Below are 72,089 nucleotides of genomic sequence, written 5' to 3'. Positions count from 1 at the left end.
GCAATTCCTGTTATTTGAGTTCAATTTTGAGCTATATCAATATTTTTTTCAAAACTTAGGAGATGTATTTGCATATCTTTAAAACCTTATAAAATGGGATTGAGCAAAGTTATGAAGCTGAAAACAATTTTGTTGTACTTCAATTAAGCAGAAGATCTATTTTGCAAGGTCTCACTTTTATAACACACATATTTTTAAAGGTCAGAGCCCTCTAGAGGGAGAAGGAGTAGAGGTGGGTACTTCAAAATACCTTCCTTGGACATACTTTAGCCTGTAGACTGAACACTGAAAGTTTCATTTTCCTAACCTAAACCCTTTCCAAGATAGCAAGAAGTCAATTAACTAGAATTTTACTGAAATTTTGACAAAACTACATTTTACCTTAATTTTCAGTTACTAGTTGCTTTTTCTCTGCCTTTAGTTCTGAAAATGCAATTCCTGTTATTTGAGTAGAATTTTGGGTAAAATTCTTGTTGATTGACCTCTTGCTATCTCAGAAAGCATTTAGGTTAGGAAAATGAAACTTTCAAGGATGGGTCTACAGGCTAGAGTATGTCCCGGGAAGGTATTTTAAAGTACCCACCTCCACTCCTTCTCCCTCTAGAGGGCCCTCAAATTTGCCTTCATGACAGGTCCTATACCTGTTGAAATTTTGACAAAAAACAATTTACCTTAATTTTCAGTTACAGTTACTTCAGTTACTAGTTGCTTTTTCTCTACCTTTAGTTCTGAAAATGCAATTCCAGTTATTTGAGTAGAATTTTGAGGCATATCTATGTTTTTTTTTCAAAATTTAGGAAATGTGTTTGCATATCTTTAAAACCTTATAAAATGGAATTGAGCAAAGTTATGAAGCTGAAAACAATTTTGTTGTACTTCAATTAAGCAGAATATCTATTTTGCAAGGTTTTACTTTTATAACACACATATTTTTAAAGGTCAGGGCCCTCTAGAGGGAGAAGGAGTAGAGGTAGTTGCTTCAAAATACCTTCCTGGGACATACTTTAGTCTGTAGATTCATCCCTGAAAGTTTTATTTTCCTAACCTAAACCCTTTCTGAGATAGCCTAGCAAGAAATCAATTAACTAGAATTTTACTGGGAACACATCACTTGATGCTTTTTAATGCTTGAATTATTCAATAATTGCTTCTAGGGGGGGTACATTTTAAGCTCTTGAAAAGGCCCTTAAAGGTAAAACATTCCATTGTTGCCAAATGTTCAAAAATATATTTCTAAAAAAACTGTCTAGCAAGAAAAAATTCAAATTTCTGCCTGATTCAGGAATAGGCCTAATAATTATTATGGTAAAATTTTAGTTTAGTGACTTCTTGCTATCTTGGAAAGGGGTTAGGTTAGGAAAACAAAACTTTCAGGGATGGGTCTACAGGCTGAAGTATGTCCCAGGAAGGTATTTTGAAGTACCTACCTCTACTTCCTCTCCCTCTAGAGAGTCCTGACCTTTGATGACCTTTAAAAATATGTGCATTTTAAAGGTGAAACCTTGCAAAATAGATCTTCTGCTTGAATGAAGTACAACAAAATTGTTTTCAGCTTCACAACTTTGCTCAACCTGAATGTATAAGGTTTTAAAGATATGCAAATATATTTCCTAAATTTTGAAAAAAAAAAACATTGATATGGCTCAGAATTCTATTGAAATAACAGAATTGCATTTTCAGAACTAAAGGCAGTGAAAAATCAAATGGTAACTGAAAATTAAGGTAAAATGTTGTTTTGGTCAAAATTTCAATAGGTATAGACCTGTCATGTAGAAATTTCAGGACCCTCTAGAGGGAGAAGGAGTAGAGGTGAGTACTTTAAAATACCTTCCTAGGATATACTTTAGCCTTTAGACCTGTCCCTGAAAGTTTCATTTTCCTAACCTAACCCCTTTCCAAGATAGCAAGAAGTCACTAAACTAGAATCTTAACATTATTATTATCCTTAGTCTCAATAATAAAATGTAAGTTTCAAAACAAATTTCCTGGAATTTTTAAGAGCTTGAAACTCTTCTAAAATGGCATCATTTGTTTTCTTTTGGGGGGGGGGGCAATTATAGTAATTTACTTTTTAGAATAATGTAAATAGCCTTGAGTAGCAAACTGGCAGCCACTACCAAAGATTAGGATATACTGTCTAATTGACCCCTAAGAACTACAGCAACCCACTGAGAGAAAACCATATCAGGATACCTGGATATTGCCTTTTCTCAAATCTGTCTATTAACCCCAGGAGAGGCACCACCATCTACATAAAAGAGAGAATACAGGTTAGAGATTTATCTTTCAATCATGATTATTCCCTATGGATTGAGAGTGTTTTTTCAGTATTAATAGTGAGGGAAAACTATTACTGATAGGTTGCATATATAGAAGCCCCAGATGCCCTTGCATCTTACCAGGCTCTAATTCAGTTGGCTGAAAAAGCATTCAGTCATGATAATCAGGATTTAATTCTGCTTGGAGATCTGAATCTACTTGATGTCAAATGGGTTGAGGTATTGGGTTATCAACAAAGCTCTATTGTCAGTAACCCGTTTGTTGAATATTTGGGTAGCAATCCTATATCAGGTAATAGACCAACCAATCCAGTGTAAGAATAACCAGATGCCACCCTTACAAGATTTGACAATCACTAACAACCCAGGGTTGTTAGTGAACACTGAGTACCTCCTTCCTATTGGTGCCAGCAATCATGTCTGCATCTGCCATGAATTGCTGCTTAGTCAACAAACAATTGTACTAAATGAACTTACACCTACAACAGCAAAATCAGTGAGATAATACAGGCAGTAGAATAGGACCATGTGATTGTCAAGGGAGACATTGAGCTAGCCTGGCAAAATTTTAAAAATACAGCTCCAAGCTGAGAGGACATGCACTTCAAGTTTATTTGTGAAGGCACCAGAAACACTGTCACATCTGAACTCGCCTATTAAAAGGGCTATGAACCATAAGAAGATGACTTTTTCAAATTATAAGAAATACAAATGTACAAACCACTGGGATCTTTTGCAAAAGCAAGGAATAAACTGAGGCAACTGACACTGATTAGGCACTTCATAGCTGACTATAAAGATGACTTTGCATTGAACATCAAACACAACCCAAAGAGGTTCTGGAGATACATATCTGCTAAAGATAACTATAGATAAACAATATATTCCTGCTCAACCCTGAAGGAAAAAATCTAGAAGATTCAAAGGACATTACAAATGGGCTGAACAACACAGTTGCATCCAACTTCTCAGTGGACCCCCCTGATGAGCTGCTTTGCCCTAGGGTGTTAGAGCACCCAATGCTGAAAATTTACCTCACAATGGACAAGATTAAGAAAAGGCTGAGTAAACTAGACCCCAACAAAGCTAAAGACCCAGACAGTATACGTCCCAGGCTCCTTAAAAAACTTGCAGGTATAGTAGCCAAGCTGCTCTGTTTGCTATTCAAGCTATCTTAGACTAGTAGCCTACCTGCAGATTATATGGCAGAGAGCCATAATTATTCAATATTCAATAAAGGATCTAGAACCCAGTCTAAGAACTATTGACCCACTAGGCTAACCTTGGTTGTGGCCAAACGTATCAAAGGGATAGTCAATGGTGCAATCATAGTGCATATGACCAAGAATAGCCTACTTTTTGGTGGTCAACATGGCTTCAGGAAAGGCATGTCTATTGCAACAAATCTAATACTAGCTTATGAATCGATAACTGATCTGTTGGAGCAGAATTTTCTAGCTGACGTGTTCCTGCTGGATCAAGCTAAGGCTTGTAATAAAATATCACTACTTTTTTGTGGCACTTGGTATTAACCAAGTGACATATAGCAACTGGAAATTCTGTTGGTCTGTCTGTCCTGGTTTTGCTACTTTAGGCACTTCTAGGTAAGCTATGACGATGAAATTTGGCAGGCATATCTGGGACCGGACGAGGTTAAATTAGAAATAGTCATTTTCGCGATTTGACCGTCTGGGGGGAGTGGGGGGTCAGTTAATTTGGAAAAAATAGAGAAAATGAAGTATTTTTAACTTACAAACGGGTGATGGGATCTTAATGAAATTTGTTGTTTGGAAGGATATCGTGTCTCAGAGCTCTTATTTTAAATCCTGACCAGATCCGCTGAAATTGGGGGGGGGGGATCGAAAATCTTGGAAAACACCTAGAATGGAGGGATCAGGATGAAATTTGAAGGGAAAAATAAGCAGAAGTATTAGATACGTGATTGACATAACCGGAACGTGTCTGCTATGTTTGGGGGAGTTTGGGGGGGGGGGGTTAGTTCTGGAAAATTTGAAAAAATGAGGTATTTGTAACTTACTAAGGAGTTATTGGATCTTAATGAAATTTGATTTTTGGAAGGATATTGTGTCTCAGAGCTCTTCTTTTAAATCCCGACCGGATACGGTGACAATCTTGGAAAACGCTTAGAGTGGAGGGATTGGGATGAAACTTGGTGGTGAAAATAATCGTAAGTCTCGGATACGTGATTGAAATAACTGGAACGGATTCGCTCTATTTGGGAGAGTTGGGGGAGGAGGGTTAATTCTGAAAACTTAAAAATTAAGGTATTTTTAACTTACAAAGGAGTGATCGGATTTTAATAAAATTTGATGTTTAGCAGGATATCGTGTCTCAAAGCTCTTATTTTAAATCCCAACTGGATCCATTGAAGGGGAAGTTTTTTTTTTTTGGGGGGGGGGGGCAGAACCTAAAATCTTGGAAAACGCTTAGAATGGAGGGATTGGGATGAAACTTGGTGGGAAAAATAAGCACAAGTCCTAGATAGGGGATTAAAATAACCGGAACGGATCTGCTCTCTTTGGGGGTGTGGGGGGAGGGTTAATTCTACAAAATTACAAAAAAATGAGGTATTTTTGACTTAAGAAAGAGGGATCGTATCTTAATGAAATTTCATATTTAGAAGGGCATTGAAAGTCAGATCTCTTATTTTAAATCCCGACCGGATCCAGTGTCATTAGGGGGGGGGGATCTTGGAAAACGCTTAAAGCAGAGAGATCAGGATGAAACTTGGTGAAAAAATAACCACAAGTCCAAGATAGGTGACTGACATAACCGGACTAGATCCGCTCTCTTTGGTGGAGTTTGGGGGGGGGAGTAATTCGGAAAAATTAGAAAAAAATGAGGTACTTGTAACTTACGAATGGGTGATCAGATCTTAATGAACTTTGATATCTAGAAGGATCATGTGCTTTAGAACTCTCATTTTAAATCTCGACCGGATCTCTTGGAAAACGGAAGGGAAACCGGAATTCTTGGAAAACGTGAAAATCGAGGTATCTTACGAATGAGCGATCGGATCTTAATGAAACTTAATATATAGTGGAATCTTGTGTAAATATAAACCGGAAATCTTGGAAAACCCTTAGTGCGGAGAGATCGGGATGAAATTTGATAGGAAGAATAAACACAAGTTATAGATACGAGATTGACATAATTGGTACGGATTCATTCTCTTTGAGGGAGCTGGGGGTTGTTAATCTGGAAAAATCAGAAAAATTGAGGTATTTTTAACTTATGAACGGATGACCAGATCTAAATGAAATTTGATATTTAGAAGGAACTCATGTTTCAGAGCTCTTATTTCAAATTGGGGGGAGTTGGAGGGGGAAACCGGAAATCTTGGAAAACGCTTATAAATGTCGTACATACGTGATTGACGTGACCGGACTGGATCCGCTCTCTTTGGGGGGTTTAGGTGGTGGGGTTCAGTGCTTTGGCGAGTTTGGTGCTTCTGGACGTGCTAGGACGATGCAAATTGGTAGGTGTGTCAGGGAGCTGCACAAATTGACTTGATAAAGTCGTTTTCTCCGATTCGACCATCTGGGGGACTGAAGAGAGAGGAAAAATTAGAAAAAATGAGGTATTTTTAACTTACGAGTGGGTGATCGGATCTTAATGAATTTTGATATTTAGAAGGACTTCGTGACTAAGAGCCCTTATTTCAAATCCCAACCGGTATTAATCCTCTGATTTTCCTTTAAAGCAATCTTTTGATTCTTAGAATTTTGCTAGAGCTCATACCATATGAGCTCTTTGCTCTTTCGACCTCGTCACAAGTGCCATATGAGCTTTTAGCTCTTGTTTTTATTTAGTTCAATATCTGCCTAATTTTTCCTTAAAAGTTTCACCTTAATACACTTAGCTTGCATAGTAGCAATAGTTGTAGTAGCATTAGTAGCAGCATGTGTATAACAGCTTTGGTTTCTTCAACATCCCCTTCCAAACGCAGTGAAAGTTTCAAATTAATACCATAAACCATTCCTGAATCCTTGTTGATGTGTCCTTGACAACCTGTGTGGGTGTAGTGTTTGTCAATTTAGTTCTAAATAGTTTCAATATATCCCAGATTTTGTACCTTAATGCCCTTAGTTTAAATAGCAGTAGTATTAGTAGTAGCAGTAGAATCAATAGTAGTAGCCTTAGCTTTAGTGGCAGTAGTAATAGCAGAAATAGTAATAATAGTAGCAGGAGTAGTAATATCAGTAGAAGCATTAGCACTAGGATGCAAATATTTTCTTTTGGTTAGTTCAGCATCCCCCAAAACAAGCCCTGTTAGTTTCAACTTAGCACACCAAACTGTGCCTAAGATACTGCTGTTATGCACTTTTGACAGCCTGCACGCAAACAGCGTGTTGCAATTCAGTTCATCTTCCCTCCTCAATTTTCCTTGAAAGTTTTACCTTCACGCCCTTAGGTATTCTTGGAAAGTTCCAACTTAATACCCAAATCAGCTCTTAAGATATTCTCTTTTGACAATGTGCATGCACATAGCTTCTTTTCATTTAGTTCGTCTTTTAGTTATCCCCTCAATATTGTCAATTGAGTAGTTTGGTTCTGTGGTAGTAGTAGTGGTGATAGTTGTAGTAGTATTGATAGCGTGCAAATATTGCCTTTTTGATCATCTCGCATATCATTTGCTGAAAGTTTTAAATTAATATACTCAGTCATTCCTGAGTTACACCCTTTATACAATCCGTATTCACATAATGATTTTTGATTTAGTTCAACACTCGTTTGAGATTTCTTAAACGGATCCCCTGAATGTCTTTCGTCTTCTTGGAAAGTAAAGTTTAAACATGCATACCTTTCTCAGTAACATATACTACAGGGAAACAATGAACAAATTGCATAGCTTACAGCCTTTGCCCTGAGGACTCTGGGAAGACTGGCATCCCCAAAGACATGATTACTGGATCTTTCAACTATTTTGAACAAAATAGATCTCTTAAAATTTTCATTGGATGTGTTTTGGGGAATGATAAGCTTGGGGGAGGGCTGATTGCCCTTCATTCACTTTTGGCTCTTTAAAAAGGTACTGAAACTTCCAACTTCCAATCCCATCTAATGCAAAGTTTATGCAACCAATTGTTCCAAAAAATCTCATATACCCTGGGACATAACTTACAATCCTTGCCCCTGCGCTCTGGGGGTTGTGTCCACCCTGAATATATTATTATATATTCTTTGGACTATTGCTAACCGAATGACTACCTCACAATTTTGACCTACCTCACGAATACGTTCGGAGAGAAGAGGGTGTCAGGGGATGGGGGGGGGGCTTTATTCCATCCATCACGTTTAACTCTTAAAACGGAACTAGATCTATACATTTTCTATCAAATAAACCTCCTTTGAAGTTCACACAACCACCCCTTCCATGAAAACTTTATATAACCCTTGAGCATAACTTACAACCCTTAACCCTATACTCTGGGGGGGGGATGAGTCCCAAAGGCCTTGTTTTGTGATCTTTGGACTATTTTTGAACAAATGGTTATCTCAAAACTTCTATCGGACGTATTTGGGCAAAATACGACGTGGGGGGGGGTAGCTGCCCTGTGATGACTTTAACTCTTAAAAGGGGTATTAAAAACTTTTGATTTCCAATCCAATGAACCACATAAGAAGTTTATACGACCAATCTTTCCATAAAAACCTTATATGCCCTCAGGGCATTACTTACAACTCTTGCTCTGAAGGGTGTGGGGGTTCTCATCCATAATTTAACTGTAAATAACTTAATAAATAAATAACTTTAATAAATAACTGCGCCAAACAAAATTCCTATTTAAAAATTTTAATTGGAAGTTCTTGGGGAAACGATAGGCGTGGGGGGGTGGTAGCCCTCCAATTACATTCTACTATTAAAGAGGATACTAGCCCTTTCAATGTCCAATCGAATGAGGCCTTTTCGAAGTTCTTATAATAATAAATGACCATCTTAAAAATTCTATCAGATACATTCTGGGAAAATGTGTTTGTAAAGGGGGGGGGGTATTCTGCCTTCTGATCAATTTGACTCTTAAGAAAAGCACTAGAACTTCTGATTATCAATCCAACGAGCCCTCTCTGAAGTTTATACGACCACCCTTTCTACAAAACCGTATATGCCCCCAGAGCATAACTTACAACCCTTGTCCTGGGTGCTCAGGGCGAGAGGTTGTCATCCTCAAAGTCACAATTTCTGGACCTTTCAACTATGCTGAACAAGACGGTTATCTCAAAATTTTTATTGGATGTGTTTGGGTAAATGATTGGTGTGTAGCGGGGCTGGTTGCCCTCCAATCACTTTTGACTGTTAAGAAGGGCACTAGCCCTCTGAATTTCCATTTGAGTGAGCTCTTTTCGAAGTTTCTACACCAACTCCTTCTATACGAAGTGCCCTGTTCTAAAAAAAAAAAAATATATTGTGTCCACATTGGTCTTTACCTAGGCAGCGCTATTGCGCTGCCTATGGCCTGTGATGTATTAAATTAAGTTGTTCAGTCATTAGTTTTGTCTTCTGTTTTCTTTTCATTGTTACTACTGTCTTTGTCAAATAGTTCGTGGTAACAAACTAGTAAGGAGCGACCTGGCTCAATAGTCACCGAAACTCTAAAAAATGGAATTTTGATACCAATAGTTATATCAAAAGCATTGCATTTTAATGCTGATTTTAGTTTTACCCAGTTCAAGATTAGTCTCGCCCATCAAAAGTTACGAGCCTGTGAAAATTTGCCTCATTTTAGAAAATATTGGGAAACACCCCCTAAAAGTCATACAACTTAACGAATATCTCACCTCAGATTCAATGTATCAGAGAACCTTATTGTAGAGGTTTCAAGCTCCTATATACAAAAATGAGGAATTTCGCATTTTTTTTCCAGAAGACAGATCACGGATGTGTGTCTATTTGTTTTTTTGTTTTGACCGTATCGACTCACTGGTCCTAGAATGTCGCGAGAGGGCTCATTCTAACGGAAATTAAAAGTTCTAGTGCTCTTTTTAAGTGACCAAAAAATTGTAGGGCACCTAGGCCCTCTCCCACGCTCATTTCCCCCCCCCCCAAAGTCACCAGATCAAAATTATGAAATAGCCATTTTATTCACCATAGTCAAAAAATCTAATAACTATGTCTTTGGGGACGACTTACTCCCCCACAGTCCCCGTGGGAGGGGCTGCAAGTTACAAACTTTGACCTGTGTTTACGTATAGTAAGTGTTACTGGGAAATGTACAGACGTTTTCAGTGGAAGTTTTTTGGTTTCGGGGGGGGGGGAAGTTGAAATGGGGGGTTACGTGGGAGGATTTTTCCAAGGAGAAATTTGTCATGGGGGAAGATAATTTCAATGATGGGGGTGCAGGATTTTCTAGCATTATTTAAAAAAACAATCAAAAAATAAATATGAAAAGTTTTCAACTGAAAGTAAGGAGCAGCATTAAAACTTAAAACGAACATAAATCATTACGCATATGAGGTTTTTACCTCCTCGTAATACCTCGCTCTTTACGCTAAAGTATTTTTAGTAATTTCAACTATTTATTCTACTGCGTTTGTGATTCAGGGGTTATTCTTAAGAAATTGGGACAAAATTTAAGCTCTATTGTAAAGAGTGAGGTATTGAAGAGGGGGTGAACCCCCTCATATACGCAATAAAAACATTCGAATATAGAAGTTCGTTACGCAAGTTAATTCGTAAGTTACTTATATTTTTTACTAATGAAAGCGTTCGTAAAAAATTAAAAGTTCTAGTTGCCTTTTTAAGTAATAAAAAAATAGGAGGGCAACTAGGCCTCCTCTCTCGCTCCTTTTATTTCTCAAAATCTTCCGATTAAAACTATGAGAAAGCCAATTAGCCAAAAATACCAATTAATATGCAAATTTCATTTTAATTATTTATGTGCGGAGAGCCAAAATCAAAACATGCATTAATTCAAAAATGTTCTGAAATTAAATAAAAAAAACAAGTTTTTTTTTAACTGAAAGTAAGGAGTGACATTTAAACTTAAAACGAACAGAAATTACTCCGTATATGAAAGGGGCTTTTCCTCCTCAACGCCCCGCTCTTTACGATAAAGTTTTTACTGTTTTAAAAATTAGAGTTAAGAGAAAGAGTCAAACTTTTGCGTAAAGAGTGGGGCGTTGAGGAGGAAAAGCCCCTTTCATATACAGTAATGTATATGAACCTGTATATGAACCCTTTCATATACAGTAATTTCTGATCGTTTTAAGTTTTAACGTCGCTCCCTACTTTCAGTTAAAAAACTTGTTTATTTATTTATTTAATACTGTTAAAGGTGGGCAGGAAAATCCATTCATTAAATAAAATATTTGGTCACAAAGTGACCAATAAGTTAAAATGGTACTCACTTGATAGTTAGACGACCAACCTAATTTATGATGTTATTAACAGTTCGTGGTAACGAACTGTAAGTAAGGAGCAACTCGGCTCAATAGTTACCAAAACTGTAAAAAAGGGAATTTTGACATCAATAGATGGATCAAAAGAATCAGCCTACTATGCTGATTCCAAACAAAATAAGATTTATCAAGTTTAGCGTTTCCCATCAAAAGTAACAAGCCTGAGAGAATTTGCCCGAATTTTGAAACAGGGGGAAAACAGCTTAACAGACAACCCTACAGTAGAAGTTTCTAGCTGTTCTGCAAAAATGTGGAATTTTGCTGTTTTTGCCAGAAGACGGATCACAGATGCGTGTTTAATTATTTGTTTATTTTTTTCCCCAGGGGTGATTGTATCGAAATAAAGGTCATAGAAGATCGAGAGAGAGTACATTCGAAAGGAAATTTAAAGTTCTAGTACCCTTTTAAAGTGACTAAAAAGATTGGAGGTAACTGAGCCCCCTCCCACGCCCAATTTTTCTCCAAAATTTTCTGATCAAAATTTTGAGATAGCTTTTTTGTTCAGCATAGTTGAAAGATCAAATAATTATGTCTTTAGGTGTATAATGACCCCCCACAGTCCGTTGAGAGAGGCCTGTAAGTTGTAAAATTTGCCCATTATTTACGTATAGTATTTTTTATTGGGAAGTATATGTACATTTTATTTGGAGGGGGGTTGTGCTTAGGGTGGATTTCTAAAAGAAGGATCTTAATATTTCCCTACAAGGAGGGAAATTTTTGGTGGGTGAATATTCCAGTGGAAATGTTACACTGGGGGGGGGGTTGACAGAACTACTATACGACATTCTTTTTAATTGTCTTACATTCTCTTCGCCAAATTTTCATGTGGAGACGTTCCGGGGTTATTATCCAGGGGCTTTTTCCCACGTGTATTGATTCCTTGGAAATCATTTCAACGTAAGGGGGCATTTCTGGAATGATTGAGAAACCGATTAGAAATTAAAGTCTTATTCAAATGAATATATGCTAAGGAAAATTTTTCAGGGTGAAATTGTTTTAATTTTTCATGTTCGGTTTATTGCCGGGAAATAATTTCCGTGGAAGGGCGCATTTCTGGAGTTATCGAGAAACCGATTAGAGATTAAATAATAATAATAATAATAATTTATTTATCACCCACTTCACAAAATAGAGGTTAAGTGGAGTAAAATACAAAACAAAAACAGCAAAAGTAATACAAAAGAAACAAATTTAATCACATACAGAAAAAAGAAGGATAAGGCGATGAAAACATCCTAGCCTATAAAGCGCTTCAATAGCTAGCTTCGCAGATAATTTTTCGAAAGCACCAGTAATATCTGTCGCACAATACTTTTTAACCAGTTTTGTATTCCAGTAAGAACGAGGTAGATATAAAAGAAATTTGCAGTACCGGTAATAATTTATGCGAATACGTTTTAGATCACCAGTCAACAGAAGTGGCCTAATACCAGAACAGAAGAGCACAGAATTATCACAAAAATTTGAGTAAAGCCGAGTTAGCGCTCTTCTCCTATAGCGTCCACGATTTGCTACAATCTTAGAGTAACCGAGCCTCAGCTTATCACTAATATCTTTGACAGCACGAAACTGGAGAGCATTCATAGAATCGCAAACTGTTATACCAAGCCAACGAAACGATCTAACACGAGGAATACTAAAACCACCGCAGTATAGTGATTCTGAACAATTATTACCGTTGAAAACAAGAAACTCGCACTTGTTAATATTTAGGTACAGGCCGATATCGCGGGAAACAGAAGTAACTGACTTCACTGAACGGGCAAGACCAGACTCAGTTTGACTAATCAGAAGAAGGTCATCCGCATAAGCCAGATATGAGATATTAGATGGTCCTAGTAGGCACGTAGTCGATATTTTTGACAATACATTTTCAATACAAGCATTAAAAATATACGGCGAAAGAACTCCCCCTTGTCTTACACCACAACGAACAAGGATATGACCAAAATAAGAATTATCTAATGACTTAAGGCGAAGGTAAGAATGGGAGTACCAAAAACGAAGCACGTGAATTACCGACGGATTTACTCCTCTCTGGCATAATGCTGTCCGTGCTTGAGTATGACAAACACTGTCAAATGCTTTAGACATGTCTAGGGTTGCGAAATGAAGTACGCGACGAGTGCGATGGGCATCTTTTAATAAAGAAGTCAAAGCACGATGAGCATGCTGACAGCCTAGCCCAGATCTAAAACCAAATTGATTATCATCATTTAGAGAAAGCTTAGTTATTTGAATTATTATTATTATAATTACTATTATTAGTTATTTGAAGTGTTATTCAAATGAAAGAATGCGAAGGAAAATTTCGGCGACAAACCGAGGATTGGGGGATAAACGTGGGTTTGGAGGGGGCAGTTACCCCCCTTCCCCCGCCTGTTGCATAGAAAATTAAGCCCCTGCTGTCCAATAATATTCGTTAAATGCTTTAAGTTTAGTAGAGAAGAAAAGGGGCTTGAACAAGAAGTAATTGAGTGATAGATCATGCAAAAATTAGAAGGAATATCAGGAAAGGAGAGAAAGTATTAAAATATGAATTAACAAGGTTAGAAGTGGAGACCATGAATAAAATTGCTGAAGATTCAGAATATGCAGCCAGACAGCATTATAGTAAAACGTTGTATTGGTATGTTGGAAAATTGAGTGAGAATAGTCAATATAAACTTTTCCCATTTAAAAATAAGAATAGGCCACAACTGCTGGTAAGGAAAGATTTGACGAGAGATGGGCAAAACATTTTGAGAACATGCTAAATTGTGATAAAAGTACGGGAAATGATATTAAAAAGAGTGAAAAAGTTTATGACAATTTGGAAGTGAAGAAAGATAGATTTTGCAGAGTAGAATATGAGACAGTATTATAGGGAATACAGCATGATAATCCCCTTGGTGCTGATAGTATCGTAAATGAGTTCTTTAAACAATGTGGTTATGAAGCAAGAGATAAATTACTGAAAATTATGAATGTATGAATGAATAAATTTCTGAAAATTTTGAGACAGTATTATAGGGACTACAGCATGATAATCCCCTTGGTGCTGATAGTATCGTAAATGAGTTCTTTAAACAATGTGGTTATGAAACAAGAGATAAATTACTGAAAATTATGTTTGTGAAAAAGTAGAAGTAGCCTACCTAGTCATTTTAGGAAAACTTTAATTAAAGCCCTTCAAAAGAAAAGTAATAAAAGGCATTAGCTTGGTTTTTGTAGGAAGCAAATTACTTAGTATGATGATACTTCTTCGACTGAGATGCTGTACAGAAAATTTTAGGAGAAGAACAGTTTGGTTTTAGGAAGGTGAGAGGATGAGTCGACCAAATTTTTACTGTTAGATTAATAATTGAGAAGTGCCTGAGTCATCACTCCTCTTTAGTCTTCTGTTTCATGGATCACTAGCAACCGCTTGACTCAGCTGATAGAACATCTTTAGTGAAGGTCCTATCCTTGTATTATGTACCAGATAAATACACTAAAGTGATTAGTGATATGGAAACAACGGTGCTGCAGCTAAGGCTGCAAATGATTTCAGTAGCTGGTTTTGTATTAAATCAGGAGTTAAGCAGAGTTACGTTCTATTAACATTTATACGGATTATTGTGAAGGACGTTTTTGCAAAGAGCACGGCAAAGGCTATGGGAGAGCATGGAATCAAATGGGAAAGTAAAACTCTAAGACTTCAATTATGCTGATGATTTGAGCATCTTAGATCAAAATGTTAGCAAAATGAGTGAATTTTGGTGGCTCTAAGAGTTTAGGGCATAAGAATAGGTTAGGGAATTGATGTTTAGAAGGCTAAGTCACTTATACTGGGAGTAAGTGAAGGTGAAGAGGTGATGTTGGGTAATAGGAATATTGATCAAGTGGACAACTTCACTTACCTAGGTAGTAGTTTCAGTAGATGTTAAAAGTAGATAGTAAAGGCCCAAAATGTTCTTTCACAGTTGAAAATAAAAACTTGGAAGAATAGGTAGATAATTTTGCAAACCAAGATTACAACATCTGAAGCTACAATGATGACAAGTAAGAGTCTGAAACCTGGGTACTCCAAAAGATGATGCAGGATTTGTTAGATTTTTTTCAGAGGAACTGTATATTTATTCTTTTGGGTACTCGTAAGACTGACTGCATTTCAAACAGAAATCTGTTCGAAAAATGTGGTTTTATACCGTTTTCAAGGCCTATAATAAGAGAAGCGTTGAAGTGGCTAGGGTATGTTCTGCTGGTGTAAGATTCCAAAGATCATATTTTTGTCGAACCATTTAGGGCCTAGGGAAAGTGGATTTTCTCTGAATGGGGTCGAAAATTGTAATGTTGTAAGGAAGGATTTAGAGGAAATTGTAACTTCTTTGGAGGTTGTAAAGAGGTAGACTTTGAATAGATTTCGATGGAGGAGGAGCCGTATATCTCTGCTGGCCTCAGGCGTTTCAATACTACAATGATTTGTTGTTAGTAGTACTACTCGTAGTTGTTTTAGTTTCTCCCAAGTCTAACAATTAAGGGAACTTGTTTTAAACTACTTATTTCTGGTCCAAATTGGAGAACCCCACCTGGCTCTACTTGTTGGGTATTTATTATGCTTTATTGTTGTCTTTATAGTAATTATATGCATTTTAGGTCTATCAACAATGTTCACCAGAACGCTTCAGCTAATGCAAAGGCCAACCAAAACACTTTTCCCTATCAAAGTCGCGAAAATGTCTACGTCAGAAGATGAAGTAATGTTCCAAGAATTTTCAAATAAATGTACTATACTGTTAAATAGACCTAAAGCTTTAAATGCTTTAAATTTAACCATGATAAGGAAAATATATCCTGTAATGAAGCAATGGAATTTTGATGGGAAGGATTTTATTTTAATTGAAGGTGCTGGGGATAAAGCATTTTGTGCAGGTGGTGATGTAAGAGCCGTTGCTGAAAGCTCCAAGAATCGTGAAGCTAATCCACTATCAAAAGAATTCTTTTATGAAGAGTATCAGCTTAACCATTTAATCGCCACTTTAAAGGTACCCTACATTGCTCTGATTCATGGTATTACTATGGGAGGGGGAGTTGGGCTCTCTATACATGGACATTTCCGAGTGGCAAGTGATAAAACCCTTTTTGCAATGCCTGAAACAGCGATTGGCTTATTTCCGGATGTGGGTGGGACTTATGTTTTGTCAAGAATGAAAGATGGACTTGGGATGTATCTTGCATTGACTGGCTATCGACTTAAGGGATTTGATACAATTCATGCTGGTATTGCTACTCATTTTGTCTTTAGTGATCAACTACCTAAACTGCATGCTTCATTGTTGAATCTTCCTGACAATCCCGGTGTGTCGAAAATCGAAGAAGTGTTGCATGGATATTCTCCAAAAACTGTGCCCGATTTTTCCCTTAAAAGATATCAATCCCAGATAAAAGAACATTTTTGTTTGAGTTCTGTCGAAGAGATTATCCAGAGTTTAGAAGGAGATAGTAGCGAATGGGCACAGCATACCAAGGGAACTATGCTAAAGATGTCACCAACTTCCTTGAAGATTACATTTGAGGCTTTGAAAAGGGGGAAAACTCTTAGCCTTGAAGATTGCTTCAGTATGGAGTATAGATTGTCGCAACATTGTATGCTGGCTCCTGATTTCTATGAAGGTACTGATTTTTCTTATCCTCATACTATTGAACACATTTTAAAAGAATTGGAGTAAGGAGGGAGAGCTAGATCCAAGTTAAAGGACCTAATTCTTATCGGATTTTACCTAAAAATTTAACAGGTTTCACGAAAAACTTCCTGAGTTGTGAAAACAAACCGATTCTCACGGCGTTATACTCAGGTTTCTTCAGGTTTCTTCGTTTTCACTTTTTTTACCTTCCCATTAAGAAGTACAATCTGTGATCCCCCCCTCTAAATAAGTGTCAGACCAAATTTTATGTATGTATATAGAGAAACTATATATTAGCTAATAGCTAAACGTCTAAGATAAAAATAAGTTATTACAGACAAAATTCCTCGTTTTGTCTAAATATTGGCATTTTCACTACTTTAAACTGCGTTTTTTAACCTAGTCAGGTAGCTTTAAAATTAGTTTCCAAGTGCATTTTGTCATGCTTGAGTAAATAATGCTCTTCTCTGAAAAGAACCCCTCTAAGTTTACTAGAACATATTTGAGCTAGCTGAGGGAGATATGAAAGGTGGTTTTGAAAACAGAAAACTCATGATCTCTCTGGTTACTTGCCATCATGAAGCTTAACCAATCAAGACAAACAATTACATAACCCTGAAAATGTTTTTTTTTTTTTTTTTATAGCAAATGAATGCATAGGAAAACACAATTGAAACCCAGCACCGCATTTTTGGCAAGCATAATTTATCCCTTTGCTAACAAAAAAAGAGCTACTGCAATAACAGCACAATTTTAGACACAGACTCAGTCTAAGAGGCTCCCAGTCTCAATTACAGGGGGTTTAGCTATCATTTGAAGGGAAAGATATTCTTTCTGAACAGGAAGATAATCATAACCCAACATGGTCTGTAGTAAGGGCTAGAATTCTAAGTATGACTTCCCAGCCCAATCTGACTTCTTTAGAGCTAGGTAGAGTTCCTAAATGTTTATCTACGAGAACTAACTGAAATGATTGTGAGATTTTAACTAAATTTCGTGGAAAATATTATTCTAATTCCGCCTGTTTGAGGCCCACCCCTGATCCAACATCAGTTAAGGTAGAGGGGGCCCTAAATTATTTTAAAAGTGTTGGATAAGTAAAAGTAGTTGCCCAGCTTGGCTTTGGGTTTTGGGATGCCATCCATTCCGTGTGGGCGAAGAGGAAGGTATTTCTAAAAGTCATTTCATTAAAACATCTGTGTTAGAAAATTTGGTCAGGCGCCAGCCGTAGCAGTCAGCCGTCCTAGCCGTAGCATTTCGGGGTTCATACCCATTGTGAACTTTGTGGGGGAAGGGTTTTGTTTTGTCAAATGAGATACTTCAGAGCAGTTTGTTGGATAATAGCCAAAGTTTGTGGGAAGTAAGACAATACTTGTCTTACTTTCAATACAATAATCACTACAATACTTGTAGAGGATAGAAAGGGTAGGATCCGTTGGATCCTTATCATTAAACCACTTAGCAGAAGCAGTTTTTCAGGCTACATCCAGAATTGGAGCGAAGGGAAACCAAATGCCTCTTTAGGACACACGCCCATTTTCATCTTGTTAGGAGAGGACAATCATAAATTTTTGTCACCACGAAGATTAACTAGACAGGTTAACGAATCTTAGCTGGTGGTGGTAGGAAATAAGAGAGCACGTAACCAAAACATGCCCTTTATGGGTTCATATCATTATAGTTTCTACCAGAACGCGTTGTTGAATTTTGATTAAACTTGGTGTGAAGTAGAAGTAAGTGTTTTTAGTCTAAGATAAGATCTATTTCTAAAAACTGTCTATGACCGACCCTAGTGGGTAAAATTTGTATTTTAGTGCCAAAAAAAAAAAAAATACAAAATAAACAAGGAAACATAAGTTTGGATTTTTTTCCCAACAAGTTACCAAAGCAAGTTGTAAAAAAAAACAATTGTCAAAACAGTAAGAAATTTCGAAAAAACTTGCAGAATTGAAAAAAGGAACAAGTTAAATAAAAAAAAAAAAAAAATAAATAAATACAAAGTGTGTGTGTGTGTACTACTATTACTGCTAATAGTACTCTTACTACTGTTACCGCTCCTAAAACCACCAATACTACAACTACATTCGCTACTAGTATTAGAGATTCGGAGGTTAAAATGAGAAACGGGGTTTTAAGATAACTAACTTTGGACAGTAATTTCAAATTGTACTAGAAACAGGAATTGAGCACTAAAAAAAAAATAGTCAGCACTTAAGAATTCGAAAAAAGATGTAAATTTAAAAAACCTACACGGATGGATGACCCAAAAGCCCACTGAAACGGGGATCAGCACCACCAATAGGGACAGTAAAGTCCACTCGCGTGTTCTTTACTCTTAAGTTAGAGGTCTGAAATAAAATGAAAGAAGTTTAAATTTGTCTGAGAACTTGCAGATATATATATATATATATATATATATATATATATATATATATATATATATATATATATATATATATATATATATATATATATATATATATATATATATATATATATATATATATGTGTATATATATATATATATATATATATATATATATATATATATATATATATATATATATATATATATATATATATATATATATATATATATATATATATATATATATAGATAAATAGACAATCAAATTATTGGAAAAAGTAAAATTAAAATTTAAAAAGGTTAAAAAACTTAAAACTCTTAAGTCAAAGGTCTGAAATAAAATGACAGAAGTTTAAATTTGTCTGAAAACTATCAGAATATATATATATATATATATATATATATATATATATATATATATATATATATATATATATATATATATATATATACATATATATATATATATATGTATATATATATATATATAATATATAGAATGTATAATATATAGAATATATTATAATAGATAATATAATATGATATATTATATATTATTATAATAATATATATATATATATTTTAATTTCCAATGCACTCTCTTTGTAATGGTATATCATTACAATTTTAGAAGAGTTTGAGTCAAACTGTTTAAAGTTAAATGATGTTTCAGGTTCTGATAATTAGCTTGTTTTCCTTAGACTATAAGTAGAACTTAATGCCTTTATGCAAGTGATGTTCCTAGATGCTATAATAACATTTCTTGTTATTTTAGGAGTGCGAGCAGTGTTAATTGATAAAGATCAGAATCCAAAGTGGAAACCTTCAAAGTTGGAGGAGGTTTCTGAAGAAAGAGTGAAATCCTTCTTTCAGCAAATTGATGGTGTACCTGAGTTAAAGTTGAACTAGATGTGATATCCTATTTTATAAACTGTCTTCTATATTATGTTATTTCCATTAAATTTTGCAAGGTCAAGAAGGCTGTTTCAAATCTATGAACGTATGATATTTTACTCCCAGATTCAATTACATCTTTTGAGTTACATTTTTGATTTGAATATGTAAAATTATATGTGCTATCCAGAATTATAAGAAATTTTCTTAGTCAGTTACCTAAAATTTATCATTATGAAGCTATGAACAACGCATCTTTTCGCTGCAAGGCTCTGAATTTTAACAATGAATGTGAATTTAACCTGGGGGGGGGGGGTAGAGGTCATTTAAGGGCCTTAAACAGTGCAATATTTATTGAATACACCTTTCAATCTGGCAGTCATTAACAAGACTAATTGCTGATTGTTGAACTTTATAGAGCCACAAAAGGCTATCAAAGGATAGAAATATACAAACAGTTCTGTTTCTTGTAACAATTCGTTTTTAAATAGTTTTGTGTTTTTATTAAGTTTGTCACTCTGATGCTTTAGATTATCTTGCCACAAAAAAATTTAATTCTAACTTGAGGTTTATTTAAGATTGTTCGTCATCCTCTTCTTATTGGCATAAAAAACCCACTTAATTAACTTTTTACATAAATTTTACTTTCACTTAGCTCAGGTAATTTAGACTACTTAGGAAGTAGAATTTTTTTCAACTTCATGATAATCATTTGGGAAATTAACTAAAGCCTCTACTAAAAATTACATCAATTGAAAATGTGATCATTGATTTTATTAGAAATAGGCCTTTATATGTTCAGTCCAAAGAACGAAAATCACAATGACACTTTCCAAGATGGGTAGCTCATCTAGAATTGTGCTGCGGCTGCTATGTGACTCTAGAATTTTGGCCTTTTAGTGTCTCAATTCCTTTTTAGTTTAATGAATAAAATATTACCAATGGTTCTGTAGAATAGTTAAGTTGTAAAAATTTGTTTAGGAATCTGAACATGCGCAGTTACAAGACATGCGACGCCAAACATGTGATCGAGTCGATGACAATCAACCTGGATAGCGAGAATCAAAACGTGTCAAAATTGAAAATGATGATGATGATGATTGGGTTTGAGATTTCGACATGGATAAGGTCATCAGTGTCTACCATACCTTTGTTAAAAAAACAAAGGTTCGGCGATATGTATTTCATAATGACGAAATACAAGCCGAGGTAAAACGAACCAAATGAATTGAAAATGATAGCGATGATTATTAGGTTTTGGATTTTGACATGGATAAAGTCTTCACCACCACACGTTTGAAAAATGAAAAACCTGGAATAGATAAATCGTTGGAAGAGTAACAACAAGGCGGGTTCCATTACACATCCCTTCTGGAAAATCTAAATTACGCATAAGCATAAAAATTGTTAGTTTACTTTACAACGTTTGTTATTTATGTTATTTTACAAGCTTAAGGTAACAGGTTTTCATCCGTACAAGCTTGTAGGCGCCCAAATTATATCATTATTGTTTTTTTTCAACACCTTGAAAACTGTGCAAATATTAAAATAAAACGGAATAAGTAAAATATCTTGATATTTGTTCAAATGGAACGTCATTTTAAAGTACTAAGGACTTCAAATTAAAAATATTTTGTCCCCACCCCTCCTCTTGACCAATCTTAGATCTATTCTCACTTGATAACTAATTTTTTAAGATTTTTCTTTTTCGTCAGTGTTGCCACGGTAAAATGTGAAAATAAATCACCAGAACTAATTAGTAAAGTCTGACAAAACTCTTTGTCCGTAAAAATTTAAACATTATCAATGTGTATGATTTCAAATACAACTACACTTTCAGAGCTAAGCTATATCCTCTTAAGCTGTCTGGTGCCATATTCTAGCTACTATTTTCCGATGTTTCATCCACGTTTTTCTTATTTGGCTCTTGCTCCTACCAAAACTGCATAATTACTTATGGAGGTCTTTTTTTTTCTTTTCTTTTTTTTTTATCAAAAATTGAACACCCATTTTCCAATTTTTCTCATTTTTTAGTATATTGATCGTTATGTAAGTTTTCACTTGAGCAAACCAAACTATCAGATTTAATTTTTACTGTCCTTGGTATTCAAAGTGAAATAATGCAACAATCTAGAACATTTTCTTCTAGAATATTGAAATGGCGCTGAAGACATTATTATTAGTATGTTTATCGTTGTGTACGGTTTTACTTAACTAACTAACTATCAATAAAAATTGAGTTCCTGGGTATTCCTAATTTTTTTCAGGCTATATGGCTCTATAATTTTCCACTTAACCAATTTAAAGAATTAGATTTCATTTTTAGTGTCCTTGGTACTTTACTGACTAAGAAGTCCCCAAAAATAGCGTTTTGTTTATCTGAAATCTCCCCGAAATTCGTTTTATTTCGTTTTAACTATTCATGCGCGGTGAGCCAAAATTAAAACATGCATTAATTCAAAAACGTTCAGAAATTAAAGAAAAAAACAAGATTTTTTTTAACTGCAAGACAGGGAGCGACATTAAAACTTAAAACGAGCATAAATTACTCCATATATGAAAGATATTTCAATGCATAAAAAGACAAAAAACCAATGAATAGAAGGCCAAATATATAACCAAGTGAAAAAGAATTTCAGAACCAAGGACATCAAATTAAAAACCTTTTTTGAGCCCTGGACCCTTGCGACTATTCGCACATGAAAGAACAAATTGCTAAAATACTTCTTGTGTTGCTTCAAAATTATCAAGTTTATAGGATAGTATCATATTTCCGTCAGTGTTGCCACACTGGAGTGTGGATCAGACTGAACAAATCAGACTATGAGATTTACTTTTCACTGTCCTTGGTATTTAATGCGAAACAGTTCAATAATCTTGTCTTTTAGAATATCGCTTTGTAAAAGTTCACGCTTTGTAAAAGGACTTCAAGGATTCAGAGACCTTCCGTATGACGAAGCTCTAAGAAGGCTCAATCTGCATAAACTTGAGACAAGAAGAACGATCTTAGACTTCACCTTTCTACAAAACACAGTCATACTTACGATATTTACGATTGTTAGTCATACGATTGAGAACTTTAGAGCTTTCATTTAACCAAAACTAACCTAATGCACATTCCAAGACAAAGTCACATTTGAACGAAGGGACTTTTGGAAAACTGAGGGGAAACTAAGAATTTTTCAGTAGTTTCGCGGGCCCTCTAACATCCTAAACCTCAAAGAAAAAGTATGCAGCCGCCTTAACCCAACAACAATCCTTGATAGTATCAAGCCAATCTGGAAAAAGTAGTTTGGTATTTAAAGACACCGAAACACTTAATCAGAAAATATGACACAGAATTTGCACCTTGTATAACTGGTAAGAATATTGCAAGATCTAATTCTTACCATCATTAGTTCATACCCCGGGTCATCAGGATCTGGAACAAACTGCCATTCCCAGTCGAAAAGATGAAATCACTGGAAGCCTTCTCCGATAGCCTAAACATAAACATACCATATCTTGAGACTTTCAACGTAGGACGACTTTAAATGGCAATCGTGCCGCAGTCGATCCGCTCTTCGCCCTGCCATAACATTTTTCTTTTAAAAAGGTGGCAGCTGTGTAGAAATTTTGTATTGAGAGGCGTGAGGAATAAAATTATATATTTATTTATTTAAACGGGTTATTATCAAAGTGGGAAACTATAGGACACAGATATCTGATGGTGACACAAGATGTAATAAGGATGAAGATCGTCTCGAGCTATTGCTGGCGCATTCGGTGATGAATTGATGTTTCAGTTGCCTGGTTTTTCTTACAGGGACAGATAGCAAGCTTCTCAACTTTGCTGCCTGAATAAATAGATCCGACAATGAGTAAAAATCAAATTGAATAATCAAGCCCAATTTAAAGTGAACTTAAATTTGTAAAAATAGGAGTTTGGCTACTCTGATTTTTGTACTGGAGGGAAGAGTGCAAATTAATTGTGTTCGGCTCCCTGGAAAGGGTATACGATTCTGCGGCATAAAAGTGATTAATATTTTTACTTGTGCAACACTGAATGTGTAAGTAATTTGCAGTTAAGTGTTTTATAGTATGGATCTTAATTGAATGTAAGATTTTTTATTGAACCAGATAATTAAATTTCTTTCACTTCTTCTGTTTAAAATATTTACTCATTATTTCATTATTAACAAGTACGCTCTAAGTCCAAAACCGGGGTTGTTGTACATATTTGGCTTTTGTTTATGTTTTTGTTTAAATAGTGCAATACCTAAGGACCCATTTTTACAATAATGGTAAAAAAAGAAAATAAAAATAAATGTGCATGAGTTTCATTTTTTTGCTATCAAGTGGATAATCTAGTTTTTAATTAAAATTTCTTTAACACATCTTTATACAATTTTGCTGAATAAAAGTATGTAAGTGCGCCAAAAAATGAAAAAATATTAATTATAGTTGGCGATATACCCTGTCACCACCTCCAAGCGGATGTGATCACATGATCCACATTGAGAGCAGAGGGCCTGATTGGAGCAGTGAGAGGCCAGGTGTCCGGCATTATAACACGAGAAACAACGCTTTTGGAGATACACAAATGCTTGTGCCGGAAGCTTTTCGTAGCCAACTTTCATAGACACTTTCAAGAACTGATCCAGGTCTTATTTCAACTCAAAGAAGACACTTAGCACTTGGGACTATCTGCATTGTGAAACTTTCCCGTAGTTTGGTAATAGAGATTCGACTTGATTGTCATCGTATTCGGACGGTACGCCTTTCAGGACCCTTGTAAACAGTGAGTGTTTCACACTCACCGAGATACCTGAGGTACTGTTCTTAGCATTCTCGGCAATTTTATTCGCTGCACTCTTTGATTTAACAAAAAGTTTTCATTCCGAAGCCGATTATTTAATTTCAGTTATTTCGCCTGTGACCTCGGGGCAAAGTTTATCGATAAAGTCCTTATGAGCACTAGTTGGGTCCAGGTTTGCAGGATATTTCTGTAGTACAACGGCAAACGTAGGAACTGGGGCAGGGTTAGTTGTAACGTTGGTATCAATTCTAGCTGACCAAACAGGGTCCGAATAGGTCGCATTCTCTAAAAAGCCGTCAATTTTTTGAGAGAGTTCATTAACTATCAGATACTCAGTTCCTTATAAAAAAAACTCTTCAGCACTAATAATAGTACTATGATCAAAAATACTTACAGCTCTTATGGTAATCAGATCAGTTTTCGCATTATGATGCATGGATCTGGTGACAAAGTTCAGCAACCGATTTAAAATAGACTTCCTATTTTGATAGGTCATCGCGCAATCTAAATATCATAGCCAGGGATAGTCCAGTATTCCAATCAAAACTAATTGCATTCACTGGTAGCGCAAAATCCTAAGTCAGAGCCACGTACCGTCCACTATATCTGTTTCGTTCAAATTTCAGTTCACGCATATCGCACGGTAGAGATAGATGTGAACGCTGCCTATTATCCTTGACAAGTAAGCAAGGTACAACAATTATTCATACAGATGGCGTGGCATGCTGTATCTATCTAGTAAATAACCGCTCCTTAATGGAGCAAGTCTTGCGACTTGCAGGCCTTGGAGATTTAGTACGTTTTGTAAGTTTTGGACAATCTACAGTTGAATATAGGTATAAATTGCCTTTGATAATGTGTTTTATCCTTGCAAAAATATCAACACAAGTGAGCTAGGCACAACAATTATTCGCATAGATTGCCCTAATAAAGAATGACGAAGCTTTCAAAGAGCTCCTAGCTTTCTGGAGAGCTTAAGTTTCACGAGAGCACAGTGATGATTGAAAGAAAGATTTTTTCCTATAAAATGTTCAGGAATCAAACATTCTTGTCAGAGGGACGAGCTGTATCTCCATGAGAGGTAGAAATAGTTTGAACCAAAGGACAAGAAGTCCCTGATATAGAAAAAATAAGTAGAGTAGATTTAGGGCAAGGTTATTTGCATCAAACCAAGCAAAGGTTCTTTTTAGAACAGAATACACTATTTGGATAAGGGAAAAATACTTAATTTTTGAACACCCAAGACTACTATCATTTGCAAATTCGTATTCGTATTCGTTTATTTAAATAGCTATCGTAGCACTCAAAAATTAACGCTAAATTACGCTACTTTTACAATCACAAAATTACAATTAACACTTGTTAAATGCTCTTACAAAATATGGTACAAAGGAGTTTGCGAATCTGTTCGTACGGCCCTTGACTGGTTCTAGTTTGTTGTAATGCCTAGTATGTCTGCTGATTGATGCGGATGGTGGAATGCAAATGGCAGTGGGTTTTGAGCTGCCTCACTAGGTGAATCAAAATTATAACCACAAATCCTACAGCAACTTTGTTTAGTTTGTTCGGATATGGCAATGAAAATATCACAAATGAATATAAGGAATAAACAGGTCCTGAGATGGACCCTTGAGGGACACTAAAATCATCACGGAATTGATCTTGAAGCTAAGGGTGAATGCTGATAGACCTTTCTGATAAATAATTTTTAAACCATTGATAACTGCTTCCCCGCATACCAACGTTTTCTGTTTAGAGAGAAGCATAGTATGTGATATGCTGTCAAACGCTTTTCTCACATTAATGAAAATTGTAGCTAGAATTCTACCCTTGTTAATGCACCTTGTTAATGAATTTCAACAAGGCCATGAAAGCATGTTATGTCGAGTGTTTATGGTAAAAACCAATCTGATTGTAATGGAAGAAATGTTTTTTTTTTTATCAAGAAATGACAAAGGTCTAGAGCACAGACATTTTTCAAAAATTTTATTAGAGGCTGATAAAAGAAAAATTGTTCGATAATTAAAAGGATCATATCTAGAACCACCCTTATGGAGAAAAAATAATCTGGCTGATTTTATGGCACTAGGAAAAGTTTCATTCAAAAGTGATAAGTTCACAAGAATGGTGAGAATGGTGTGTGTTACGTAACTGTAAACACAGTTACGCACGCTCTTTACCATACCTCTTGATATTTATTAAATAATAATTGTATTTTTAGTAGTTTTGCGAAATACATTTTAGTTCTTCATGTTTAAAATGTGTCCACTCCAAATCTACCCTAAGCTAGACCCGGATATTGAACTTTCGGTTACTACCAGTTTCAGTGATCTTAGTTCAAAGGCTCTAACCATACTTTCACCTAGCTGTTAGATTTTATCCTGAATTTGTAGGAAGTTCATGGTGTCTTGGAGTGAGCTGTTGGAAAAGCATTAATTAAAAAAGAAGCAAAAATGAAGGTTTCTGCGTTTTTATTGCATCTACTGTTTGTGGGATGTTCAAAAATAAAACAAATTTAAGCTGGGTTCAACTTTGTGAACCAAGAATAAAGATAAAATTTTCTTTACTGATGTGTCTTGTAATTTTATTCATAGATAAAACTCAAATCCAATGTTCATAGCAATGCTGAAGTACAGCTTAATTAATTGAAAAAATAAAATATACAAAAATTAATAAATAAAATACAAATTGAGAATACTGAATTCAAAATCGTATCGAACAAGTTTTCATAAGGTTTAATATGTGACAAAATGTGCTATTTTTTTATTGTTCTATCCTTAACTTTTCATGAGACTAGGTTGTAGGTGCTCAGAAAATTGCTCAGATGTATAAACCAACTTGACTCCTGATGGTGGTTCTGCAGAGAGAGAGAAGACACTTGTTGCCTAACGTGAGCCAAAATTTAAAACATAAAATCTTTACTTATGACGACAGTGAGAAAATGCCATTATACGCTATAGAGGAGCAATTTAACCCTTACCTATCTAATCCAGATGGTTCTGAGCTAGCACAGTAGCTTCGTTGTGATGCTACTGATCGGGGACAGGAAGTGACCAAGGCTTATCTATTTACAAATGAACTAAAATCATTTACACTCCAGCTGCGGAGGGGAGATGACCCCGTCCCCCCTTACTTCTTACTAACATTACCAAAAATCTGTCCTTGCTATGTACTAATATTATCAAATACCTCTGTTCTAACTGAAAACTAAATAAATAAATAAAAATAAATAAGATAATTTACTTCAAAAGTTAAAATACAGTTGAGTTTTTTGTTCCACAAAGAATTCCACAAAAAAAATTTATCATCTGTTCCAACAGATGATAAATAGGCACTTTGGAAGTACTGCATGTCATTTCACGTTTGTAGATACTAAATAAAAAAGTAACTAATAAATCTGACAAATATATTTCCAGGATTAAATACTCAAAATACAGTGAGCCAAATTTCTACAATGAAATTAAAAAAACTTAAAAAGAAAGAAAATGAAATCTCAATTTAAGTGCTATGGGACAAAAGAATTTCAACTGGAGATTTAACAATACTTTTAATCCAAAAATGTTAAAAGTAATCCATTGCATTTGTAATTCGGCTCATCATTTTTTTTTTAAGAACAACGACATTAGCTGACAATTTTAAGTCCCTTCTTTGACTCTTCGAAATGGTAAGATCTCACTGCACACTACCAAATAAAATATTGAACTCTGAGGACAGGAGGTCAGATCAAAATGAAAGAGACTTTTGTAAAAGAAATAAGAGCAGAGTCCCCAGATTTTCTGTTAAAATCTTTTTCTTCAAAAAATGCGAGAAGTCAGCATTTTGATGAGTCAAAGTATGAACCTTTTGTTTGTAATCGCTCTGAAACTAATAAATTTGAGAAGCCTCTTCTTTGAGAATGTCCACTTATCCGTTTTATTGCTATTCTTACGACAAAAAGGAATGATAATACTCACAATGAAATACTATTAAGCCATTGGAAAAATGGAACGATGAAAAACCAAAAAAGAACACAATAAATGAAGAGAAAAAATCCAAAAGAATAAAAAAAGTCGTTTAGAAAACTCTAAGGGAAACGATAAGAGAACTCAATTTTCATTGTAATAAGAGAGATTGATTACTAATTGTAAACCCTTTACTGAATCGCCTTAGAGGCTGTTGTTTTGCTGTTCAACTATTAAATTTTGATCCTTTGTTCATTATCATTGGAAATTAATATATATTGAAAATCGCCCTCAAAAAGTATATTAGCAGATATCAGTACAAAATAAAAAAATCGAGGACATTCTCAGAGATGATTTTGTTAAGCTGAATAATAAAAACTACCTTGAAATACAAAATATAGAATATGGATGCAAACACACACAATGGGTAATAGTTTCAATAGGAATGTCAAACTTAGATCACAAGCTTTAAGGAACAAATATTTTGCAAAATTATCGAAGATGTACTTATAATTCAGTTTCCAATATTTCAGGTTTTGCCAGGTGTGCCTGAAGATTTTTATGACCTAAAAGGAAAACGTTACATAAAAAACAAAAATCAAAAACAGATAACATAAAGAAAGAACATACATGGGAACAATGTTTCATGAAAAATATTTGACGAGTACCTCTGAAATGTATAGTATATCTGAACAAAAAAAGACCCAATGGACAGTTTTATTCTGTATATTTTTTTTTCACTACAAAGCCTACAGCACGGCAAAAAATTGGTCAAACAATCTTATTTCTGATCGGCCAAGACCACAAATATTTTTGTACAGTCTAAACCTAAGTTGTTTTTTTTTTCTTTTTGTTCTAGCCGTGACTTATTTTATAGTTTTATTCTAACTCATTTTATATTTAATCGAATAGAAAGATCAATTATTTTTTTAACTAAAAGTAACGTCATTAGAGCTTAAAATGAACAGAAATTCCTATGCGTTTTAGGGAAGCTGCCACTTCCTAAACCTTCGTTCGTTACAACAAAGTCTTAAGGTTCTTGAAGATCATTCTAATGTAATACCCGTGTGTTTGAGCAGTCTTTCTTAAAAAATTGCAACAAAGCGTCTAACTTAATCACACAGAGTGAGGGTTGAGGAATGGGAAACACCCCTCGTAACCGGAAAAATTTCTTTTCGTTTAGTTTGCTTCTTACTTTCTTAAAAATAGTTTTTATTTACTTTTCTAACAGTTTTGCAAATCATTCTTGAAAATATTCTTCCTTACCTTCATGCTGAAAATTTCTCTTTGATAACTCCCTGGGGAAATTCTCCATTCATAGAAAATTGGCTTTGTGGAAAACCCTTCTTCTGTAAATACCCCCTCCCCCCTTAAAAATGGCCGCATACTTACGGCAGGGAATTTACCTGGGGTTGTTATATTTTTCGGTGTTACTTGAAAAACCGTCAGAAATTAAATTTAAAAAACAAGTTTTTAACTGAAAGTAAGGAGTAACAGTAAAACTTAAAACTAGAAGAAATTGTTCCCCATATGAAGGGGGTCACCTCCTCCTCAATACTTCGCTCTTTACGTTATAGTTTGATTTTTGTCGCAATTCTTTAACAACAATAACTGAAACACATGGGAATTAGAATAGGAAGCTTTTTTTAAAGTTAGAAAATACTTTAGCGTGAAGAGCAGAATATTGAGAAGGAGGAAATTTTCTTCTTATATGAAGTAGATTCTGCTTGCTTTAAGTTTTTGTGCTGCTCCTTACTTTCTGGTAAAACAAATGTGTTCTTGTTAGTTTTTTTTAAGAAGAATCCTTAGTTTGGCTCACTATTAATATTTTGGTGCAAATTTTTCCACAATAATCAGTAAAATGTGCCATTTGGAAAACCTGGACATAAATAGCATTGTCTATTTCAGTTTTACACTTCCTTAAGTTTTCCTGAAAAAAAAGAAGCTTAATACCATTTCCAAAACTTTGTACCTATATTGTTTTGACAAATAGGATGCACTTAAACTCTTTTAATTAAGCTCCATAGTAAAAAATGAAATCCTAGTACTAGTAGCCTCGAAAGTTTCAACTGTATACTCTAAGTCGCTCTTGAGATATTGTGGAGACGTCATATTTGCGACCATTATTTAAATTTTATTTTCAGAATTTGGCACAAAATTTGATTTTCGATCAATAAAGCTCTCTTCAGATATTTTAGTATAACTGGGTTGATACAATCACCCCTTAAAAAATAAAACAAGCGTAAATCCATGATAAAAAAATTGCAAAATTCCTAATTCCTGTATAAATGAGCTTGAAAGTTCTACAGTTTTTTTTTCTGATTGGCTGAATCTGAATGTGATTTTCATTGAGTTCGCTTGATTTTTTGATGGTGTTTTTCCATTCTTTCGGAAATTGGATAAATTTTAAATAGCATGCTTAAACATCTTCATATATTTGCAATAAACATAAAAACCAATTATTTTGATACGTCTATTGTTATAAGGACACTGGTTTTAAAGTTTTTATGGCACTTGGTATTAACCAAGTGACATATAGCAATCGCAAATTCTGTCGGTGTGTCAGTCTGTCGGTCCCAGTTTTGCTACTTTAGGCACTTCCAGGTAAGCCGGAAAATTAATTTCAGAAAATTAGAAAAAATGAGGTATTTTTAACTTACGAACGGCTGATCGAATCTCAATGAAATTTGATATTTAGAAGAATATCGTGTCTCAGAGCTGTTATTTTAATCCCGACCGGATATGGTGACATTGGGGGGTTGGGGGGTTGGAAAGGGGAAACCTAAAATCTTGGAAAACACTTAGACTGGAGGGATGAAACTTGGTGGGAAAAATAAGCGCAAGTCCTATATACATGATTGACATAACTGGAACGGATCCACTCTCTTTGGGGTAGTTGGGGGGGGGGGGGTTAATTCTGAAAAATTAGAAAATTGAGGTATTTTTAACTTACGAACGGGTGATCGAATCTCAATGAAATTTGATATTTAGAAGGATATCGTGTCTCAAAGCTCTTATTTAAGTGACATTAGTGACATTTGGGGGAGTTTGGGGTGGGGGAACCTTAAATCATGGGAAACGCTTAGATTGGAGGTATCGGGATGAAACTTGGTGGGAAAAATAGGCAGAAGTCTTAGATACGTGATTTACATAATTGGAACGGATCCGTTCTATTTGGGGGGGGGGGAGCTAATTCTGAAAAATTAGAAAAATGAAGTATTTCTAACTTACGAAGGAGTGACCGGATCTTCATAAAACTTCATATTTAGAAGTACCTCGTGACTCAGATCTCTTATTCTAAATCTCAACTGGATCCAGCGTAATTGGGGGGGGGGGTGCAGTTGAGGGGAACCGGAAATCTCAGAAAATACTTAAAGCTGTGAGATCAGGATGAAACTGGATGGGAAGAATAAGAACCTGTCTAAGACACGTGACTGACATAATTGGACCGGATCTGCTCTCTTTGGTGGAGTTGGGGGGGGGTAATTTTGAAAATTGAGGTATCTTTAACTTACGAAAGGGTGACCAGATCTTAATGGAACTTGATATTTAGAAGGGTCTTGGGTTTTAAAGCTCTAATTTTAAATTCCAATCAGATCCTGTGACATTGGGGGGAGTTGGATAGGGAAACCGGAATTCTTGGAAAACGGGAAAATTGGGGTATTTTTATTTTACGAATAGGTGATCGGATCTTAATGAAATTTGATATTTAAAAGGAATTCATGTCTCAGAGCTCTTATTTCAAATCCCGACCAGATCTTTTGACATTGGGGGTATTTGGAGGGGGAAATCTTGGAAAACGCTTGGAGTGTTGAAATCGGGATTAAGCTTGGTGGATAGAATAAGCAATTGTCCTTGATATGTGATTGGCGGAACCGTACTGGATTCGCTCTCTTTGGGGGAGTTTGGGGGAGGGGTTCATTGATTTGGCGAGTTTGGTGCGTCTGGACGTGCTAGGACGATGAAAATTGGTGGGCGTGTCAGGGAGCTGCACAAATTGACTTGATAAAGTCTTTTTCCAAGATTCAACGATCTGGGGGGGGCTAAAGGGAGAGGAAAAATTAGAAAACATTAGGTATTTATAACATAAGAGTGGGTGATCGGATCATAATGAATTTTGATATTTAGAAGGACATCGTGACTCAGAGCTCTTATTTTAAATCCTGACTGGCATTAAGCCTCTTATTTTCCTTTTAAATCAATCTATTGATTCATAGAATTTTGCTAGAGCTCATACCATATGATATCTTGGCTCTTAGCTCTTCTTGCCTCGTCACAAGTGCCATATGAGCTCTTAGCTCTTGTTGGTTACTATTGAGCCAAGTCGCTATTTACCTAGGCTAGAGTTCATTACAATAAACTGTTTGAAAATAAAACAATAGGTTGTAAAAAGTTGATACAAAAATTTAGAAAAAAATGAAAACACAGAGATTGAAACAGAAATGTTGTCAGCAAACTGAAAATGATAATCTGGCCCCAAAGATTAACTTGGCGAGAAGAAACTGACGCTAGTATCTGACCTTTTAAATCAATCTATTGATTCATAGAATTTTGCTAGAGCTCATACCATATGATCTCTTGGCTCTTAGCTCTTCTTGCCTCGTCACAAGTGCCATATGAGCTCTTAGCTCTTGTTAGTTACTATTGAGCCAAGTCGCTATTTACTTAGGCTAGAGTTCATTACAATAAACTGTTTGAAAATAAAACAAAATAGGTTGTAAAAAGTTGAAACAAAAATTTAGAAAAAAATAAAAACACAGAGATTAAAACAGAAATGTTGTCAGCAAACTGAAAATGATAATCTGGCCCCAAAGATTAACTTAGCAAGAGGAAAGTGACGCTAGTATCGATGAAAAAGTAAAAGGTATTTCTTACTTATTCAGAGCAATAATAAGATAAAATAACTGTAATTTGTGCTTTCAGTAAAACAAGTGTGGCAGTAAATTTCTGATTTCAGTTTGTGAATGAAATGCAACCACAAAGCTTGATAAAATACCAATATACACCAAACATCATATAGCATTGGTACTTTGTCGAACATGGGCATGCAAAGACATTGAACCACGTTCATAACTAAGAAAAACTAGTTAACTAACAAAATGACTATTACACATTAAAAGGAAAGCTAAACTTTCTTGTTCTGTTTGGCACCTAATGCTTTTAGGCTTTAGTTAGGCATTAGTGAAGGTTTCTCTCATGAGAAACCTTGGTTTCTCATTTTGAGGTGTAGCACCCATTACAATAAAAACTACATAGTTGTATCGTGATGGCCTTTTTATAGAAAATATAATTCGCATTTTTTGAAATGAAGTGATTGCGCTTATCTAAATGTTTCTCTTTAACCACTTCAAATAATCAGATTTCATTTTCACTACTTTTACTACCACTATCATTTCATTGCAGAACCAAACCACCTAAGGCTAAGACATCTACGCATGCTCCACCCCAATCCTAATCTCTTCAAAGCCTCCCTCTTTACACCTTCTTAAGACGTTCCCATTTCTCTTAAAACATTCCTTACAACATCGAATTCTCGCCTTTCGGAAAGAACCTGCTAATCGTTTAGCCATAGAAGGTTGGCCGCCAAGAATGATCTTTAACGTTCTGCCATCCTTCACAGATATAACTTTTTTTTATTGTTTTTTTAATTTTGAATTAGGATCACGTTGAACAAAGCTCTTTGAAAATAAGATTTAAGCTTGTTTAGCACGATTTTATCACAACTTTTTAATTTTAAGTTATTTGTTGATCATAACAATAATTTAACGAGTTTATGGCCCCTAATCTTTTCTTACTAATGACATTTGAAGTAACCATAGATAAGAAATGACCGTATGGAAGAATTTTTTCAGCATTTTTTCTAGGGGGAGGGGTACAAAATTATTAAAAAAAACACCTAAGAAATTAGTTAAGTTAATTTAGCTTCTTTTAATAGGTCCAAAAAATATTTTGGAAGGAGAATGGTCTCAAACCCAGTGGGCTCCTCCCCTCCTGAGTACAACTATCCTGGGCATTCCCAAATGTTTCGAAAAAAAATGGACGTCATCAGCCATCCTTACCCTTTTTCTTATTAGTGGGCATCGGTACATAATTTTTTCTATATGTTAACAAAGAAATTTCGGTAACCAATAAAGTAGATGTTAAACTAATCCATTAAATAGGTAAATGCCTTGGATTTCGGGTTTATTGTACTCTGTACTCTGTCAGTTTGTTATACTCTGTCGAAAATAATAAGTTAAAAAACAAGATATGTTGAACATATATGGATCTTTACTTAGGGAACACTAAAGCGAAGGTATTGATACTAAACGAATGTGTCTTAATTAGAAAGTTTAGTTTTTATTTACTTTTCTGACAGTTTTACAAACCATGCCTGGAAATATTCTTCCTTCCCTCCATGCTGAAAATTTCTTTTGAAAACTCTCTGGGAAAATATCTCCATTCCATAGAAAATAGAAAGTCCTCCTCTGTATAACCCCACCCCCCTCAAAATGGCCAAATACTTACGGCGGGGAATTTGCCAAGAGTAGTTAGATTTTTCGGTGTTACTTGAAAAACCATCAGAAATTAAATTTAAAAAAAAAGTTTGTAGATGAAAGTAAGGAGCAACATTAAAACTTAAAACTAGAAGAAATTATGCCCCACATGAGGGAGGTCCCCTCCTCCTCAATACCTCTCTCTTTGCGCTATGGTTTGATTTTTTGACGCAATTCTCTAACAACAATAAGTGAAAAACAAGGGAATTAGAATAGGAAGCTTTTTTAAAGTTACAAAATGCTTTAGCGTGAAGAGAGGGATATTGAAAAGCAGGAAATCCTCTTCGGATACGAAGTAGTTTTTGCTCGTTTTAAGTTTTTGTGTTACTACTTACTTTCTGGTCAAAAAATCTGTTCTTGTTAGTTTTTTTTTTAACAAGAATCCTTATTTTGGCATGCTATTAATATTTTGGAGGAAATTTTTCCACAATAACCAATAAAATATGCTATTTTGAAAACCTGGACATAAATAGCATTGTCTAATTGAGTTTTACACTTCCTTAAGTTTTCCTGAAAAAAAGAAGCTTAATACCATTCCCGAAACTTTGTACCTATACTGTTTTGACAAATAGGATGCACTTAAACTCTTTTAATTAAGTTTCATAGTAAAAACTGAAGTGTTAGTACTAGTAGCCTCGAAAGTTTTAACTGAATACACTAAGTCGCTCTTGAGATATTGCGGAGACGTCATATTTGCAACCATTATATAAATTTTATTTTCAGAATTTGGCACAAAATTTATGTTCAAATAAAAAAAGAAATCCTTGAGCTAGAATATATATCATCAAATATTTGCTCTATAAAACCCAATACAAAAAAGGAGTTTGAAAGACTTCTCAAGTTTTATTGTGTTTACTTTAACTTCAATGCTTTGATGGGTGTTCTATTTCGGTTGTAAACGAATGCTGCCTTTTATTGTCCCTCGCGCTATGGACCAACATTTTTTGGGCTGACTAATAATCGTAAAATTTCCTGTTCATTAAGAAGTCAAAATAGAAAATAATATACAGAAATGTCTAAAATTTTATATAGAAGCCAAAAATTAACTAATATACAGGGTGTTATGTTTAAGAGATTTGTATTTTTTGTTCTTGACGATTTTTAGAGTATCTACTATAGGCAAAATATAATTTATTTTCAACTAATTTCAAAGCTGTCATGTTGAAACAATTCCTCCAAATCGCTTCACCAGATAAGTTAAAGGAGGTGGGAGAAGGTAGAAAACGAACTTGTATACATATGAGCAAAATAGGTAAGAATATTAGCCTAGTTAGCCTAGGGACTATAAGTTAGCCTAGGGATCCAAAAACTATCTCTCTTATTATTTGCAGATGTTATTGCTTTGGTGGCTAATAAACCGCACAATCTACAGACACTTTTGAATCTCATAGAAGAATATTTACAGAAAAAAATTAATTAAGGCTGAATACTGAAAAGAGCGAAGTTGTTATTTTAAAAATAAAGAATGAAAAATATACATTTAAATTTAATTATAAGGAACTAATTATAAGAACAAGAATAAATATTTAGGCTTTATCTTATCAGAAACTGGAAGCCTAAAGAGTCATGTTGATGAAATAATTAAGAGAGGTAGAGTGGTCATGTCAGCAATATTTAGAAACCCGACGATAATGGGGATTAATAGCCTAAAAATGCATAAAAAAAATGTTTAACACAAAAATTTTACCCGTGATAGAATATGGAGCGGAGATACTTTATTGGCGGTATGTTTGTCCCCTTTGTAAGGATGAGGATAAAGACTAGGATCATTTTCTCCGTAAATGCCCGGTGCTCTTGGATTTACGAGAAATTTATTTGCATGGGATTAATTTGATGCTTCGGGTATTCTGCAAAATAGTAACCCAACCACAATATTTTGAGTGGGAGTGTGTGTGGATAAATCCTTAATAAGAAGAAAAAGTTCTATATGACTAATTTCTTTTGTTGTTAGATTAGGCATTTTTCGTGTTGCATTCTGTTTTTGTGCGTGTTTGTAATTCGTACTGTTGTTTAATTTCCTTGCATGTTTGTTATTTATTTGTATTTTTGTGTGTATATGGCTTTATTTATCTATCTGTTGAAAAAAAATATACAGAGATTAAAAAAATATCTAAGGAATTGATGATATCTTCCCCTCTTCCAAAAAAGTGGTAGTTTATCCTTGGAAAAGTATACTATGTTCTTTATGTTGAGGCAACTCGAATAAGAAAATTCAATATTTTCAAGGTATGTCATATTTTGAGGCAAGCGCTTGCTAAAGATTTTTTTTTTTCGTTTGGTTTCCTTCATGGGAGATAAAAATCTATTCATCCGTATGTTTCATTTCTGCAGTAGATCCGTTTGAGTCTGCTACCCTTGAAAGTAACAGAGTAAACCATTCAGATTACGTACTAAATTGGACCCATCGCTGTGCATTTTTAACTCGCTGGATGTGTCGAAAGACTTATCAGGAATCTTTTGTTTCGTTTCATGCCAGTAGAAAGATATTAAAAATTAATTCTCAAACTCCTTATTATAAATACAAAACCACATAGATATATATCTAGTGAGAAAAAGTAATTTTTTTGCATTTGCTTCAAAAATATCAACCATAACTTTAATATTTTCTAATCGTAAAATGTTATCCTCAGTGGTATTTTTAGCCTTGGGCTGAGGAAGGGACATTTGCTAGTTTTTCTTACATAATAAATTAAATTCATTTAATTTTGTATTTCCTTGATTCCAAGGCTATAAATTTGTCACAATTTTAATTTCTACGTATCCCACCCCCTCCCCAACAAATTATTTTTGGTAATTTCTAAAATGAAACAAAAAACTGATCTTAGTTGGTGGTTTGAATGTTAGAAGCGCATACCAAAATTTACTGATTGCATGGCTTGTGAAAGATACCGGAGGAATTTCTAACGAATTTTGGTAAATCTACCATGTTTAATTCTCTTGGGTGGAGGGAGAGGGGAAGTAGCTTGTGAGAATTTTAATTTTTGTTGCTGGTAATAACAATTAGTATTTTCTATTTATTTCGTTAGTTTTTATACTGTTCATCTGACGAAGTCTTTTGATTGTCCCCCAATGCAAGAGCCTGACTAGGTTCGGTCATTTATAAAAACAAATTTACCACAGATAGAAAATGTACTTACTGTGACAGGTACTGGTTGACTGAAGATACTGGTTTTCTGTCACTGGCCTCTGCCACTCTGCCACTAAAAACATATTTAATTCAAACTCAATGGCTCCTGGGTTTGAGCAAGTCTTTCTTAAAGAATTGTCACTAAATATCAATCTTTATTGTAAAGAACGATGGTTGAGGAAGCCCTCATAACTGAAAAAAATCCTTTCGTTTGGATTTTTGATATCGATTTTTCATTTTTTTTATTTATATTTTGACTGTTTCACAGCTCATGTCTCGAAATATTATTCATCCTCCTCCCTCCCACAGCGGAAAGCTTCTTCTGAGAAATCTCCTTTTTATGGATAATTCTTCTTGCAAAAAATTCTTCCTACCCACGAAATAACCCTCCCCCTTTAAAATTGCCATATACTTCCCGATAACAGATGCTACGTTTGAAAAATAAGTAAATTGCACAGCTTACAATCCGTTCCCCGGGGATTAAGAGGGGTCATGGCATCACCTGGAGGCATGTTTGTTGAATTTTCAACTATCCTTAATCAAATTACTATCTCAAAATTTTGAGTTGGTATTTTGTGAAAAAGGAGTGTGTCAGTAGGGGAGGGGGAGGGAACTCGCATTTCATTATTTTTGCCACTTAAGAAGGGTAGTATAACTTTTGATTTTCGATCAATTAAGGTCTCTTCAGATATTTTAGGATAACTGGGCTGATACAATCACCCCTTAAAAAAAATAAAACAGGCGCAAATCCATGATAAAAAAAATTGCAAAATTCCAAATTCTTGTATATATGAGCTTGAAACCTCTACAGTTTATTTTCTGATTGGCTGAATCTGATTGTGATTTTCATTGAGATCGCTTGTTTTTTTGGTGGTGTTTCTCTGTTCTATCAGAAATTGGATAAATTTTCTCTAGCTCAAATTTTTCGATGGCATGCTTAAACAACTTCATATATTTGCAATAAACATAAAAACCAATTATTTTGATACGTCTATTGTTATAAAGACACTGGTTTAAAAAATTTTGGTTACTATTGAGCCAAGTCGCTATTTACTTAGGCTACAGTTCATTACAATAAACTGTTTGAAAATAAAACAATAGGTTGAAAATAAAAAGTTGAAACCAAAATTATAAAAAAAATTAAAAGCACTAAGATTGAAATAGAAATATTGTCAGCAAACTGTAAATGACAATCTGGCCCCAAAGACTAACTTGGCGAGAGGAAACTGACGCTAGTATCGATGAAAAAATAATAGGTATTTCTGGCTTATTCAGAGCAATAATAAGATAAAATAAGCGTAATTTGTGCTTTCAGTAAAAATAGTGTGGCAATAAATTTTTGATTTCAGTTTCTGAATGAAATGCAACCACAAAGCTTGATAAAATACCAAGATACACCAAACATCATATAGCATTGGTACTCTGCCGAACACGGGCATGCAAAGACATTGAACCACGTTCATAACTAAGAAAAACTACTTAACTTCCAAAATGACTATTACACATTAAAAGGAAAGCTAAACTTGCTTGGGATGCTCTGCACCTAATGCTTTTAGGTTACTTTTACCTGTTTTTAACCTTGGTTTCTCATTTTGAGGCTTAGCACCCACTACAATAAAAACTACATTGTTGTATCTTGATGGCCTTTTTATCGAAAATATTATTCACATTTTTTAAAATAAAATGATTTCACTTTCTTTAAATGTTTATCTTTAACCACTTCAAATAATCAGATTTCATTTTCACTACTATTACTACCACTATCAGTTCATTGCATAATCAAGCCATCTGAGGCTAACACATCTACGCATGCTCCACTCCAATCCTAATCTCTTCAAAGCCTCCCTCTTTACACCTTCTTAAGATATTTCAATTTCTCTTAAAACATTCCTTACAATGTCAAATTCTCGCCTTTCTGAAAGAACCGTTCAGCCGTAGAAGGTTGGCCGCCAAGAAATGATCTTTGGCCATTCTGCCATCCTTCACAGAAATAACTTTTTTTTTTAATTTGAGACTGAACGAAGAATTGGGATTATGTAGAAGAAAGCTTTGGAAAGCTTTGTTTGAAAAGCTTGAACGAAGCTTTGAAAATAAGATTTAGGCTTATTTAACACGCTTTTCATGTCATATTTTCTTTTTGTAACTTTAAATTTGATCAAAATTCAATTAACAAAAAAGTGCTTCAAAAATCGGTACTTACATCCCAGAGTTTTGACAGCTAGAACGTTGCTGTATCTGCTTAGTCCCTCACTGGTCCAAACAGCGACCTTGAAAAAGTACTGTGTGCCTGGATCTAAATTGGTAACAGTGAAAACTTCCTTTTTGCTGACGCCACTCTGCCATTCGTCTGTGAGTTTCATATATCTTTTGTACTGTATTATATAATGGTGAGATCTCTTCCATTTCTTTGATCGGGTCCATGTTATGGTAATATCTTGTTTACCTCTGCTGTTCAGACAGAGACCCTTCACAGCTGTAAATTATTTATTAATACCAAAGCTGTACGTATGAAATTTACCAACTCATGAAAAGGCTAAGAAGATAAGTGAGAAAACACATTCCTTAGGGCTGCCCTTGAATCTTGTTAAGTTTCCGCTCAGAAAATCCCAGAGAGAAGGAATGTATCTTAAACAAATTCTCTGCAGTTTTATCAATTTTATAATCAATTTTGTATAGAACTAGATTAAAAAAACTAGTTATTTCAACTGAAAGCAGGAAGCGATATTAAAACTTGAAACGGACAAAAATTATTTCGTATATGAGGTGGATCACCCTCTTACATACCTCGCTCTTTACGCTACATTCTTAAATGAATTGAACAAAAAATAAACTTTAGCATAAAGAATTATGGGATGAGGAGAAGGCGATCCCCTTCATAAACATAATAATTTTTGTCCTTTTTAGTTTTAATATTGCTCATTACTTTCGGTTGACAAAACTTGTATTTAATTTAATTTCTGACCTTTTTAAAAATAAGGCGGGGGAATCAGGCTCTTCCTCCGCGGAAAATTCCCTTTCCCACAAAAGATTCCTCTCCTGAAAAATCTGCCCTGGGGGTCAAGTCATCCTCAAAGACATAGTTATTGGATGTTTCAACTATACTGAAAAATGGCTGTCCTCCAGTATTTTTGATAATTTAAAAAGGAACCTAGAACTTTTGATTTCCGACCAGATGAGCCCTCTCCTGATCTTCTGCGATCGCCTGTTGGATACGATTACCCCCTCCCCCCTGGGGAAAAGAAAAAGAAAATAAACACGAATCCGTGATCATCTTTGTGTGCCGACTGACGTCATGTTTGTCGACTGACGTCATTATAAGGATTGAGCTGTATGCCGTCAGGAAGTTGTTTGTCAACTGACGTCATGTTTGTCGACTGAAGAAATTACAGACCGGGACATCGAGACACAAATGACGACCGGGACACAGGGAATGTAAATGACGACCGGGACACTCAAAGAGAAATTACAGACTGGGACACCGGGACACAAATAACGACCGGGACACAGGGAATATAAATGGCGACCGTGACACAGGAACACAACTACAACGGGGACGCCGGGGGCACAGGGGGATATATAAATGACGACCAGGACACAGGGAATGATCGATTAGCAATCACCATTAACAAAGCTCAAGGGCAATCATTAGAATAATGAGGTATAGATCTGAATAGGGATTGTTTTTCCCATGGACAATTAAAAAGCTAAAAGAAGAAAAATCTAAAAAAAGAAAAAACCTAAAAAGGGAAAAACTTAAAAAAAGGAAAAAAATAAAAAAGGTAAGAAACCAAAAAAAAAGCTAAAAAAACACTAAAAAAGCTGCAAAACTAAAAAGAGAAATACTAAAAAAGAAAAACCAAAAAAGAAACTATATATATATATATATGATATATATATATATATATATATATATATATATATATATATATATATATATATATATATATATATATATATATATATATATATATATATATATATATATATATATATATATATATATATATATATATATATATATATATATATATAAATAAGTTGTTTGTCTGTCTGTCGAGTGACGTCATGTCATCATGTCGTCATGTTGTCATGAAGTTAGTTGTCGTCATGTTTGTTATGACGATGCCGTCATTAAAAGTGTTTAAGAAAATCGTTCAAAGACAAATTTTTAATTGTAAGAAGATCGTGGACGGAAAAATATTTAATCGTGAAATGACTGAAGAACCTACAAGGGCAACAGACACACAACTTTCGAGTTACGTCATGTCATCATGTCGTCATGTCGTAATGAAGTTAGTTGTCGTCATGTTCGTTATGACGATGAGGTCATTAAAAGTATTTAAGAAAATCGTTCTTAGACAAATTCTTAATTGTAAGAAGATCGTGGACGGAAAAATGTTTAATTGTAAAATGACTGAAGAGCCTACAATGGCAACAGACACACAACTTATGACGTCAGGTGACGTCATGTTTCTGTGTCGACTGACGTCATGAAGTTAGTTGTCGTCTTTTTTGCTATGACGGTGACGTCATTAACGGTATTTAAGACATTTGTTCACGGAAAAATGTTTAATTGTAAAATGACTGAAGAACCTACAATGGCAACAGCCGAGGAAGCTGCTCAATGAGTTTATGCCAAAAAACTTGCTGCTGATAGAGAAAGTAAGAAAAGAAAGCGTTCCGAGGAATCACAAGAACAGCAAGAAAACAGGCTTGCAGCTGATAGAGAAAGTAAGAAAAGAAAGCGTGCCGGGGAATCACAAGAACAGCAAGAAAACAGGCTTGCGGCTAAAGAACGCAAAACCGCGCAGTTAGATGAAAATCCACCTGGACAGCGAGAGTCAAAACATATCAAAACTGAAAATGATAGCGATGATGATTGGGTTTGGGATTTTGACTTGGATAAGGTCATCAATGCCTACCAGATTTAAGTTAAAAAAACAAAGGTTCGTCGATAAGTACTTCATAGTGACGCTGAAAAATAAAGAAGAAAAAGAAAACTGAAAAAAGAAAATAGGTAAAAAACAAAAAAAAACTAAAAAGAAAAAACACTCAAAGAGAAATTACAGACCGGGACACAAATGACGACCGAGACAGAGGGAATATAAGTGACGACCGGGAACCTCAAAGAGAAATTACAGACTGGGACACCCGGACAAAAATTACGACTGGGACACAGGGAATATAAATGACGACCAGGACACAGGGACACAACTACAACGGGGACGCCGGGGGCACAGGCGGGATATATAAATGACGACCGGGACACAGGGATTGTTCGAATAGAAATTACAGACCGGGACACCGGGACACAAATGACGACCGGGACACCGGGACAAAGGGAATATAAATGACGACCGGGACACTCAAAGAGAAATTACAAACTGGGACACCGAGACACAAATGACGACCGGGACACAGGGAATATAAATGACGACCGGGACACAGGGACACATCATTAGAATAATGAGGTATTGATCTGAATTAGGATTGTTTGTCCCATGGACAATTATATGTTGCATGTTCAAGAGTCAGTAAACCTGACAATCTATTTATATGCACAGACAATGGGACAGCGAAGAATGATGAATATTCGCATGTTTTACGTAGTTAAAAAGATATGTTTATATCTATCTCTATTCACAGGTGGGACACAGGGACACAACTACAATGGCGCGTAACTAATATGGCGCGTAACGACTTACGCGCGCGGGGGGGCTTGGGGGGGCGCGAAGCGCCCCACCATCTAGGTGATGGGGTGGCGCGAAGCGCCACCCCAACAGCTAGTATATATATATATATATATATATATATATATATATATATATATATATATCTATATATATAAAAATAAGTTGTCTGTGTGTGGATCTGTGGATCTGTGGATCAGGTGACGTCATGTTTGTCCGCATATGACGTCTGAATTATTTCACACTGATACAAAATAAGAAAAAAACTAAAAAAGGTAAAAACTACAAAAAAACTAAAAAGAAAAAAAAAACTAAAAAAGCTAAAAAACTAAAAAAAACTAAAAAAAGGTAAAAATCTAATAACTAAAAAAAAACTGAAAAAAATAAAAAAAGGCAAAAACTACAAAAAAATAAAAACTAATAAAAAAACTAAAAAAGCTAAAAAACTAAAAAAAACTAAAAAAAAACTAAAAAAAGGTAAAAAACTAAAAAAAAACTAAAAACTAAAAAAGAAAAAAACTAAAAAAAGGAAAAAACTGAAAAATAAAAGAGAAAAAGAAAACTAAAAAAATATGAATATATATATATAAAAATAAGTTGTTTGTGGGTTATGTCTGTCTGTCTGTCTGTCGAGTGACGTCGTGTTTGTCCGCATATGACGTCTGAATTATTTCACACTAATACAAAAGAAGAAAAAAAACTAAAAAAGGTAAAAACTACAAAAAAACTAAAAAGAAAAAAACTAAAAAAGCTAAAAAACTAAAAAAAACTAAAAAAAGGTAAAAAACTAAAAACTAAAAAAAACTGAAAAAACTAAAAAAAGGCAAAAACTAAAAAAAAACTAAAAACTAATAAAGAAAAAACTAAAAAAAGGAAAAAACTGAAAAATAAGAGAAAAAGAAAACTAAAAAAATATTAATAAATATAAAAAATATAAATATAAATATAATATAAATTAGCAATCAACAAAGCACCGAGACACAAATGACGACCGGGACACAGGGAGTATAAATGACGACCAGGACATAAGTAAAAAAAAAAAACTAAAAAAACTAAAAAAATGGTAAAAACTACAAAAAAACTAAAAACTAATAAAAAAACTAAAAAATCTAAAAATCTAAATAAACTAAAAAAGAAAAAAAAGAAAAAAGGAAAAAAATAAAGGAGAAAAACAAAACTAAAAAACGAATGTATATACAGACCGGGACACCGGGATACAAATGACGACCGGGACACAGGGAATATAAATGACGACCGGGACACAGGGACACAACTACAATGGGGACGCCGGGGGGCACAGGGGGATATAAATGACGACCGGGACACCGGGACACAAGGAATATAAATGACGCCCGGGACACTCAAAGAGAAATCACAGACTGGAACACCGGGACACAAATGACGACCGGGACACAGGGAATATAAATGACGACCGGGACACAGGGACATAACTACAAAGGGGACGCCGGGGTGCACAGGGGGATATATAAATGACGATGGCGACTCAGGGAATGGTCGATTAGCAATCACCATCAACAAAGCTCAAGGGCAATCATTAGAATCATGAGGTATAGATCTGAATACGGATTGTTTTCCCATGGACCATTATATGTTGCATGTTCAAGAGTCGGTAAACCTGACAATCTATTTATATGCACAGACAATGGGACAGCAAAGAATGTTGTATATTCGCAAGTTTTACGTAGTTAAAACCATATATATATATATCTATCTATATTCACAGGTGGGACATAGGGACACAACTACAATGGCGCGTAACTATTATGGCGCGTAACGACTTACGCGCGCGGGGGGGCTTGGGGGGGGGCGCGAAGCGCCCCCACCAACTAGGTGTTGGGGTGGCGCGAAGCGCCACCCCAACAGCTAGTATATATATATATATATATATATATATATATATATATATATATATATATATATATATATATATATGTATATATATATATATATATATATATATATATATATATATATATATATATATATATATATATATATATATATACTAGTTGTGTCCCTGTATCCCACCTGTGAATATATATATATATATATATATATATATATATATATATATATATATATATATATATATATATATATATATATATATATATATATATATATATATATATATATATCTATATATATATAAAAATAAGTTGTCTGTCTGTCTGTGGATGGATCAGGTGACGTCATGTTTGTCCGCATATGACGTCTGAATTATTTCACACTAATACAAAAGAAGAAAAAAACTAAAAAAGGTAAAAACTACAAAAAAAACTAAAAAAACTAAAAAAAACTAAAAAAAGGTAAAAAACTAAAAAAAACTAAAAAAAGGTAAAAATCTAATAACTAAAAAAAAACTGAAAAAAATAAAAAAAGGCAAAAACTACAAAAAAAATAAAAACTAATAAAAAAACTAAAAAACCTAAAAAACTAAAAAAACTAAAAAAAACTAAAAAAAGGTAAAAAACTAAAAAAAACTAAAAACTAAAAAAGAAAAAAATTAAAAAAAAGGAAAAAACTGAAAAATAAAAGAGAAAAAGAAAACTAAAAAAATATGAATAAATATATATAAAAATAAGTTGTTTGTGGGTTATGTCTGTCTGTCAGTCTGTCGAGTGACGTCGTGTTTGTCCGTATATGACGTCTGAATTATTTCACACTAATACAAAAGAAGAAAAAAAACTAAAAAAGGTAAAAACTACAAAAAAAACTAAAAAGAAAAAAAACTAAAAAAGCTAAAAAACTAAAAAAAACTAAAAAAAAAGGTAAAAAACTAAAAACTAAAAAAAACTGAAGAAACTAAAAAAAAGGCAAAAACTAAAAAAAAACTAAAAACTAATAAAAAACTAAAAAAGCTAAAAAACTAAAAAAACTAAAAAAAGGTAAAAAACAAAAAAAAACTAAAAAAGCTAAAAAACTAAAAAAACTAAAAAAAACTAAAAAAAGGTAAAAAAACTAAAAAAAAATAAAAACTAAAAAAGAAAAAAACTAAAAAAAGGAAAAAACTGAAAAATAAAAGAGAAAAAGAAAACTAAAAAAATATGAATAAATATATATAAAAATAAGTTGTTTGTGGGTTATGTCTGTCTGTCTGTCTGTCGAGTGACGTCGTGTTTGTCCGCATATGACGTCTGAATTATTTCACACTAATACAAAAGAAGAAAAAAACTAAAAAAGGTAAAAACTACAAAAAAAACTAAAAAGAAAAAAAACTAAAAAAGCTAAAAAACTAAAAAAAACTAAAAAAAGGTAAAAAACTAAAAACTAAAAAAACTGAAAAAACTAAAAAAAGGCAAAAACTAAAAAAAAACTAAAAACTAATAAAAAAACTAAAAAAGCTAAAAAACTAAAAAAACTAAAAAAAGGTAAAAAACAAAAAAAAACTAAAAACTAAAAAAGAAAAAACTAAAAAAAAGGAAAAAACTGAAAAATAAGAGAAAAAGAAAACTAAAAAAATATTAATAAATATAAAAAATATAAATATAAATATAATATAAATTAGCAATCAACAAAGCACCGAGACACAAATGACGACCGGGACACAGGGAGTATAAATGACGACCAGGACATAAGTAAAAAAAAAACTAAAAAAACTAAAAAAATGGTAAAAACTACAAAAAAACTAAAAACTAATAAAAAAACTAAAAAATCTAAAAATCTAAAAAAAACTAAAAAAGGTAAAAACTAAAAGAACTAAAAAAGAAAAAAATAAATGACGAAACTCAAAGAGAAAGCGACCAGGACAAAAGGAATGTTCGATTAGCAATCAACAAAGCACCGGGACACAGGGAGTATAAATGACGACCAGGGCATAAGTAAAAAAAAAAAACTATCTATATATATAAAAATAAGTTGTCTGTGGATCTGTGGATCGTGGATCAGGTGACGTCACCTGAAAAAACTGGATCAGGTGACGTCAAAACTGAAAAAACTAAAAAAAGGCAAAAACTACAAAAAAAACTAAAAACTAATAAAAAAAAATACACCGGGATACAAATGACGACCGGGACACAGGGAATATAAATGACGACCGGGACACAGGGACACAACTACAACGGGGACACCGGGGGAAACAGGGGGATATAAATGACGACCGGGACAAAAAAACTAAAAAGAAAAAAAAATAAAAACTAATAAAAAAACTAAAAAATCTAAAAATCTAAATAAGCTAAAAAAGAAAAAAAAGGAAAAAAATAAAGGAGAAAAACAAAACTAAAAAACGAATGTATATACAGACCGGGACACCGGGATACAAATGACGACCGGGACACAGGGAATATAAATGACGACCGGGACACAGGGACACAACTACAACGGGGACACCGGGGGAAACAGGGGGATGTAAATGACGACCGGGACACCGGGACAGGGAATGGTCGATTAGCAATCACCATCAACAAAGCTCAAGGGCAATCATTAGAATCATGAGGTATAGATCTGAATACAGATTGTTTTCCCATGGACCATTATATGTTGCATGTTCAAGAGTCGGTAAACCTGACAATCTATTTATATGCAAAGACAATGGGACAGCAAAGAATGTTGTATAAGTTTTACGTAGTTAAAACCATATATATATATATATATATATATATATATATATATATATATATATATATATATATATATATATATATATATATATATATATATCTATAGACAATGGGACAGCAAAGAATGTTGTATAAGTTTTACGTAGTTAAAACCATATATATATATATATATATATATATATATATATATATATATATATATATATATATATATATATATATATATATATATATATATATATATATATATCTATATTCACAGGTGGGACATAGGGACACAACTACAATGGCGCGTAACTATTATGGCGCGTAACGACTTACGCGCGCGGGGGGGCTTGGGGGGTTCGCGAAGCGCCCCCACCAACTAGGTGTTGGGGTGGCGCGAAGCGCCACCCCAACAGCTAGTATATATATATATTACTTATTAATCCATGTTCCTTTGCCAAGTGATATCGTTACTTAGATCTGGGAGCAATAAAAGGCAGCGCAATGGTACTGCTTAGGTAAAGAGCGATGAACTTGAATTGCGGGGTACTTCATATAGAAGGAGGTGTCGTAAAAACTTCAAAAGGATCCATTCGATTGGAAACTGCAAGTTTTAATTTTATTTTTAATTGTTGAAAGTGACTGAAGAGCAACCAGCCCCCCTCCCGTTTCCCACGCCCATCATTTCCCAGAATATTTTCAATCAAATTTATAGAAAGCCATTTTGTTCAGATTAGTTGAAAGATCCTGTAATTATGTCTTTGAAGAAGAAAACCTCCCCCATATCCATTAGGGCAAGGGTTTTAAGTTAGATCCGGGGGGCATATAAAGTTTTCATTGAAAGGCTGGTTGTATAAACTTTGGAGGGGTCTTGTTAGATGGGAAATCAGTGCTTTTCTGATAGTCGATAGCAATTATAGGGCAACCATTCCTCTCCCCATCCATTATTTCTCCAAGCATATTTAATCTAAATTCTATGATAGCCTATTGTTAAACGTATTTAAGAGACCCAGGAATTATGTTTTTTTTTTAATGAAAGCCCCCTCCCAAATGATCTTATATTGTATATACTTAGGTTTTGGCTGATTCAGTTGGAAATCAGAAGTACTAGTGTTTTTTTAAATTCAAAAGTGATAGGAGGGCAACTAGCCACCCCCCCCCCCAATGTTCTATTTTCCTAAATGCATCTGATATAAATTTTGACGTCAGCATTCAGTTAAAATTAGCCTAAATATCATTTGAAAAGGTTTTTGGAGTTGAACCCCTCAGAACCTTGGGGCACGGGTTGCAACTTGTGCTGTGAACGCACAAAAAGTTCTTATGGAAAAAGTAGTATTAACGTTTGAGGAGGCTCATTTAATTGGAAATTGAAATTTATAGTTCCGTTTTAAGAGCCAAAAGTGATGGAGGGTCTATCCCCCCTGACGCCATAAGTTTCCCCCTAACATATCTTATCTAAATTGTGAGATTATCACTTTGTTAAAATTTTTTCAAAGAACATATAACAAAGCCTCCAGGGTGGACATAACCAACTATAGCCCTTCGGGCAAGGGTTTAAGCTATTTTTTTTTGGGGGGGGGGCATATAAGATTTTCATGGATTGGGTGGTCATATGAGCTTTGGATAGGGCTCACTTGATTGGAAATTAGAAGTTATAGTGCTCTTTTGAAGAGTCACAAGATAATTTAGCACAACTAGCTCCCCCCACGCCCATCCTTTTCTAAAACAAATATCCTACCAATATTTTAAGACATCTATATTCTTCAGCATTGCTCAAAGATTCAGTAATTATACCTCTGGGGGTGTCAACCCCCTCGCTGCCTCCAGAATGTAGGCTGTAGTTTAAGCAATTCTTAATTGTTTACCCATGATATATCTTGTTGAAAAGAGTGTGCATGTTTGATCTATATTTTCCAAAAATACAAAAGGTATTCAGGTAAGTCTTTTAAAGAAAGTTGAGGGGTGTGTTGAACTAAACCAAAACACGCTATGTGTATACGGGCCGTAAGAAGGGCTCAACTCAGGAATGACTTGGAAGATTAATTTAGAATTATCAGAAAATGCTAAGGCTTGACTTGATTTTGTTAAACAAGAAACAATATACATAAATCTTATGCAAAGGAGACAGGGAGGCAACTCGTTTCGTCTCCTTTAACAATAGAGAGAGAAAAAAGAAGAAGGAAATACGCCTCAATAACTCAAACGGAGCACATAGAAAGAGAGAAAGAGAGAAAGAGAGAGAGAGAGAGAAGAAGCGGGAAAAAAAGTCGACTCATGGAGACACGTATGGGACTTATAAACTAATTTATAAATAAATCACTTTACATTCAGTATCCGCTACTATAGGCAGAAAGAACTATCTCTTTCAATTTCTTTTTATATCTATAGATTGATGGCGACTCACTTATTAAATCAAGTAGTTTATATTTATTGGCAATCTCAGGAAGTTGATATCTTAAGCTTTGTCTTGATCTCTTGATCATCTTTAATAAAAGGAAAAAGAAACTTATTCCTTGCTCTTGATGATAAATGGCTATGTTTATTTTCAACCAAGAGTTTCATGTTATTGAAAGTATCCCTACGTTGGATTTGTAAAAACCATATGCCTATATTAAGGTGAAAAATTTGTTGTAAATGAAGAATATCAAGAAATAAAAAAGATTTTTTAGTTTCAGATAATTCTTTTGTCTTCCTAGGGTGTGTTAAAAAAAGTCCAGGATTCTTATTGCCTTGTTTTGGACAATTTGGAGTCTTCGTAAATGTGAATGGAATATCAAGATTTAAACGGTCGGGCAATATTGAAAATAGCATTCCACTAATGAAAAATATAATTTTCTCACTATTTGGTAAGGAAACAGGAAATTTAATCTATAAAAACAGCCGAGATACCTGGATACTATTGTACTCTCAAACTTCTCCTAAAAACCACAATTTCCTACTTCTCTAGGTTAGGTATTAGTCGATTAGCATGAAACCAAGAATTTACATTAAAAGCAACAGTTTTGAGGGCCATTCGTAGGTCCTCCTCGTTGCCAGCCTTTAAACTGATTGCTGTGTCATCTGCAAACAATAATGGTAATTCATCGTCCGAAGGCATGCATTTTAGAAGGTCATTTATGTACATAAAAAAAGTAACGGCCCCAATACAAACCCTTGTGGAACCCCTATTTTTTCTAAAGGAAAACTATGAGATGATTCCTCGCCAACTTGGACTGTAAAACTTCTTTCTAATAAATAAGATCTCAATAACTCAAGAGCTATTCCACGAATTCCTACATTTTCCAATTTATCAAAAATAATTGCTTGTTCTATTGTATCAAAAGCTTTTTTAATGTCAAAAAATATAGTTGCCACCCAGTAACTATCATCCATAGCATCTGATAAGAAATTATGTAAAGCAGCTACTGCTTGCTCTGTTGGCCTACCACGCAAGAAACCAAACTGATTGGGAGAAGAAAAAATTCTTCTTTACCAGAAATGAAGTAAATCTACTCTATTTTTTTCAAAAACTTTAGAAATAGGTGATAAAATAGCAATAGGCCTGTAATTATTCGGATTATCTTTATCACCTTTTTTACACAAACGTAAAAAAAAACATTTTTGATGCAAGAATTAAAAATAAATAAAAGCGGCTGACTAAGTACTTCAGCTAATTTTTTAAACAGAGAAGTCGACATACCGTCACATCCTATCGAAAATCCGTTTTTCAAAGTAACAGCTTCTTGAAATTCCAAGAACTGGATAGGGTACATAAAAATACTCTTACCTAATCTATTTGGAATATATTTTCTATGATTATGTGTCCCAACAGGAATTTGATCCACCAGATCACGTCCAATTTTTCTAAAATGGTTAGCAAATGCTTCTGCCATTACTCTCTCATCCGCTATTTTATCTCCTTCATTAGTTATTCTTTAATTTATTATTTTCCATGTTTTCCGCGGTGAATCGTATTCACGCAATTCCTTTTGATAATATTTTGCTTCTGTCTCTCTGAGAACAATTACCCTCTTATAACCCTAATAAGGCAGATGATCAATTGACCAAAAAGACAAAATTTGCACGCTACTAATGCTACAACTACCACAACTTCTACTGCCACCACTACTACAACTAAAACCACAGTAAAACGCTTAATTTATTGAAGGGAAATTCGAACTAAATCATAAGACACTGTTTGCATGCAAATTATCAAAAATGCGTATCTCAAGAGTGGATTTGATTACTAAGTTGGAACTTTCAGAGAATGATTAAAGGTAGGAGTAGTTGATCAAAGGGCAACACGTGAAAGCTATTACTACTGCTGCCATATTCACTACCACTTCTGCTACTTCAACTACTAACTCTATTGCAACTACTTGTAAGGCTACGAGAATTAAGATGAAATCACAAAAAGTATACGAATATACAGGTTATTAAAAGTACACATCAGCAATATCATAGCAAATACTAACTGTATTAAGTTGAAGTTTCCAAGACTTGATGAGAATTATCTTCAAAAGGCAATAAGTTGATACTGCTGCTGCTGTTAATTTAGTTGAAAAACTTTTTTCATAAAAAAAGTTTTTCAAAGAAAGTAGAGCTCCAATTAGACAAAAATTGTTCAAAAAAGCCAAATAATCTTCCAAGTGGAAGACTACAACAAATCACTATCAATAAATAAATGATACCCAAAACGAAAAGAAATTACAATAAATACCAGATTCAAATTCAGAAAATTTAAAAATTAAATTAATATGGTTGACAACCCCCATACCTTATCAAGACCAGGTCATAATTTGCACTTTGCTGAAAAATACCATGGATTGTCAGTTTAAATTATCCTACATGGTTAAAAATGTTTAAATTTTAATATGTATTTTGTTTTCAGTAAAGTACAAATTATAAGTGTCGTAAAAGGTTAGAGAAGATGCTGATCATTATTCTCAGCCATGTTGCCCTCCTCTTAAGACACATTTTAGACAATACTTCGAATAAAGACAACATTGGATATCTAAGGGGAAAATACAATCATGATTAAATCGGAACAATGCACGAAGAAAGGGTATACATACTATGATCAGCTTCATGCGATCGATCTCCATGTTTCCTCCACCTTAATGTAATACACAACACCAAAAGCAAAACGCCAAATGCAACAGCCAATCCAACACTGATTGAAGTGACGTTATTTTCCTAAAGAAGAACTAAATTTAACGATTTATAGGAAGCTAGTGCATTTGACATAGGCAACAAAAGTGCAAATTTTTATCACAGTTTAATGTTGAATTTTATTAGTTGGGTCTGCCATCATGCCTTTAGGATGATGGTCCAAATCTGGACATTGGTGGAGGATGGAGGATGGACATTGTTTTCAAAATAACCGTTACAAAGGAGCACCATATATATATATATATATATATATATATATATATATATATATATATATATATATATATATATATATATATATATATATATATATATATATATATATATGTATGTATATTAGTTTGCATTATTGAAAGTCTTAATTTAATTGGATTCATTAAGCCTAAAAAGAGAAGAAACATTTAAAATGTATTTTGTCTTCAGTAAAGTGCAAATTATGTTCTGGTCCGACCAAATTATGTTCTGGTTCGGCCCAAACTATTTTCTGGTTCTGCTATTATGTTCAGCCTATATGGTGCCCGTCCTACTCCTCTCATCTTCTGGAGTAACGTGGAAAAGTAGGACTGAATTCATATACACTCTCCTGGTTTTTAGAGCTCAAAGAATAGTTTTGAAAGTTGTCATTGGCATTTTTGCTAAACGCAGTAACGTTGAACTACTGCACAGACCTTAAACACCGTTCCCTAAACAGGATAGGCAGACTTTACACAGGATAGGTTAAGAAAATTAGAATTTCGTAGGTAGTTAGAATATTTTGGTGACATATGACCTCACTTACCCTCACTTACCCTGTTTTTCAAACAGTTCGTGGTAACGAACTGTAGTAAGGAGCGACCCGGCTCAATAGTAAACGAAACTCTAAAAAACAGAATTTTGATGCTAAAATATACATCAAAAGAATCAGATTTTTATGCTGATTTTAAATATATAAGTTTCATCAAATTTAGTCTTTGTCATCAAAAGTTGCGAGCCTGAGAAAATCTGCCTTATTTTTGAAAATAGGGAGAAACACCCCCTAAAAGTAATAGAAGCTTAACGAAAATCACACCATCACATTCGGCGTATCAGAGAATCCTATAACAAAAATTTCAAGCTCCTCTCGGCAAAAATGTGGAATTCGGTATTTTTTGCCAGAAGACAAATCACGGGTGCGTGTTTATTTGTTTTTTTGTCTTTTTTTTTGTTTTTTTCCCCAGGAGTCATCGTATCGACCAAGTGGTCCTAGAATGTCGCAAGAGGGCTCATTCTAACGGAAATAAAAGTTTTAGTGCCCTTTTTAAGTGACCGAAAATATTGGAGGGCACCTAGGTCCCCTCCCACGCTCATTTTTTCTCCAAAGTCAACGGATCAAAATTTTCAGATAGCCATTTTGTTCCGCATAGTCAAAAACCATAATAACTATGTCTTCGGGAATGACTTACTCCCCCACAGTCCCTGGGGGAGGGGCTGCAAGTTACAAACTTCGACCAATGTTTACATATAATAATGGTTATTGGGAATTGGGAAGTGTACAGACGTTTTCAGGGGGATTTTTTTTTGTTTTGGGGGTAGGGTTGAGGGGAGGGAGCTATGTGGGAGGATCTCTCCTTGGAGAAATATGTCATGGGGGAACAGAAATTCAATGAAAAGGGCGCAGGATTTTCTAGCATTACTATAAAAAAAAACAATGAAAAAATAAACATGGAAAAGTTTTTTCAATTTAAAGTAAGGAGTAGCATTGAAACTTAAAACGAACAGAGATTATTACGCATATGAGAGGTTCTAAAAATACTTTAGCATAAAAAGTGAGGTATTTAGGAGGAGATAAATACCTCGCTCTTTATGCTATAGTATTTTTAGTAATTTCAACTATTTATTCTACGGCGTTCATTCTTAAAGAATTGGGACAAAACTTACGATTTAGTGTAAAGAGCGAGGTATTAACGAGGGTACAAACCCCCTCATATACATAATACAAATTTAAGAATATAAAAGTTTGTTAAGTAAGTCTATTCTTAAGTTACGTATATTTTTTACTAATAAAAACATTCATTAAAAATTAAAATTTATAGTTGCCTTTTTATGTAACCGAAAAATTGCAGGGCAACTAGGCCTCCTTCCCCACCCCTTATTTCTCAAAATCGTCTGATCAAAACTAAGAGAAAGCCATTTAGCCAAAAAAAGAATTAATATACAAATTTCATTTTAATAATTTATGTGTGGAGAGCCAAAATCAAACATGCATTAATTCAAAAACGTTCAGAAATTACATAAAAAACTAGTTTTTTTTAACTGAAAGTTAGGAGCGACATTAAAACTTAAAACGAACAGAAATTACTCCGTATATAAAATGGGTTGTCCCCTCCGCAATCCTTTGCTCTTTACGCTAAAATTTGACTCTTTGCCACAATTCTGATTTTTAAAGCAATTAAAAGCTTTAGCGTAAAGAGCGAAGAATTGCGGAGGGGACAACCCATTTCATATACGGAGTAATTTCTGTTCGTTTTAAGTTTTAATGTCGCTCCTTACTTTCAGTTAAAAAAGTTAGTTTTTTTATGTAATTGGATCAAAAGGATGAATGTAACGCTGCGGTAGCCTTTAAGAGATGCGGTTTCTAAAGAGAGTTATTCACCTTCTTTATCTATTGTAGAAGAAAATGTCTTTTACCAAGTGTTGATAGCAAAATAAAAGCAAGGACTAGGATTCAAACTTAAAACGAAGTAAAATTATTAGGAATAGGAGGGGGCTATGCCCTCCTCAATACATCCCTCTCCACGATAAAGTTTTTTAGCAATGTAAAAAAGATTTTTATTATAATTAAATGGCCCTTGTGTTTCGGGATTTTTTGCTAAAGAATTGACACATAAGTGTCAAACTTCAGTGCAAAGACCTAAGTATTAAGGAGAGTAATCTCTCCATATTCTGAACAATTTCTGCTCGTTCGAGCTTCAATGCTGCTCCTTACTTTTTAGCTAAAACAACTTGTTTCTTATTTTCTAATCTCTTGTCAAATAATACAAGGAAGTCCATCTCATTTCCACGGCAGATTCTCTCGCGCAAAAAATTTCAACAGAATGTTTATCCCGGCATTCCCCCCTTTGGAAAATTTTTCCCTTGTCAACTAAGTCTTTGTTGACAACTCCTGTATTTCGTAATTACTACCCTTTCTTGTTTCATGCATTGAGAATCAGAAACTATTTTCACTGTTGAGAAGTTAGAATATTTTGGTGACATATGACCTCACTTACACTGTTTTCTTCTGTATTAGCCAGCATAACTTTTTCAAAAGCTAATCAAGACAGTTTCAAGTAAATTTCAAGAAAGTCATTCTCTCAACCTCTGACGTAAAAAGCGTTCCTGCAATGCCAAGGATAAGTAATCATGGTTCCTGGATAAGCTACCATGGGATACAAGAATGAACTGTAAAACATTATATACGACGTCTGCTGTGAATTTTAATCTACTAGTAGCAAAATCTATCACTCTTGAAATATATCACAATAACAACCGTCAAACAATTTCATCTCATTCTTTTATTTAACCCGTTTTAAATGTTATTTAAGTGCTTATTATGCAACGCCTATCATATTGCTCATCAAGCTGTGACTATGTATTAGTACCAATCTTATTGGGCGTGATCAAATAAAGAAGAAAGTTAGCAAAACACGATTACCCTCAAATTCATAGATGAATCTCAAATTCATAAGGTGCTAGGAACACAAAATAATAAAAAGATGTTCAGCTATATGTAATTACAACTCTTCGCCTTTACGGAACTGCCAATTTCAAGAAATGGATACAACAAATTTTGAGAGCAATATTAAAAGATTTCAGACTTAAGTTAAGTAAAAAAAAAAACAATGAAAGTTAATAAATTACATGCAAAACTATAAAAAATAAAAGAAAATCGTTTACATTTTCGATTTTTGGGGCTAGATCCTTTTCCTCTTCGTGGTCATCCTTCACCAATATTCCAATTTCCAACGAATCTTCTTTCCCCTAGAAAAAAGAAAAAGGATTTAATTTATAAGATTCTGAGAGTAATAAAGTGACAAATGCCAAAGAAAGTTGTAATTTGATAAATGGTATGTTAGATATTATTTCATAAGTAATATAATAAATCCGAAATACCAAAAAATTCCTATTAAATATTTTTTTATATTTCAAAAATATGTTTGAAGCTGTAGAGTACTCGTATCCTCCAAAAAGAAAAAGTTACTGTTGTCGTGAAAACCGTCTAAATTGAATTTTCTGTCATGAAGTTCAGCTTCAGTCATGAAGTACCGCCGTGGAATAAAAAAGAGCCAAAGACATGATGCATTCTTTGTATATGGTAAGCTCACTTTGAAAGAAAATTAAAATCCCAAGCTTTGAAAACCTTTTTTCTTTTATTAGTCTTCAGGTGTAATTATACTGAACCAACCGTCATTGAACATTGGATAAGGGCCCATTGAACTGAAAACTGAAAATACTTAAAACTGAATCACCCAAATACTTAATACTGAAAACTGAAAGTTACTTGCCCATGGCAAGTATCTTTCTTAAAAATGAGCGTGAAAACCATGATTGCTTGCATTACAAGCATATACATGTACGTATGTACATTTCTACGTTTAATTTAAGCATTAATAGAAGACATGCACAGAAACTCTTTCTTAGTTAGAATCTAATAAAGATTATTAGACATGATTCCCTATCATGTCTTTTTTTCCAACCAGTTATAAAAAAAAACGCTCTCCCTCTTTTCATTTTGAAAAATGATCATCCTTCCTGCTCAAGACGGGGAAATGAAATTATTCTATGTAGCAGGGTTGTTCGCAATGTTGTTAAGCCAGTGTATAAGAAAGATGATGCGAGTGAGAGTAATAATTATCGAGGCATTAGTCTGATCTCCTTAGGTAGCATACTACTTCGTAGTATGATACTTCTTAGGCAGAGAGATGCCGTAGACAAAATTATAGTAGTAGTAGTAGCGGTAGTAGTAGAGCAATTTTAATGAAAATAATCATTTTTTATACAATAGTACAACAAAAGTGCGAGCTTACGAGGATGTGCTAAAATAAACAAAGAAAAAGAGTAAGGAAGTTATGATGTTGGTAGACTTCAGGATGAAAATTTGAGAAAAAAATTCCAGGAACAGTTGAGTACTAAACTTGAGGGTTTAAAATTTGACAATGTGGAAGATGGATGGAATAATTTCAGAAAAACAATTTGTGAAGTTGCTGATGGTGTCCTAGGGAAGAGTGCTAAGACAGCAACTAGGAATATTAGTGAAAAAGCTTTAGGTTTAATAGAGAGTAGAAGGGGTTTGTATAAGAATTATCTGAGCGATAGGTCGTATGAAAACAAAAGGAATGTAAAGAAAGTGGAGAAAGCATTAAAATATGAACTAAGGAGATGTGAAATGGAGGCGATGGATAAAATTGCTGAGGATCTGGAAGATGCGGCTAGACGGCATAATAGTAAAATATTATACTGGCATGTTAATAAATTGAAAGGGAGTAGCCGATCCGGACTAGTCCCAGTTAAAGATAGAAATGGGGTCACAATTAGTGATAAGGAAAAAGTTAAAGAAAGATGGGTGGAACATTTTGAGAATGTGCTAAACCGAGATACAGTTGCAGGAAAAGATATAGATGAAAATGAAAAAGTTTGTGATACCTTGGATGTGAAGGAAGATTTGTTTAGTGAGGAAGAATTAGCGACAGTACTAGAAGGATTAAAAAATAATAAGGCCCCAGGTGCTGATAGTATGATTAATGAGTTCCTTAAATATGGTGGCTCTGAGGTTAGGAATAAGCTACTGAAGATTATGAACATGATTTTTGAAAAAGGGGAAGTACCCAATGATTTTAGGAAAACCTTAATTAAACCACTGTATAAGAAAGGTGACAAGAGTGAATGTCGGAATTATCGAGGCATTAGTCTGGTCTCTGTAGGTAGCAAATTACTGAGTAATATGATACTTTTTAGACTGAGACATGCTGTAGACAAAGTTTTAAGGGAAGAACAATGCGGTTTTAGAAAAGGTAGAGGATGTGTCGACCATGTTTTCACTCTTAGGTTAATAATTGAGAAGTCCCTTCGTTGTCAAACACCTTTGGTCCTTAGTTTTATCGATTATGAGCAAGCTTTCGATTCTGTTGATAGAACAGCGTTAACAAAGGTCTTATCGTTATATGGTATACCAGAAAAATACATTAAAGTGATTTGCGCTATGTACGAGAATAATACTGCTGCGGTTAAGGTAGGAAATGAGGTTAGCAACTGGTTTTGTATTAAATCAGGAGTTAAGCAGGGTTGTGTTCTATCCCCCTTTATATGGATCATTTTGATGGACTTCGTCTTAAGGAGCACAGGAAAGGCAATTGGAGACCATGGAATCAAATGGGGAGGAAGAACGCTCCTGGACTTAGATTATGCTGATGATTTAAGCATATTAGATGAAAGTGTGAGCAAAATGAATGAATTTTTAGAGGTTTTACGAGTTCAGGGTGCTAAAATAGGCTTGAAAATTAATGTTAAGAAGACTAAGTCACTAAGGTTAGGAATAAGTGAAGATGAACAGGTGACCTTAGGTAACGAAAAGATTGATCAGGTTGGGAGCTTCAGTTACCTTGGTAGTATTATTAGTAAAGATGGTGGGAGCAGTGAAGATGTTAAAAGTAGAATAGCTAAAGCTCAGGGTGTTTTTTCACAGTTAAAAAAAGTTTGGAAGAATAGAAAGATAAGCCTACAAACCAAGATTAGAATATTGGAAGCTACAGTGATGACAGTGGTCAAATATGGCTCTGAAGCATGGACACTCCGAAAAGCAGATGAAAATTTACTAGATGTTTTCCAGAGAAATTGCCTACGGATTGTTCTGGGTACCCGGCTGACTGACCGTATTTCAAACAGTAGGTTGTACGAAAAGTGTGGTTCAATCCCGCTTTCTGGGGCTATAATGAAAGAAAGGTTGAGATGGCTAGGCCACGTTCTACGGATGAAGGATGACAGATTACCGAAGATTGTCCTTTTTGGCCAACCGTCTGGGGCTACACGGAGAGCAGGTCGTCCTTGTCTGGGTTGGGAGGATGTCATAAATAAGGATTTAAAGGAAATGGGAACTTCCTGGGAGGGTGTAAAGAGGGAGGCTTTAAGTAGATTAGGTTGGAGGAGGAGCGTGCGTAGCTGTGTTGGCCTCAGGCGGCTTGGTGCTGCAGTGAGTTATTAGTAGTAGTAGTAGTAGTATGGTATACCAGATAAATACATTAAGGTTATTTGTGCTATGATTGAGAATAAAGTTTCTGCCGTTAAGGTAGAAATTAAGGTTAGCAGCTGGTTTTGTATTAAATCAGGAGATAATTTGTGTTGTACGGGGTTGTGTTCAATCTCCCTTTATATGGATCAATTTCATAAACTTTGACCTAATGAGTACAGCAAGGGTTTGGGGAGAACAGGCAATCAAACGGAGAGTTAAAGCTATCCAGGACTTAGATTTTGCTGATGATTTAGGCCTCCTAGATGACAGTGTGAGAAGAATAATTGAGATTCTAGATGTTTTGCAAATTCAGGGTGTTAGAGTAGGCTTGAAGATTAATGTTACAAGGTAGAATAAACAACAGAGAGTGTTTTCACAGATGAAAAAAGTTTGGAAGAATTGAAAGAGAAGCTTTTTAGCCAAGATTTGAACATTAGATACTACAGTGATAAAAGTGGACAAATATGGCTCTGAAGCATGGGCGCTCCGATCAACGGTCGAAGATTGGTTGTATGTTTTCCTGAAAAATTGCCTACGGAAAGTTTTAAGTACGTTGCTTACTGACCGTACTCAAAGAGTAGACGATACGAAGAGTGTGGTTCAATCCCGCTTTCTACAGCTATAACGAGGGGAAGGTTCAGATGGATAGGGTACGTTCTGCGGATGAAAGATGACAGATTTCCGAAAACTAATCCTTTTCGGGCAAAGGTCTAGGGTTAAATGGGAATCAGATCGTCTGTGGCTGGGAGGATGTCGTAAGAATGTTATCAGGGAAATGAAAACAATTTAGAGGGATGTAAAGAGAGGCTTTTAGTAGATTGGGATGGATTGGCTTGCAATTCGATGTAATTCTTGCTGTCGCTTGTCCCAAACTCTTTGCCTTTGTTGCTTGGGGTGATTGACCATTTTTAACAGTTTCACCTGTGTCTGCTCCCTATTTGATTGATCGTAGTCATTCACTCTAGCTGTATATTTTGTTTAACATCGTATTGATTTGTGATTCGTTGTATATTTTCCTGTCACTTGTCCTCTAATATATTTATCATGGAGACACCTATTTACAACAAAAATGATTAATGCCATGAGAAGCCCAAGCATAGAAAAAACCATTTCAGTGGGAGAGAGGAGTTGCCAGAAGGCTAAGTGGGATTATCAGTAGGGGACATATCTCTACACCAGCAGGCCTGAGGAAGGTGAGCCAGGAGTTGAACAAAAATATATGTTCCCGACTGACAACTAGTCTCAACCGAAATTTAAAAGGAGAGACAGAGAAAATATTTCCCAAAATAAAACCCTGGAGGGTCATCAAGGAAATCAGCACTCCAAGGTGGCGAAGATTTGCTGGAGTAGCACAAAGGAGAGGGAATAGGCCCGGAGTAAGCCTGACTAATATCTTTAATGGTAAGTAGGGGTAAATGGAAACCCCTTCAAAGAAGATGACATCGTCCTTTGATTGGAAACAACGGCGAAATTTAATAAAAAAATTATTCAATACCATTTCATCACTTTTCTTTTGGATGGAAAAAAATTTGTTTTTCTTCTCTGCAGATAGTAGGGCATCGAAACGTCGCAGATTATTGTTTAAGCGCTCATTTTAAAGCACAATACTACATATGCTCATTTTGTCATTAATTGAGAACAGTATTTAAAATTAAAAAAAAAATTACAAGAAAACTTTGTACAAAATTTAACAAATGACGTCATAATAGTAGTATTTTGTAGGAGATCTTTCGTAAAATAGCACAAATAGAAACAAAATATTATTTTTCTAAACAAGGTATAGAAACTATTAAATTGGGTAAAAGGGGCTAATTTAAAGATTATAAGGAGTGGAAAGGTGCATACAGTGTCAATATATATATATATATATATATATATAGTTTTAACAGTATTATATATTCTTTCTTATGAATTTGTTTATATAAAAACATTACCTGTTCATTTCTGGCGGCAACTACAAGAATGTAATTGTTTGTAAGCTCTCCCTCCAATGACTTCTTCAGCACTAAAGCCAATAGTCCATTTTCGGTCATTTTCAATTGAAAATGTCCATAGTCTTTATATAAATTCACTTTATAACTTTCAGTAAATTCAATAATACACAAAGTTGCTGGTACTTCAGTGTCCCTTTCCACTATCAGTGGTTCGGTAAATTCGGGAAATATTGTTGGCCATCGAAATGTAGGTGGGTGTAATTTGGGTGCAATTTCCATCAACCCTTTTTGGAATGCGGCTAGAGTTAATAACAGGCAATATAGTCCCATTTTCTGGTCTATCTAAAATGAAAAAAGCCCTTAAAAACTAGAGATAAATCTAAATATCTTTCATAGTCCAACAAGAAAAGGCATAATTTCGATTTCTAGGCAAGTACAATGTAGCCCTTACTAGGAATCCTTGGATTTGTATCAACCCCAATGAGTGGGTCCAAAATCATCAGAATGATTTGGATCAACCCCAAGTTGCCTTTTATTTTACTTATCTGAGTCAGCCACGATGGTTAAAATACAACAAGAAAATCGATTGAGCAAACTGCAACTTATTTGGGAAGAACTATGATGTCAATTCTTTGAGCTATCTTACTTTGAGCTATCTCCTCTATTACTGCCACTGCTCAGTCCCTGGAGATTTTTAACTTGGCTCTTGCAACTATAGATTCAAGAATGCATTTGATGTGCCAAATACAACCAACACTACTGCTATTGTTATCTGGCTTCTATTGACTAGCATAATCTAATATTATAAACAAAATTTTTAGATTCCAAAGTACTTAGAATTTCTTACAAACTATTTCAAACGGCTCTGTGTCAAGTGACTATGTCAAGTTACTTCTTATTTTGATTCAAAATACATAAGGAAATTTAAGTGTAATATTACCCATCAAAAGCTACGAGCTGGATAAAATTTACTGGATTTTCAAAAAAGGAAGGAAACACCCAAGAAGTCAAGTGATTTCAGTCAAAATAACACAATCTGGGTAGATCAAACAAATGGCATATTGCATAGTTTGCGATATTAATGCCTTTTTATAGGGGAGAGGGACGAGGAATGAAGCTCTTCAGTTATACTCATTAGGCCTTTAGATTCTTTTGAAAAAAGTTGCTATTTAAGAATTTGTACTATGTTGAAACAGGGATTCGAAGGATAAAGTAGCCCTTATGCCTTCCAACTAATTTTAGGCATGCTATGGTGGTTGCAAATCTTATGCCCTTAGCTATTTCTGAGGTATGGCTGAGGGGCTCTTTTGACAAAAATTATGGACGTGGCGTTACTAACTTTGTTCATCATCCAGCTCAGCATTTCGGGAAAGCAATTACGAGTAGAAGTAGTTGCAGTCACAAGTTGTTGCAGTTATTGTCACACGTTGTCATAGTCAAAGCCTCAGGTAGTTCAAACGGCAAGTAGTTGTTGTTGTAAGATGTATAGCCGCAGGTTTATAAAACAGCAGTCACAAGTAGTCGTAGGTGTACGTAGTAGTGGTTTTAGTCGTAGTATCAGTAATTTGAGCAATAGCCCTAAGAGATCAGCCCGTTTGTAGAATATAAGGGATAGGTCTTTTTGGCAGCTGAATGCACACATGGTCTAAATGCCTAGTTAAAATATCCCTCAGTTTTCTAACTTTTTTTTTTATATAAGACCTTTGTCCTTTCTGAACACTACAGGATCAACATTTTCTCAGACCTTTCTCAGTGATAAATCTCGTATGTAAAAAAAAAAAAAAAACAACTAAAATATGAGAATTATAGAAAACTAGCTGTTGTAGCTAGTTTCTTTGTGACTAGCTGTTTGTGAAAACAGCACTTAGTTGGGGGGGGGGGGGCTTTGCGCCCCTTAAGCCCCCCAGTGTGCTTAAGTCGTTACGCACCATATTAGGTACGCGCCATTGTAGTTGTGTCCCTGTGTACCACCTATGAATATAGATAGATGTATGTGTGTGATTTATATTTTATTTTTAGTATTACACGTGTAATACGAAGGCACTTCAGTATACAGCAGTTTTTTTGCAAAAGAATCATTTTTGCATAGCGAAAAGAAAGCAGTTAACTTTGTATCCGCTGGATTCAGGGCTCTTTGTTGCACGTTGGATTCCGAAAAATAAACACGTTGACCATTCTGTAAATGTACCGCTAAGTGAACAACAGCTGGACTACGTTCATGCATCACAAATGAAAGAATTCGCCAAACAGCTTCATTACTGCTTATGTATCATCCAGCCTGATGTTGTACGATTTCGTCGATATCTTTGATTTCGGACTGCAAACCAAAAACTGCCATGTCACTGTCTTTGTTGACGTATTTACATATGTATTTGATTGCCTTTACGGAGTTACAGTGTTCAATGTTTATGTGTGCATTAAATGTTTTTGATAATAATGGGGAATATGGAACAACCCACTGGTTATCTACTTCGATGGTGGCACTGTTACGCTTCTTTATTATCGCTGTTTTATCGCCATCTTCAGTAGATCTTCTTCTATATTGTGGGTAACCATCATTGCCAGTAATTGTGTTGGGTACTAAAAGTCGAGTATATTGCTTCTTGCACCTTCCTTTGGCCATGCATGGTGAATTTTCGTTCAGTGCACCGCAAGATCCATGTATCATATTTTTTACAACAACATCATATAACCCCTTATCGGCATTTTCATCAGGCATTTCAGCGGAAATCACATCATCAATTTTGTTAGAAGTAATTTTATAATGTAGCAAGATTAGTATATGCGAGTGTGGCAGTCCTCGTTTTTGCCATTCCACTGAGTATATTCAGCATCGCACTGACCCAAACACTTCAAGTTTTACTATGTAGTTTATCAGTGATTTCAACTTTTGCCGGAAGACACGGGCCGTAATGTCATGTCTATGAACCGCCAATTGTCCTTGAAGTAAAAGCTGCTGTATCTCGTCCCAAGATTGATTACATGTAAATGTAACAAATATATCTGGACGACCATAGAGACGAACATACGCAATAGCATCTTGAGCATTTTCATGCATATGACGGGGACTGCCAGCATATGACAAAGGTAAAATCGTTAATCTTCCAACGTTTTTGGTTTTACCGTCATTTACAACTGCATCTCGCCAATGTTCAGAGCGGAGCTTGGCCTGATTCAGACGGATAAATAGCAAACGTTCTGATTCAATTTTTACATACATATCAGCGACGTATTGGTGACACAATTGACGGCATTTTAAAATACAATTGTCTTCATCCTGCCGAATCATTTTATAGGAATAATAATGCATTGCACTGCATTTCTTATTCATTTCTTTGTTAATGGCTGGATTTATCAATTTAATATTAAAGGGATAGCCGTCGGCTCCATCCAAAAACGTGATAGGATATTGTAGGGCATCATAGCATCGATGAGTTTCAGCAATTCTTACCAACTGATCGTTTCGCTTATGAAAAATAATATCTTGAAGTAAAAACTGATCACCGATCATAACGATTGCCACTTCGTCGATAGTTGGAGCATTGTATCTACGCACATGTTGACCAGGAGGCGTTTTGTCAGCGGAAATAACAATTTTATGCCCATCAGTAGACATCAAATCGAAGGTTGTTTTGAACAAACGCACTAAGTTATTATTTTCGTTGAAAAGATGTTGCAATTGGGAAACGATTGTCCCTTCAACGTCGGGAGAAATTTCGCAACGTGCATTCACGTTGCGAAACACAGATTGCCTAACACAGATTTTCTATCACTGATGAGGTACAATTGTAAAAATCTTTGATTCTCGCCTGAGAATGGTAGAAGGGACCCTGCTCTATGATAAATTTGTCCTTTTACTTTGAAAGTCGGCATAAATTGATCTGGATTTTTGATTTGGGCACCAAACGACGTCATTCAGAAACATGAGTTATTATTTCTAATCTGTGATAACAAACGCTTAGATTAAGACGTAATTCCTCTAAGAAAAGTCTTCAATGGCTCTGGTGGTGCAGCCAATAGAGGAAGTTTAACTTTTCCTGAGGCGCAACATATTCCTATTGTTTCACCATTGAATTTCAAGGCCTTGCAATAGGGACAAATTTTTGGACATAGTTCCGATTGGAACACATCTAATCAAGCTATAATCATCGACTGGGCTGAACCTGAATGCCAAGCGATAATTTTCAGGTTGCTCTTGTGATTCCTCGGCACGCTTTCTTTTCTTACTTTCTCTATCAGCCGCAAGCCTGTTTTCTTGCAGTTCTTGTGATTCCTCGGCACGCCTTCTTTTTTCACTTTCTCTTTTAGCAGCATGTGTGGTTTCGCGTTGCTCTGGTAGTTCCTCGGTACGCTTTCTGACTTACTTTTTCTATCAGCCGCAAGCCTGTTTTCTTGCTGTTCTTGTGATACCTCGGCACGATTTCTTTTCTTACTTTCTCTATCAGCAGCAAGTTTTTTGGCATAGACTCTTTGAGCAGCTTCCTCGGCTGTTGCCATTGTAGGATCTTCAGTCATTGTAGAATTAAACATTTTTTCGTGAACGAATTTCTTAAATACCTTTAATGACGTCATCGTCATAACAAACATGACGACAACTATCTTCATGACGACATGACATGATTACGTGAAGTCACTCGATAGACACACTGACAACTTATTTATATATATATACTAGCTGTTGGGGTGGCACTTCAAAACATATATATATATATATATATATATATATATATATATATATATATATATAATATATATATATATATATATATATACCTCATGATTCTAATGATTGCCCTTGAGCTTTGTTGATGGTGATTGCTAATCGACGATTCCCTGTGTCACCATCGTCATTTATATATCCCCTGAGCCCCCCTGCATCCCTGTTGTAGTTGCTTCCCTGTGTCCCGGTCGTCATGTCCCGGTGTCCCGGTCGTCATTTGTGTCCCGGTCTGTATATACATTCGTTTTTTGAATTGGTATTTTTTAGGTTTTAGTTTTTTACCTTTTTTTTAGTTTTTTTTCTTTTTTTAGTTTTGTTTTTCTCCCTTATTTTTCATTATTTTTCCGTTTTCATTTTATTTTCTTTTTTAGTTTTTCTTAGCTTTTTAGCTTTTTTAGTTTTTTATTAGTTTTTAGTTTTTTTTCTTTTTAGTATTTTTGTAGTTTTTACCTTTTTTTAGTTTTTGATTTTTTTTTTATGTCCTGGTCGTCATTTATACTCCTTGTGTCCCGGTCGTCATTTGTGTCCCGGTGCTTTGTTGATGGTGATTGCTAATCGAACATTCCTTGTGTCCCGGTCGTCATTTATATTTCCTATGTGCTGGTGTCCCGGTCGTCATTTGTGTCCCGATGTCCCGGTCTGTAATTTCGTCAGTCGAAAACATTATGTCAGTCGACACAGAAACATGACGTCACCTGACAGACAGATCCACAGACAGACAACTTATTTTTATATATATCTATATATATAAAAATAAGTTGTCTGTGGATGGATGGATGGATGTGTCAGGTGACGTCACCTGAAAAAACTGGATCAGGTGACGTCAAAACTGAAAAAACTAAAAAAAGGCAAAAACTACAAAAAAAACTAAAAACTAATAAAAAAATAAAAAAGCTAAAAAACTAAAAAAACTATAAAGGTAAAAACCAATAAAAAACTAAAAAAAAAACTGAAAAAACTAAAAAAAGGCAAAAACTACAAAAAAAACTAAAAACTAATAAAAAAAGTAAAAAAGCTAAAAAACTAAAAAAACTAAAAAAAGGTAAAAAACTAAAAAAAAATAAAAAATAAAAAAAACTAAAAAAAAGGAAAAAACTGAAAAATAAGCTAAAATAAAGGTAAAAACCAATAAAAAACTAAAAAAAAAGGAAAAAACTAATAAATGACGACACTCAAAGAGAAAAAAAAGGCAAAAACTACAAAAAAAACTAAAAACTAATAAAAAAAATAAAAAAGCTAAAAAACTAAAAAAACTAAAAAAAGGCAAAAACTACCAGGACAAAAGGAATGTTCGATTAGCAATCAACAAAGCACCGGGACACAGGGAGTATAAATGACGACCCGGGGGAAACAGGGGGATATAAATGACGACCGGGACAAAAAAACTAAAAAGAAAAAAAAACTAAAAACTAATAAAAAAACTAAAAAATCTAAAAATCTAAATAAGCTAAAAAAGAAAAAAAAAGGAAAAAAATAAAGGAGAAAAACAAAACTAAAAAACGAATGTATATACAGACCGGGACACCGGGATACAAATGACGACCGGGACCCGGGACACAGGGAATATAAATGACGACCGGGACACAGGGACACAACTCCGGTACACCGGGATACAAATGACGACCGGGACACAGGGAATATAAATGACGACCGGGACACAGGGACACAACTACAACGGGGACACCGGGGGAAACAGGGGGATATAAATGACGACCGGGACAAAAAAACTAAAAAGAAAAAAAAACTAAAAACTAATAAAAAAACTAAAAAATCTAAAAATCTAAATAAGCTAAAAAAGAAAAAAAAAAGGAAAAAAATAAAGGAGAAAAACAAAACTAAAAAACGAATGTATATACAGACCGGGACACCGGGATACAAATGACGACCGGGACCCGGGACACAGGGAATATAAATGACGACCGGGACACAGGGACACAACTACAACGGGGACACCGGGGGAAACAGGGGGATGTAAATGACGACCGGGACACCGGGACAGGGAATGGTCGATTAGCAATCACCATCAACAAAGCTCAAGGGCAATCATTAGAATCATGAGGTATAGATCTGAATACAGATTGTTTTCCCATGGACCATTATATGTTGCATGTTCAAGAGTCGGTAAACCTGACAATCTATTTATATGCAAAGACAATGGGACAGCAAAGAATGTTGTATATTCGCAAGTTTTACGTAGTTAAAACCATATATATATATCTATCTATATTCACAGGTGGGACATAGGGACACAACTACAATGGCGCGTAACTATTAGGGCGCGTAACGACTTACGCGCGCGGGGGGGCTTGGGGGGGGCGCGAAGCGCCCCCACCAACTAGGTGTTGGGGTGGCGCGAAGCGCCACCCCAACAGCTAGTATAGATATATAGATAGACTAGCTGTTGGGGTGGCACTTCGCACCAACCCAACACCTAGTTGGTGGGGGCGCTTGGCGCCCCCCCCCAAGCCCCCCGCACGCGTAAGTCGTTACACGCCATATTAGTTACACGCCATTGTAGTTGTGTCCCTGTGTACCACCTATAAATATAGATAGTTTTATATATGTGTCTTGAACTACGTAAAACTTGCGAATATACAACATTCTTGGCTTTCCTATTGGCTGTGCATATACAAAGCCTTATGTACTTATAAAGACGTCATAAGCAAACGCTCTTTTTAAAAACAAACAAACATTCATACACACAACTTGTTTTTATATAGATAGATAGATAGATAGATACAATACAAATTAACTGCGTAAATCTTGCGAATATATAACATTCTTCCCTGTCCAATTGTCGGTGCATATAAATAGATTTTCAGGTTTACCGACCCTCGAACATGTGACGTATAATTGTCCATGGGAGAAACAATCAGTAATAAAATCTGTACAACATTTTTCTACTGATTGAACTTGAGCTTTGTTGATGGTGATTGCAAATGCTACTCGAATTGGGAATTACAATCTTTAAAATTGAAAAGGCAGATCCGTTGGAATCATGGGAATGCAAGGAATAAGAATAGCCTCACCCTCAAAAGGGCGTGTCAAGATTGTGGCCTCTATCAAGTTTTCCATTGTTTTTTACGGCAAGTCGCGTGCCATTGCAAAACTTTGGTGGGTTGATATTTCTTAACAGTATTATTGGTACGCCTATTTTTAGGTGTAGCACGTGTGGTACAAACCCTGAAAGATCCACGGAATTTAAAAATTCAGATGGATAATTAACCGCCTCATTTGGTTCCGAAACTGTGTCGACTGACTTGTAAAGGACTTCCTAGTCTAGAATCTTGGTGAAAACAATATTGTTGATTTCGTGGACGTCCATATTTTTGGGTGCAAGAATCGCTCTTTCACTTAGCCATTAATTATTTTTATAATTGTTTAGAATATTCGGAAATACTTTTTCAATCAATTCATTTTTGGACGTCACTAAATTAAAGAATTCAGCAGGTAGTTGTATACGTCCTGAAATTGAGCCTACTGGGAGCTTTCTGTTTCCAATTGCCAGCAATTGATCTGAAAATGTTTTGACCAGAGTCATCGTTTTGCAATCAGACACGCATATTTGTAGTTAATTTTAATGTTTTTACGTGTGCCCATAAATTAGAACTTTTCAGGTCATAAATTAGAACTAATTCATTTCGTCTCCAGGGGTTGATCTAGGTATTATAGGTAATGTTTGCCTAAAATCTCCCACATGCAATATTAAAGTGCTGCCAAAGGGTTTCGAATTCCCTCGCAAATCTTTCAAACATTGATCCAGAGCCTCGAGTGATTTTTTGTGTGTCATTGTGCACTCGTCCCAAATAATAAGTTTGCATTGCTGCAATACTTTACCCATCCCAGATGATTTGGAAATATTGCACGTGGGAGTTTCTGTAGAATGCAAATTCAGAGGCAATTTCAAAGCGGAATGAGCAGTTCTTCCACCAGGCAGCAACGTTGCGGCTATTCCGGACGATGCCATTGCCAACGCTATATCATTTTTTGATCGAATTGATGCCAGAATCAGTTTTATCACGAAAGTTTCACCAGTACCTCCTGGCGCATCCAAAAAGAAAATTTCTCCAACGTTATTATCGACACAGTGCATTATCGTATCATAAATGTTTTTTTTCGACGTTAACTTGGGAATGTTTATTTGTACATACGACAATAGATCACTTGTACAGTAACTTTTTTCACGATCCAATTCTATACATGTTGAAACAGCAGCGGTACGATTAGGTGAAGGCATTCCCAAATCATGAAGAATTTTGTTTGCCATACATACGCACAAATATTCTATATTAACTGAAGTGTAGTTATAAATTTCTTATGTAAAATCAAAAGTCATGTCTGATGTCTCTAACCGTTTTCGATGGAGTATATCTTCGGGTATTTTTGATTTATATTTTTCCCATAACTCTGTAGGAGCTGATGGAGAGCAAGTTGTTAGTATGATGCCAAACGATGCACGAATTTGACTTGGAGTTGACGTTTGGCACGCGTCATTGATGCAGTTGTCCCAGTGTTGGTCATTTTCTAATAAATTCATAGCTTGGCATTCACTACGGTAAGTGTCATGTATAGTACCGTTTACAGTTCTCAAATACTCAAAGGACGTCGGACCGGGTGAATTCACCAAAAGCAGGCGTAGAAGGAAGCATTCATGTTGATTGGGGTGAACGGTGTAAAGTCTTTAATGTTTGAAGATGATAGGTTGGCCGTCGACTGACTTACCCTGTTTTCGACGTTCAAATACTTTATTTTTAGTATTCTACCTGTAATACGAAGGCACTTCAGTATACAGCAGTTT

General features: G+C 34.8%; 2 protein-coding genes across 6 annotated transcripts in view; one reads left to right on the top strand and one right to left on the bottom strand.

Moving 5' to 3' along the window:
- LOC136038569 (3-hydroxyisobutyryl-CoA hydrolase, mitochondrial-like) overlaps nt 1-20,553 on the top strand; it is a 21,537-nt gene extending 984 nt beyond the window's left edge. For all 3 annotated transcript variants that reach the window (XM_065721745.1, XM_065721746.1, XM_065721747.1), the window contains exons 2-3: nt 15,318-16,334; nt 19,489-20,553. In XM_065721745.1, the coding sequence (XP_065577817.1) occupies nt 15,318-16,334; nt 19,489-19,622 (1,151 nt within the window). In that variant the 3' untranslated portion in view covers nt 19,623-20,553. The remainder of the gene's footprint in view (nt 1-15,317; nt 16,335-19,488) is intronic.
- Nucleotides 20,554-27,631: 7,078 nt separating this feature from the next.
- LOC136038568 (uncharacterized) lies at nt 27,632-63,032 on the bottom strand. Of its 3 annotated transcripts, XM_065721742.1 has the most exons (6): nt 62,572-63,005; nt 57,310-57,393; nt 53,319-53,439; nt 40,210-40,482; nt 38,020-38,082; nt 27,632-28,912 (listed from the first exon to the last, which is right to left on the bottom strand). In XM_065721742.1, the coding sequence occupies exons 1-6, from the start codon at nt 62,899-62,901 to the stop codon at nt 28,854-28,856; spliced, it is 930 nt and encodes a 309-aa protein (XP_065577814.1). In that variant the 5' UTR covers nt 62,902-63,005; the 3' UTR covers nt 27,632-28,853. The 3 variants fall into 3 exon arrangements, with proteins under 3 accessions (XP_065577814.1, XP_065577816.1, XP_065577815.1); XM_065721744.1 differs by lacking the exon at nt 40,210-40,482 and having other exon boundaries at nt 62,572-63,032; XM_065721743.1 differs by lacking the exon at nt 38,020-38,082 and having other exon boundaries at nt 62,572-63,009.
- Nucleotides 63,033-72,089: the final 9,057 nt, after the last annotated feature.

This window comes from Artemia franciscana, chromosome 18, assembly GCF_032884065.1.
Source record: "Artemia franciscana chromosome 18, ASM3288406v1, whole genome shotgun sequence".
Taxonomy (NCBI): Eukaryota; Metazoa; Arthropoda; class Branchiopoda; order Anostraca; family Artemiidae; genus Artemia; species Artemia franciscana.
The sequence above is the reverse complement of the archived record's forward strand: the minus strand, read 5'-3'. Positions and strand labels throughout refer to the sequence as shown.

Bases quoted from the DNA above. Each gene is read 5' to 3' on its own strand.
- LOC136038568 (XM_065721742.1), bottom strand. From the start codon at position 62,901: ATGGGACTATATTGCCTGTTATTAACTCTAGCCGCATTCCAAAAAGGG. The intron at 40,483-53,318 runs GTATGTATACCC...AATAATTTACAG, and splicing joins ATCGCATGAAGCTGATCATA to CTGTGAAGGGTCTCTGTCTG. The intron at 38,083-40,209 runs GTAAGTACCGAT...ATATGTTTTTAG, and splicing joins AGCTGTCAAAACTCTGGGAT to TGGCAGAGTGGCAGAGGCCA.